The sequence below is a fragment of the Anolis carolinensis genome, chromosome 3 (genome assembly GCF_035594765.1).
Source record: "Anolis carolinensis isolate JA03-04 chromosome 3, rAnoCar3.1.pri, whole genome shotgun sequence".
Taxonomy (NCBI): Eukaryota; Metazoa; Chordata; class Lepidosauria; order Squamata; family Dactyloidae; genus Anolis; species Anolis carolinensis.
Window position 1 is genome coordinate 183,764,259 of NC_085843.1, and position 72,089 is coordinate 183,836,347.

General features: G+C 42.2%; 2 protein-coding genes and 1 long non-coding RNA gene across 5 annotated transcripts in view; 1 reads left to right on the forward strand and 2 right to left on the reverse strand.

The window, feature by feature from the left end:
• Positions 1-15,201: 15,201 nt before the first annotated feature.
• Positions 15,202-24,155, reverse strand: LOC134297689 (uncharacterized). The gene is made up of 2 exons (XR_010004524.1): positions 23,783-24,155; positions 15,202-16,785 (listed from the first exon to the last, which is right to left on the reverse strand). It is a non-coding gene; the product is annotated as an uncharacterized LOC134297689 (long non-coding RNA).
• Positions 24,156-24,220: 65 nt separating this feature from the next.
• comtd1 (catechol-O-methyltransferase domain containing 1) lies at positions 24,221-57,675 on the forward strand. Its single transcript, XM_003223125.4, has 7 exons — positions 24,221-24,425; positions 33,037-33,155; positions 37,246-37,351; positions 39,929-40,047; positions 45,746-45,800; positions 53,632-53,765; positions 57,259-57,675. Exons 1-7 carry the CDS (start codon positions 24,236-24,238, stop codon positions 57,409-57,411), a joined length of 876 nt encoding a protein of 291 aa, XP_003223173.3. The 5' UTR covers positions 24,221-24,235; the 3' UTR covers positions 57,412-57,675.
• Positions 57,676-71,103: 13,428 nt separating this feature from the next.
• vdac2 (voltage dependent anion channel 2) overlaps positions 71,104-72,089 on the reverse strand; it is a 23,759-nt gene continuing 22,773 nt past the window's right edge. For all 3 annotated transcript variants that reach the window (XM_008114289.3, XM_003223124.4, XM_008114290.3), the window contains one exon: positions 71,104-71,667. In XM_008114289.3, coding sequence (XP_008112496.1) covers positions 71,576-71,667 — 92 coding nt within the window. In that variant the 3' untranslated portion in view covers positions 71,104-71,575. The remainder of the gene's footprint in view (positions 71,668-72,089) is intronic.

A 72,089-nucleotide genomic window follows, 5' to 3' on the forward strand; every position in this document is an offset into this window, starting at 1 on the left:
TCATGTGATAAGGTTGAAAGATACAACAGAGATCAAAGGAAAAGAGGAATGATAGTATTAAATGACCCTAATGCTAAGCTAGGATAATATTGGTAAATCACTTTCACACTACTGAAAGGGGGGGGGAAGCCCAATGAAAACTGCTGAAAATCAATTTTGGAAATGTTGCATGAGTCTGATTGTGATATGTGAGTAGTAGAAAGTGACAGACACAAGGGAGGGGGGAGACCCAAAATTTTATAGGCAGACGAGATGCAAATCTGTGAACGTACAGCTAAGATTAAAATAAAAAGAATCAGAAACTCTTGTTTCTTTGAAACAGGCTGGTTAAGCTGGCAAGCTCTACCACATCATAAACAACTCTACAAGCTTCAAGCAGCCAAAGGCTTTGGCTTTAGATCCTGTGGTCTTGAAATCCTTGCCCAACAGAGGACAGGAATCATAGACCTTGACAAATAAACAATCATACATGTAGGCAAGCAGCCAAACATATACTCCTTCCCCTGCACTATGATATTGATGCTGGTACGGGCATGTTAGCAGTTAGCTGTGGCATGGCAGCCAAAAAGGATTCTGCAAAACAATAAACAAAGAGTCATGGTCCAAGGAATGAGGGTAGTGGGAACCTCTAACTCTTTCTTTGTCCAAATAACTAGAGAGTCCTCAGTTAAAACACACAAAGGTATTGGGGCACAACTTGACAGCAGACTCGAAGTAGTGTAACAACCACTCTCTGTCCACAGGGACCCTTTGAAATTGTAGTTCTGTATAGAAATGGAAAGGCTCTCTAATTTAAAACAAACGAATGGATAAACTTGTCAATGCCTTTGTTACATAATAGTGGCCAGGATTATTTGGGGGAAACTATGAGGCCCGGTTTTGTTTAACATCTTTATTAATGACTTAGATGAAGAGTTAGAAGGCATGATAAGCAAGTTTGCAAACGGCACCAAACTGGATAGCTAATACTCCAGAAGACAGGAGCAGAATCCAAAACAATCTTAATAGATTAGAGAGATGGGCCAAAACTAACAAAATGAAGTTCAACAGGGACAAATGCAAGATACTCCACTTAGACAGAAAAAAATGAAATGCAAAGATACAGAATGGGGGACAACTGGCTTAGCAGCAGTACGTGTGAAAAAGATCCTTGTGGACAATAAGCTAGACTAAGCTCTATGCAGATGTTGAAGAATTGCATTCATGAAGGTAAAACATGATACACCCTTTCCACCTTCATTCACCTTATACTGGCTTCCAATTGGTCATACGTTAATCTTAAAATGGGCATTTTGCTCCTTTAGACAGCACATGTCTTAAGATGGCACTATATGGCACAGAGGTGGATACATTGAGCCCCCTTTGTTCTTTGCCTCATCTTCAGTTTATGGCAAAGCTGCAGATAATTGTTTTTCCTCTGTCTTTCCCTTCCTTTCTCTTTTTTTTGTCAGTTCCTAGTATCTGGCAACTTCCCAGTTCCCCTTCCCAGAAAAGAACCACCACCCTGTTGTATTCTTGATTTGGGAGAACCACAGACATTTAACTCTAATGGATCTGTCAGCTTCCATGCCTGTTCCAACTCTTTCAATGAAAAGACCCCCCCCCCCCCCCCGATGGCGCAGTGGGTTAAAGCCTTGTGACTTGAAGGTTGGGTTGCTGACCTGAAGGCTGCCAGGTTCGAATCAAACCTAGGGAGAGCGCGGATGAGCTCCCTCTATCAGCTCCAGCTCCATGCGGGGACATGAGAGAAGCCTCCCACAAAGATGGTAAAAAACATCAAAACATCCGGGCGTCCCCTGGGCAACATCCTTGCAGATGGCAAATTCTCTCATACCAGAAGCAACTTGCAGTTTCTCAAGTTGCTCCTGATATGAAAAAAAATTAAAAAAGTATGCTCTCTGATAAAAGATTCAAGATTATTGGAATAATAATACTTACTTTTCATAAATGCATCAGAAGAGGCAGAAAATGTAAAATTACAAGAAATGGATTGTGTTTCTTTGTTAATATATTCAGGGATATTATTATCAGAAAATCTCAGGCATCTGATTACAATAAATGTATATATGGGGGTTGTTGTTTTGTTTGTTTGTTTTTGATTAACTGAAATCCTTGGTCACTTTTCAAAGGAAGCCCCACTTGGAGCACGTGATCCAAATAGGATGTAACCAGGGCAAATGTTACTGTGGCCAGATCCAACTTCTCTAGGAACAGTCACAATTGGTGAACTAGTTTTAACTGTGTAAATACACTCCTGGGACTTTAGCACATTAATTCACTATTCTACTACATTTGCATTATCACTGATAGTGGATACAAACCATGTTGAACACCCTCAATAGCGCACTTCTCTTCATTAGCACAATTGCACTCATTTGCCTATTTGTGCAATCATACTTCTCTGCAAACCTTCATAACCCTGTCTTCCCACACTATTGTTTCTAAATGTATTACAGTAGAGTTTCACTTATCCAAGCCTCGCTTATCCAAGCCTCTGGATTATCCAAGCCATTTTTGTAGTCAATGTTTTCAATATATCATGATATTTTGGTGCTAAATTCGTAAATACAGTAATTACAACATAACATTACTGCGTATTGAACTACTTTTTCTGTCAAATTTGTTGTATAACATGATGTTTTGGTGCTTAATTTGTAAAATCATAACCTAATGTGCTGTTTAATAGGCTTTTCCTTAATCCCTCCTTATTATCCAAGATATTCGCTTATCCAAGCTTCTGCCGGCCCGTTTAGCTTGGATAAGTGAGACTCTACTGTATTTATATTTTTAGCACAATGGCACAATACCAGCATTTAAAATCAAAAAAGCAAATATAAATAGAAAATAAAAAGAAAATAGTCATCTTGGGAATAGCAAAGGAGAGATGTGGAGAATTCTGACCCACTGGAGTCACTTTACTGTCAAAATTCTGGAAGTGTTGGGAACATTGTTGGGATTGTTAGCTATCAATATGTTTTACCCATTGATAGTTTAAGGACAGGAAGATCACAAGTGGGAGGAATGCCAATTTTCCGACCCCGTGCAATAAAGTCTCTGGTCAACATTGAAACCTAGGCCTCTAGGCTCAGGCTGAATCTAGGACTATCCCCCAACCCAGCATTTTCATGGTGAATGTAGCACCATCTAACAACAAGCTGGATCCCTATTCCCATCTGTTAGGAGCTCCAAATTTATTTTGCAGCCATGCTTGTAATGCCTCTAACGGCATGCTCTTTAAAGATAACGAGCTCACACAAACAAATTACAGCTTGTTAAATAGTTTCCAGCTATGCCAAAAGAAAGACCGAACAGCAGATCAGGCAGGTGATCCAAGAAGGTTATGTTAGAGAACCAAGCAGGGAACTGAAATGATACCCTTCCGTTAATAGGCTTGTAGAGAGCCAGGAATTTGACCCATCCACCAGCAAAGCGAAAAGCATCCTTCTGCTGTCCTTCCCCCCTGAGTTCAGAGGGGTGGGAGCAGAAAGGTCACAGATGCCAAAACAGCCTTCTGCTGTCCAAAATGGCCCATTTGGTTGCTAGTCAACAGAGCAGATGTGAAATCCAGCATCTTACTTTCAGCAGCGACCTCTTCCAAGGGCATGAGGGGCTTGAGTAGCACAGCTTGATTTGCTTGTTTTAAACTGGAATAAAGATAAAAAATGTATTACTTCCCTTTCATGAGAAACAAATGCAGTCATTACTAATAGTCAACACGGATTTACCAAAAACAAGTCATGCCAGACTAATCTGATCTCTTTTTTCGATAGAGTTACGAGTTGGGTCGATACAGGGAATGCCGTGGATGTAGCCTACCTGGATTTCAGTAAGGCCTTCGACAAAGTCCCCCACGACCTTCTGGCAAACAAACTAGTAAAAATGTGTTGTCGAAGGCTTTCATGACCGGGATCACAGGGTTGTTGTATGTCTTTCGGGCTGTGTGGCCATGTGGTCACACAGCCCGAAAGACATACAACAAACTAGTAAAATGTGGGCTAGACAAAACTACAGTTAGGTGGATCTGTAACTGGCTAAGCAAACAAACCCAAAGGGTGCTCACCAATGCGTCGTCTTCATCTTGGAAAGAAGTCACGAGTGGAGTGCTGCAGGGTTCCGTCCTGGGCCCGGTTCTGTTCAACATTATTAACGACTTAGACGAAGGGTTAGAAGGCACAATCATCAAGTTTGCAGATGACACCAAACTGGGAGGGATAGCCAACACTCCAGAAGAAAGGAGCAGAATTCAAAACGATCTTAACAGACGAGAGAGATGGGCCAAAACTAACAAAATGAAGTTCAACAGGGACAAATGCAAGATACTCCACTTAGACAGAAAAACAATGTAATGCAAAGATACAGAATGGGGGACGCCTGGCTAGACAGCAGTACATGTGAAAAAGATCTTGGAGTCCTTGTGGACAACAAGTTAAACATGAGCCAGCAATGTGATGCGGCTGCTAAGAAAGCCAACGAGATTCTGGCCTGCATCAATAGGGGTATAGCGTCTAGATCCAGGGAAGTCCTGCTCCCCCTCTATTCTGCCTTGGTCAGGCCACACCTGGAATACTGTGTCCAATTCTGGGCACTGCAGTTGAAGGGAGATGTTGACAAGCTGGAATGTGTCCAGAGGAGGGCAACTAAAATGATTAAGGGTCTGGAGAACAAGCCCTATGAGGAGAGGATTAAAGAACTGGCCATGTTTAGCCTGCAGAAGAGAAGGCTAAGAGGAGACATGATAGCCATGTACAAATATGTGAGGGGAAGTCATAGGGAGGAGGGAGCAAGCTTGTTTTCTGCTGCCCTGCAGACTAGGACACGGAACAAAGGCTTCAAACTACAGGAAAGGAGATTCCACCTGAACATCAGGAAGAACTTCCTCACTGTGAGGGCTGTTCGACAGTGGAACTCTCTCCCCGGGGCCGTGGTGGAGGCTCCTTCTTTGGAGGCTTTTAAACAGAGGCTGGATGGCCATCTGTCGGGGGTGCTTTGAATGCAATTTCCTGCTTCTTGGCAGGGGGTTGGACTGGATGGCCCATGAAGTCTCTTCCAACTCTACTATTCTATGATTCTATTCTATGAGTTGCGTTTTATATTGGAAATTGGAAAAAATTTATATTGGAAGTTGGAAAAATTTTGCTAAATTCCCAGATGTACAATTTAGTCTTGGAGGACTTGGGATGAGTGCAAATTCTCAGAGCACAGAAGTATGGCTGTATGGTTAGACTTTGCAACTCTCAGCTGTTTTCAAAGAAGAAGCCACATTAGTGTCTTACAGCATAAAAAGAGGAAATAAGGTGCAAAAAGGGGAAGGGGGAATACAGCAATATCTTTAAGAGAGTTTTGAAGCCAGGAAAATGGACTTTTGTTAAGCAGATGACCACAGTAAAAATCTGAAAGACCTGTATACCTCACCCAGCACATTGAACATTTAAGGCAAGAGATAAGGTTTGGACCTTGTTACATTCTATCCGACTCTCACAACGATATTCTTTGTAATCTGAGGCTTTAACATAACCCTGTACTGCATCTGAAGAAGTGGGCTTATATACACAAAAGCTCATGCTAAAATAGAAATCAGTTAGTCTTGAATGTGATGCCACATTTTGTTTTCCTCCCACCCCCCTTCCTCTTTTTAATGCTACCTCTTTGAAACCTTAAGGCATTTTTACTACGAGGAAATAACAATTCAAAAGCAGTGTCACAAAGTGCAATTCGGGGGGGGGGGGGGGGAGTATAAAATGTAATAAACCTTTAAAAATTACTTTCATTGATATTTCAAAAAAGTTTTGGACATTTGGGTCAAAATTCTCTCTGTAACAAGCCCTATTATTACAGAACACATGAGCTGCATATATCTTCTTAAAGGGGAGTAGGGGCAGAGTAAAGAGATAGAGCATGTAAAATTTTAATTGAAGAGATAGTTATGTTATCGAAACCCTGGAACCCCAAAAAGGACTCCAATATCTACAGCCCATGGAAATACCAAGAAGAGTCCCAGTGATTAAGCTTGTGGGTGACCTTTCCCCCAGAAACCCAATCCAGCTAACCTTCACAAACAACCTCTTATTGTTGTTGTTATTATGATTATTTATTAATGTATTGCCCGCTTCTCCTTGCAACTTAAATATAATAATAATAATAATAATAATAATAATAATAATAATAATAATAATAATAATAACTTTATTTTTATACCCCGCCTCTATCTCCCCGGAGGAGACTCAGGGCGGCTTACATGGGGCCAAGCCCGAATAAAAACAGTAGCAGTATAAAACACAGCAATAGACAACAACTTGCACAATAAAAAATAAATAAAAAAAATATATAGGTATGCTACAATCTACAAGTTGCACAAGCATGCACATACACACCAGGGAACAACATAGGGCAAATCCCATCATCCCTTCAGGCATAATCTCTTAACAATACCTCCATGTACCCAACAATAAACTAATCCTGGGGCAGAACTGAAAGATCACAGAGGTGGCATCCACTTTGGCCAAGTGAAAAAACCTCTGTTCTTAGCTTTCAACCTGTTTGTGTCTCATTCAATCATTTGGAGTCTAGGCATGCTGAGGCCCTGAACCCATGAAATTGTGGAAGCTGAAATCACGTAACAGTTAGTTTGCTTTAGGATTTATTTCTACAGCCTGGCACTTTCCAAATATGCCAAATCCCACCTTGCCCAACTCCATAATCAGGCTGTGGAATACGTGAGCATTTGGAAACTACCAGGATGTAGAAGAAAGATTAAATTTTTAAAGAGCACTTTTGAAGGAACTGAAAACAAAATGTGCTCCTTTAGACAACACTGGAAACCATATTCTTATATGCCATTTTTTCTGGTTGTCCTTTGCACTCATGTTAATGATTAATGTAATAGCAAATGAACACATCAAAAATTTTCCCCATTAAAGATTCATGTAAATAGATTAAAATTTCTAGTTCATAAATAGCTAACAAAACATTTAAACCTTTGTACATAAATGTTCCAGTCTCTAATAAGGTCTTCACTCCATTAATGGCACTCATCTTGTATAATTCCAATGATTAAGATCCCTGATCACTCTGATCTTTCCACTTCAGATCAAATTATTTTTCTTGACAGTTGTCCAAATACCTGGAAAATGTTGCTCTAGGCCAGGGGTGTCAAACTCATTTTCATCAAGAACCATATCAGCTTTATGGTTGCCTTTAAAGGGCCGATGAATTCATGGATGAAGAATTTGTGGATACTGAGGGCCAAGTATTTTTATTATTTTTTTACGAATGATAATCTCTACGCAAAGAGTGAGGCTTGGAAAATTGGAAAGTCAATCAAGTACTTGATGGGTCCTGGGTCCTGGGGGTTGCTGGCAATCAGTCTCTCAGCAGGGAGTCCACTGGAAAAAATCTATGTTGTTTCTCAAGGCAGCCACATAATCCAAAGTCACAAGATATTTGATAACCTTGGGTCTAATGGCTCTTGTGCTGGGCCACTGTACATCAGGGGCTCAGTTATACAAACAGAATGGTAACAAATTTGAGCTGGCAGTTCAATTATATATAATTTTGCAACAGTGAAGATGTTAGGGAAAAAGTAAAGAGACACTCAGTGGACAGAGAGAAAGACCCGGGTCTGTCTTGGGTGACAGGTGAGGGAATAGTCAATAGTCACAGCCTAATCTTGGCTCCAGGAGTTTCATCAGAATCACAAAAGGAGAGTTGACCAGGTTAACGAGTTAGAGCTCATGTACTCATCGCTGACGATGGAGGCCCAGATCACTGCCATAAGTAAGCAGGCCTTTTTTCATCTTCGCCAGGCAAAGAAATTGGCATCCTACCTCTCGACAGAAGCATTGGCAATGGTAATCCATGCAACAGCCACCACTAAGTTGGATTATTGTAACGCCTTATATGCCGGCCTTCCGAAGACAAAAACCCAGAAGATCCAAATGGTCCAAAATGCGGTGGCCAGGCTGTTAGCGGGATCATCTATAAGATCCCATATTACACCGATTCTGAAACAACTGCACTGGCTACCAATAGAAGATCGGATCGCTTACAAGATACTGATCCTGACATTTAAAGCTCTAAATGGCCAAGGACCATTATATCTTAGGGACCGCCTCATTCCTTTTTTCCATCAGTGGTCACCTCGATCCTTCCCGGAAAATCTCCTATACGTACCGGGCCCTAGGGAGGTACACCTGGAAGCTACAAGGCAAAGAGACTTTTCGATCTATGCTCCAATTCTGTGGAACTCATTGCCTCCATATCTTAGAGCAATGTCGGAGTTGCGACTTTTTGGAAAAGCGCTCAAGACTTGGCTGTTTGGTTGTGCATTTAAGTAAATCAGATCTAATTTGCCAAATAGTCACTGTTGAATGTTTTCAGGTTGAATGTTTTTATGTTGAATGTTTTTATGATGAATGTTTTTTATATTGTGGAATGATATTTTAAATTGTTAGTCGCTCGGAGCACTCTGGTGGAGAGCGACTAATTAAGAAATGAAGTGAAGTGAAGTGAAGTGAAGATCTTCCTGGATGTTCAGTTTCACAACCGTTTCCCAAGCACATTTTATATTATGTTTCTTTGGATGACTGGGAATATGTCTATAGATGTACCCTTGTTTTCTGTGTATATATGTGAATCTTCTCCCCTCTCTGTTTATTAATAAATCATAAACCTGAATCAAGACATGACCGGGGGGGGGGGGCAGGCATTAATCCAGGAATGTTTGGAGTTGTGCTGGGGCTGAACCTCAGCTAAGATCTGTAAAAATATGTTATATATTTATTAGTATTATTAGGGGGTCAATTTTTCAATTACATGCTGATCCCTTTACAAGTCTCCATATACTTCACTTTGCTTAGCTTGTATGGAAATAAATAAAGGTGGACTTGCAGAGCTGGCCAACAACCAACATAGTTATATTTTATAAATACAACAGTGTGAACCTACTGGACTTTGATAGCAAGGAGAGAAGGGACATCTCACAAAAAATGTAGAAAAGGAGGCAGCAACAGCCAAGGGAAAGAAAGCTGGTTCAAAGCTCAGTGGGTAAAGATATTACAGCTACATAAATCTCATTTCATGCACAGCCACATTTGTATACACATTCTTACCAGTTGGTGGGCATCTCACCCATAACCATTAAGAAACCAAATGTCCGTTTGTACATTTGGTGGCAGCTTGGCTCCAAAGAAGAAGTTACTGACCCCAATTTAGTTATGGAGAAAATGACTTCTGCTTGATCCAAACAAACAGTGCTGATTGTCAAAAAGACATTTCAACTGAAAGGTATATGGATACACTGTGAAATCTCTCATCCTGGAAGACAGAGGACCAGCTGCATTCTCCTCCACCTCCTGGCACATCTTCTCCAATTCTTTGGCTCTCATCACAAATGAAATAAGAGCAAAGACAAAAGGTCTAGTAGCATCAACTCTCCTGGTGCCAACTGGGCCTTGTTTTCCAGAATATAAGAATCCTAACTTGTTTACAGTATTACTTTACAATGTACTTCAAAGAGCTTACTTATTGGTGCAGTGCTTTAAACAGGCTACTCAGTGCCAATGAAATGAAGATGAGCCAGGGAAATATATTGAAATATAGGCTGCTATTTTTTAATACAGTCAAATCTAGTTAATGCTACAATGCTTTGGCTGGCAGATGCTCCCCAAGGTTGTCTGTGAGAATCTTTCCTAGCTGTCTTATTCAGATCTTTTCAGCTGAAGATCCCAGGATGTGAACTAACTGGGATTGTAAAGCAAAGTGCAGCCCTCCAGACGTTATTGGACTTTGCTTCACAGCAGCCTTAGTCAGAAATAAAAAATGCTGGGAGTTGCAGCCCAATTTCAGAAGGACCGCAGAATTCCCATCCTATTGAAAATATACACTCATGAATGAAAGCAGTGTCTAGGTTAATATTCTGAGGAAAATCTAGTGGGGCTTAGAAAACTTATTTTATGAACTCTGACTCCAAGAATTCCTCTTAGCATGTTGTACATGAAATTCTGGAACTTTAAAGAGTGAGCACATTACACCCATATTCAAGTCATTCCACTGGTTGCCAAGTAGGTCCTGGGCAAAGTACAAAGTGTTGGTTTTGACCTTTAAAGCCCTAAATTATCTACAGGATCACCTTCTTATAATCCACCCTGTACTCTTAGGTTCTCTGGATGATACTTACGCCAACCAGACAAATCCCAACTGGAAACCATCACCCAGAGGGCCTTTTCATCAGCTGCCCCAAGACTGTGGAATGACCTGCCAACAGAGCTTCAACACCTAAATGAACTGTAGGAATTCAAGACACAACTGAAGACCTACTTCTTTTGGCAGGCCTAACCAGTTAGTTTTAAATTTTAAATGTACATTCTATTTGTATTGTATTTTAATCCTTGCACTATGTATTTTAATATATGTGTCTTGTGGTGGTGTGTTTTAATGTCTAATTTAATGTTATGTGTTTTATGTGGATGTGTTTTACTGTGTTGTGCTCCACCTTGAGCCATGAGGAGTGGAAGATAATTTTGTATTATTATTAACCAAAAGTACATATTGTAGATTTTGACTTCTGGTTTCCTTAAAACCAGAACAGCTACAGAAAGGACTTTAGCTTAGTCCTCATAATCCCACAAGAATAGCTTGAATAGGTAAAATGTATACAATTAAAAACCAGGAAGAAAATTAAAGTCCATATGATAAAATTCTAACAACCAAACCAAATTATTTCCATTAAATTAAGGAAGAAAACAAAATAAGAATTTAGGTATGATGCTAGGTATATAGGTATTTTCTTAATGAATTTGAAAGTTAATTCTCATAGAGAGAGTATTCGTGAGATCTGAAAGTCTGAAAGCACAGACAGGATCATGTTTAAGGAAAACATTGGATGGTCATAAGTTTGCTCAGTTCATTAAACAAGAGGAACACAGGAAGGTTTGTGATGGAATGTTAAAACATTAGAATATCCAACTTCAGAAAGGTCAGTTCTGCTTGATGCACTTAGCATGAAGTGGCAGAATGGGCATTAATTCAGAAGATGCAACTGTGTTGCTTAAAAACTAAAAAGAAAGTGTAGGTTTCCCTCTTACTTTAAGAAAATGAAGAAAAACATTGCTGATTCTGTACCTTGATGTCTTCCCTGCATAACTCTCTTTTTAAAGATGGAAAGTGGAATGCCCACTGTCCATGACATCTGAATTATTTCCACTTCAGCATCTGATGAAATTGAAGGAGCCGTTGCATATGAAAATCCATTTCTGTTGGGTGTAAAGATGCCACTTAACTCTTGCTCACAACTATTTGCCAGAATGTCCACCTTACAGAACAATAGCCCTGTGGTTGAATCCTGTCATGGCTTCATCCTGTGAACTCTTGAAGGCTATACTTTGGTGAGAACCATAAATACCCCTCCGCAAACCACAAATCCCGATTTCACAGGATGCGCCATGGTTGTTAACAAAATGTCTTGGAGGCCTCTCATTCAAAGTGCTGCCATATGGCAAAGCTGATTTAGTGGTCATTACTAGTAAGTTAAAATAGAATCCTATCACTGTGTAGTATTATGGGGATCTAAGGGGCTCAGGAACAGGTGAGGGTGAAGAGGCAGAAGGTCAAGCAAATAGAAAGGTCATAGATTTTGGAAAATGGAAATCTCCATAACCGTTTGGAGATTTTATAATCTTTGGAAAGGTATGATCTTGTTACAAGTCATAGCCTTTTGGGAGAATGATGCCATAACCTCTTTGTAAAAAGCATGACCTGTTAGCAGTCATAACCTTTTGGGAAAATGGCATTCATGCAAATGAAATTCAGCATACACACCAGAGTTACCCAAAAAAATCTACTCTCCCTTAAAATATATTTGCATTTAAATCATGCTCTCAAGAGACAAAATAAGCAGACTTCTTTAAAAGTAACGTAGTTGGTGGGGGAGGAGGAAGTGCTCTCAATGAACTCCCAGGGAGAAGTGCAACAGGGTTCTTGCGACCCTGGAGAAGGATAGGTGTGGTAGCCTCCATGGCAGCCCCTCTGGGCTGAAGGTCCTGCTGTTTAATTCCAGATCCGTCAAGGGAAAATCATCTATTATCCAGGATTTAATCCTGGATGAACAGGCGGATCTGGCCTGCATCACCGAGACTTGGCTGGACGACCTGGGTGGGGTTAGTCTCACCCAGCTCTGTCCTCCGGGTTTCGGGGTGCATCAGCAGGCCAGGCCAGGAGGGCGGGGAGGTGGGGTTGCGGTGGTCTTCCGGCAGTCTATCGCCCTGGTCAGATGCGTAGCCTTGCAATCTGCTGGGTCTGAGTGTCTCCACTTGAAGGTGGGTACCTGGGACAGTTTGGGGGTTCTGCTGGTGTACCGTCCACCCCGTGACACAGCAGTCTCCCTGCCTGAGCTAGCAGAGGTGGTCTCTGGCGTGGTGCTGGGTTCCCAGCGCCTGGTGGTGCTGGGGGACTTCAACATTCATGCTGAGGCCACCTTGACAGGTGCAGCTCAGGAATTCATGGCTGCCATGATGACCATGGGTCTGTCCCAAATAATATCAGGTCCCACTCATCAAGCGGGACATACACTCGACCTAGTCTTTCTGGCGGGCAACGGTTTGGTCGGAGTGGAAGAGCAAATTATTCTTCCATTGTCATGGTCCGACCACTATCTGATCAGTTTAAGACTTACCACATCCTCAAACCTCCGCAGGGGTGGTGGACCTATTAAGATGGTCCGCCCCAGGAGACTTATGGATCCTGAGGGATTCCTGAGGTCTCCTGGGGATCTGTCTGCCATGGAAGCTGACGATCCTGTTGAGTTGTCCAGGGCAATAGACACGATCGCTCCCGAACGTCCCCTCTCGCTACGTGGAATTGCCCCAGCTCCCTGGTTCACCGGGGAGCTGGCGGAGATGAAACGTGTGAGAAGGAGACTAGAGTGCCGCTGGCGGACAACTCGTGATGTATCGGACCGAGCACGGTCTAGAGCCGCTATTAGGGCCTATTCCGCGGCGTTGCGGGCAGCCAGGAAGGCTTTCTCGACTGCCCGCATCGCGTCTGCAACAAATAGATCCTCAGAGTTGTTTCGGGTTGTTGGGGAGCTCCTCCACCCTCCTCAGGCTGGAGGGGCACCTGACATCCCGGCAACTCGGTGTAGCGAGTTTGCTCACCATTTTGCAGACAAAGTCGCTCAGATTCGTTCCGACTTAGATGCTGGCCTTGTTGCAATGCCAGGTGAGGTAACCGAGGCTTCTGTCTGTTTGAACTTGTGGGATTCGTTTCAGCTTGTGCAGCCTGATGATGTGGACAAGATTCTTGGAGCGGTGAGGGCGACCACCTGTGCCCTTGACCCTTGCCCATCTTGGCTTTTAAAACAGGCCAGTGGTGGGTTGGTTGATTGGTTTTTGAGAATAATTAATGCCTCTTTGGGGCAGGGTAGATTTCCATCTTGCCTAAAACAAGCGGTGGTGAGACCTGTCTTGAAGAAGGCCTCCCTAGATTCGACCAACCTGTGTAACTACAGACCAATCTCCAACCTTCCATTTTTGGGCAAGTTCTTGGAGCGGGTGGTTGCCTCTCAGCTCCAGGAATTCTTGGATGATACGGATTTTCTAGACCAATCACAGTCTGGCTTCAGGCCTGGTTTCAGTACCGAGACGGCTTTGGTCGCCTTGGTGGATGACCTCCGCAGGGAACTGGACAGGGGGAGTGTGTCCCTTCTGGTTCTCTTCGACATCTCAGCGGCCTTCGACCATGGTATCCTTCTGGGACGTCTCTCTGGGATGGGCCTTGGAGGTGCTGTTTTGCAGTGGCTTCAGTCCTTCCTGGAGGGGCGTTCCCAGATGGTGAAGCTGGGGGACACCTGCTCGGACCCCTGGCCATTGTCCTGTGGGGTCCCGCAAGGTTCTATTCTGTCCCCCATGCTTTTCAATATCTACATGAAACCGCTGGGCGAGGTCATCCGGGGTTTTGGAGTTCGGTGCCATCTCTATGCGGATGACACCCAACTCTATTACTCTTTTCCACCAAAATCCAAGGAAGCCCCTCGGATACTGGATCAGTGTCTAGCCACTGTGTTGGCCTGGATGAGGGCAAACAAGCTGAGACTTAATCCTGATAAGACAGAGGTCCTCCAGGTCAGTCGCAAGTCTGATCGGGGTATTGGGTGGCAACCTGTACTTGACAGGGTCGCACTCCCCCTGAAGGCGCAGGTCCGTAGCTTGGGGGTCCTCCTGGATTCGGGGCTGACTCTTAAGGCTCAGGTGTCAGCCGTGGCCGGGAGGACCTTTGCACAATTAAAACTTGTGCACCAGCTGCGACCATACCTCGAGAAGTCTGATCTGACCATGGTGGTCCATGCCTTAGTTACCTCTAGACTGGACTATTGCAATGCGCTCTACGTGGGGCTGCCTTTGAAGACGGCTCGGAAATTGCAACTAGTACAACGTTCGGCTTCCAGGTATCTAACTGGAGCAAATTACAGGGCACGTTCAACGCCTCTGTTTAAGGATCTCCACTGGCTGCCATTTACCTTCCGAGCCCAATTCAAGGTGCAGGTTCTTACCTACAAAGCCCTAAACGGTTTGGGACCCGCCTACCTTAGAGACCGCATTTCCCCCTACGAACCCGCACGATCTCTTCGCTCGTCGGGGGAGGCCCTTCTCTCACTTCCACCACCCTCGCAGGCGCGGTTGGTGGGGACGAGAGAGAGGGCCTTCTCTGTCGTGGCCCCCCAGCTTTGGAACTTGCTCCCTAGGGAGATTAGGCTGGCCCCCACCCTCCTCTCCTTCCGGAAGAACCTGAAAACCTGGCTTTTCCGGAAAGCCTTTGATGAGTGAATTCTGCTGGTTCAAGTTGTCTGCCTACATAATAATAGACCCACTGATTCGCCTTCTTATTGTCATTATTGTCATTTCTAGTACTTTAATGACTATGTCAATTACGTAACTACCTCCCCCCAATTTGACACATTCGCCCTTTGGCCTAGACTTGTGTTTTATATCTGTTTTTAACGCTTTTTCCTGCAATATTGTTTTTATGATGGTTTTACTGATATTGTTGATTTATTGTTGTAAATTTATGTGTTTTGATTTGTTTTTATATTGTGATGTTGGGCAAGGCCCCATGTGAGCCGCCCCGAGTCCCTACGGGGAGATGGGGCGGGATACAAGAATAAAATTATTATTATTATATTATTATTGGTTTACTCACAAACTTCATGTATTCAGCATACAGATCTTTATCAATTCAGTTACAAATAGTTTTGAAATAGTTTCTGCATGTAGGTAACACAGGGCAACATTCTTAGAATCAACAGTCCATAGTCCAATGGCATCTAATAGTTTCTGTACAGAATACTGTTCCTGCATTGAAGTCTGAAGCATAACTTCTTACTGAAGTCTAAACTGAACCGTTTCTAAAATGGAGTCTGAGTTCTGAACAAGCCCAGTTCTGATCACATGGTCTGTAGCCCCTCCCACAACAAAGAGTTAAGGTAAAATTGCATGCCAATACAGACATATAAAATACAGTAAGCAATCTGAATTATATACACAACATATAACTAGTGGAAGCTTGAGAAGGTTGCTATTTCCAACAATAGCATCATAGAGTTATTTTATCATTGTGTATTGAATGTGTTTTTATAACTTGTTTTATTGTGTCTGATTTGTTTTACTGCTTGTTTTTATATTGTTGACGACCGGGCTTGGCCCCATGTAAGCCACCCCGAGTCCCTTCAGGGAGATGGGGCGGGGTATAATAATAAAATAATAATAATAATAATAATAATAATAATTATTATTATTATTATTATTATTATTATTATTATTATTATTATTATTATTATTATAGAGTTGGAAGAGATCACACGGGCCATTTAGTCCAACTCACTGTCATGCAGGAAAAGTACAATCAAAATGCCCCTGACAGATGGCCATCTAGTCTCTACTTAAAAGCCTCCAAGGAAGGAGCTTCCAGCACACTCTGAGGCAGAGGGTTCCACTGTTGAACAGTTCTTATGGTCAGGAAGTTCTTCCTACTATTCAGGTGGAATCTTATTTCCTGTCATTTGAACACTCTGCTCTGAATCCTTGTTTCCAAGGCAGCAGAAAACAAGCCTACTCCTTCTTCCTTATGACAGCATATTTAAATATGGTGATCATGTCTCCTCTCAACCTTCTCTTCTACAGGCTAAACAACCAGCTCTTTAAGACACTCTTCATAGGGAACCCTCATCTGGACACATTTCAGCTTGGTAATATCCCTCTTGCATTGTGGCACCCAGAATTGGACACAGTATTCCAGGTGAGGTCTGACCATTACTTCTCTTGATCTAAGCACTACACTCCTTTTGATGTAGCCCAAAATCCCATTGACTTTTTAAGCTGCTGCATCACATTGTTGTCCTGGGGACCATATGATAAGGATCATTTCATTTTCCATGGTCCCATGGTGTTTTCCATGGTTTGGGTGGTATAATCTTGTAAGAAACATGACAAGGGAGAAATGTGCCAGGAGGAAGGCGTGTCAAGCCAACCCTGACCACGACCATTTTCCATCTGGAAACTGATGTCTTCACTGCAGAAGAACATGCGGGTCAAGAATAGGCCTCCACAGCCACCTACGCATCCACCGCCGACACAACACTTGGAGGACCATCATCCTTGAGCTACGAGGGATCGCCTAAGTAAGTAATCTTGTGAGTTAGTGTCAACCTCATGGAAATGAATGGAGCCAGACATCATGCAACAATTCCGATTTAATTCCCAAAGACAGGAAGACTTGCTGGATTGTTGTTCACAAGAGCTGCAGAGAGAGTGAGAGAGAGAGTATAAAAGTGACGTATGCAGAGTTGATCGAAGGCAAACTGGCTCGTTTTACAGCCTGCAGGGAAAACAACCCATCATATATTCTCCCAATGACAAACAACTGAGAAAGTAATTGAGAGCCTCGCAGAAACCAATGTTGTTACCTCAGCATTATTGATTTTTGTCAGACATCTTAATCTAACACATGACAAAACATTGGCTATCACAGTAAGATATAGCTTTCAAAGAAAAATGATATTTATAAAGGGGGTTTATGATCCAAGTTAGAAATTCATTTGAAGCCAGGCCCAGGCTATAAATGAAGAGAGGAAACAGAACTTTTCCATCAAATGCCTTTTCTATTCCATTTCTTGAAGAAAAACAACAGAGAACAGCTTGGATGATGCATGTCTCTGAAGAAACAAAGATTTTTTAAAAACCAGGGGATTTAAAATCCTCTGCCTCATTCAATTCATGTCAACTTTTGGAAACTCAGGTCTTCCCTAGCACACAGTGGAGGGCTGCTTGAAAGTATGCTTCATTATAGACACTGCCCTGGATCTCCTCCTTCTCTCTCTGCAACTTACTGCTCACATGTCTGGAAGCAAATCCTAACGCTTACACACTCAAACTACTCTTGTTGGAAACTAGACTGGAGAGAATTCCAAGAGAGCAATAAAACAAGCCTTTTATTATTATCACAGCTGATAATAAGGCAAAACAGCCGCAGGTACCCACATTTGTGGGTACGTACTACTCAAATGGCCATCACCACATGTGCTTAGTAAACAAAGACTTTTATACCTTTTGGCTTATCTAGAATTGACCAATGGCTTAGGATCTTCCCCACCTTCCACACCTACTTTGGCACAAGTGATACCAATGACCTAACTTGTTTACTCTGAGCTTTCTTCTCCCTTTGGAACTTCCTGGAGAAAGGCATCAGCCCCCAAGAAGGGAGGGGCACAGGCCCTGTGTTGCACATACTACTTTGGTTCATACAAAGTGCTTATATTGTCTATATAAAGGCTATATGATATATGCAGAGGCAAAGCTATGTTAGGCAAAATTTTACTATTTTCTGGCTTATGGTCCCTACAGTCTCATTCCAAGAAATTCATTATTTCTCAAAAATCAAGTCAACAATTGGTAGAAGATTGGAGACAGACAGAAGTACATCACAGTGGACAGCTTAATGGTGAAATTTAGTGCTGCAAGATGTGGTGTAGTGATGGTTTTAAAGGGGTATCCAATAGTCACGAAGAGTGGGTCCATCAGCTCCAGATCTTCACAGGTGTCAAATTAATACAGAGTAAACTGGGAAATCCGGATTAATCTGGATTAATCTGAGGCATTGTTTGGATGCCTCAGGTTAACTGGAGCCCCGTACAGGGAGAGATCCACTCCCATGTTGTGGCAGCTCCACTGGCTGCCAGTCCACTTCCAGGCTAAATACAAAGTTCTGGTCATTACCTTTAAAGCCCTTAATGGCTCGGGTCCAGGCTATTTGACTGAACGCATTTCCTCTTACAAACCAGCCCCGGGCACTGCGGTCAGTGGAGGTTCTGCTCTCGGTTCCACCCCAATCTCAAGTACGGCTGGTGGGAACGAGAGAGAGGGTCTTCTCCGTGGTTGTCCCCCACCTCTGGAACTCTCTCCCTAAAGAAATAAAACTGGCCCCCTCCCTTCTCTCCTTCAAAAAACAACTGAAGACCTATTTATGCTCACTAGCATATGGAGAGGAGGAGGATTAGAAAAAGAAAGATCACTACCGGGCCCTGGATGAGAACTGTATTGTATTTGGACCTTCCTAGTCCACGCCAGTCCAATGGTCAGCGTTTGACCCACACTGTGAACTCTAGTTGGCTGTTGTAAACTAATGTGGATGATTGTTTGGATTTTTTAAATATAATTTTGTTTGACTACACGTAGTTTAATTTATTGATGTTAGGTTTAATTTATTGATGTTAGACTTTAAATTGATGTGGGGTTTTAATGTTATTTTTATATGTAGGGTTTCTCTGGGATTTTTATGTCAGTATTTGTTTGTTTACGGAGGCATTGAATGTTTGCCATTTTATGTTGGAATCCGCCCTGAGTCCCCTCGGGGAGATAGGGCCGAATACAAATAAAGTTGTTGTTATTATTATTATTATTATTATTATTATTATTATTATTATTATTATTATTATGGGTTGCGGGTTTGGAGCCTGTGTAGAAGGGCCCTCATATAATCCAGTTCAATGCAGATAATCTGGGATTTCTTCTTCATTCACTCAGTCGTTTCCGACTCTTCGTGACCTCATGGACCAGTCCATGCCAGAGTTCCCTGTCGGCCATCGCCACCCCCAGCTCCTTCAAGGATTAGACCCTGGAATATAGGGCATTGTAGATTGAGACTTCAGCTCCCAAGAGCCCCAGACAGAACAGTGGGAAATGCTCAGAGTTGCAGCTTCACAACATCTGGAGGATTGTAGCATCCCCATCCCTGGGTACAGCACTCTGAAATGTTTGAAATACTTTACATGCATTTTTCTAGTTGTGATCCTTTTAACAGCTGCACACTTCTTTTTTCAAAACCCGGTTCCTTTACAACTTTCACAGTAAAATAATTAGGAAACACACTTTTCCTAATCTGAAATTTAAGGACCATGCAGAAATAGTAGTTTGCCATCACTATCCTATGAAATTCTGAGATCTGTAGCTTGTTGTCATCAGAGCTCTTTGAAGGAGAACAATAAATAAATCTCACAAAATTACAAATGCTAGAATTCCATAACATTGAGTGATGACAGTTAATATGGTATCAAACTGCTCTATTTTTGCAGCGTGGATACAGCCTTCATCAATGTTAGTCTCATCCATTTATCCAATGCTTTTGGGTGCAATGCGGTTGCTGTTGCCCGTTTTTGGTCTAAAACTATTTAGTTGCTTGTGATTTCCTTTTTTTCCCATCATTTTAAAATGTATTTGTTATGCAATGCTTTTGACACGAAATAAATAAATAAATGTTAGTCTGTCTTTCTAGTAGTTACTCAAACACAGCACTAGATGGAGCCAGGTTGTTGTAAATCTGATTTATGAAGGTCCTATGAGAAAACCATATAAAATTCCTGAGGTCACCATAAGTCTGTGACTTGAAGGCATATGAATACATACATGCACACTTGCACAAAGATATGCACGCACACTAACATAAACCTTCCTATTAACCTAGCACTCTTTTTGACTAAGAATCTTCTCTGCACTCAAGGGAAATTCAGATTACCTTTGCAGTTCATTTGATTGATGCAAATTAAATGTAAGGCAGCTATTAAATACATATGGCACATGTCAATCATAAACTCTCAAAGCAAGCTTAGTAATATGTATATTTTATGCTGTGACAGCAGCAGGTTGTATGCATTTCCTGCTGCTTTCATAACAGAAAGTAAAGATAAAATATTTATATGGCATATCAATACAGTATATTGTAGTACTTGTCTACTGCTCAATATTACAGCTTGTGGAAGCTGCAAATTGTATTGTAACTTTCAGGTGTTATAAACTTTATCCAGAGCTTGAAGGCAAGGAGATTTAGGTCCCTTCCACACAACCATATAACCCAGAATGTGATGGCACACCCAAGCCTGTGGGAAAACTATGGTGTCTGGCTTTACTCGGGGGCTATCTGTATACCTTCTATTAAAATCAAGACCCTTAACACACAAAGGCACTTTAGGCAAGATGAAAGTTTACTGAAAACAAGATGAATAAAGGGTTAACTCCACCCAGGGCTATTGAAAGATAGCTTAAAACAATACATTACAAAAGGAGATTTTGCTGGTCACAGTCATCTCTCTGGAATCCTTGAAAGTCTTTTATCTCTGATGTAAAGCGATGGACTTGGTCTTCTACTTTGTGAAACTTGGGCTGACCATAAGCTTCTGTTGTCACTGGAACTGATGGTATATGAAGAGTCTGTGCTAAGGATGCCTGTTTGGATTGCTAGGGCCTAGGATTTCCAGATAATTTCCAGGCCTCTTAAACTCTGTAGCTCTATTGCAGAAAGAAAAGAGGACCTGGCAAGAAAGTTCTGTGCAGGCAAATGGACTAAACCAACTAAGGCTGGCCTCTAGTGGGTTTTTTAAGCTCCACCCAAAAACTAATACAAATTGAGACACTGCCATATAATCCAGTTCAGTGTGGATTTTATACAGCTGTATACGGTAAAAGGGACCCAAGAGTAGAAACGGTGGCTCCTTCTACACTGCCATATAAAATCCAGGCTATCTGCTTTGAACTGAATTATATAGCAGTGTAGACTCATATAATCCAGTTCAAAGCAGATATTGTGGATGATCTGATTTGATCATCCGGATCAGGGGTCCCCAAACTTTTTAAACGGAGGGCCAGTTCATGGTCTCTCAGACCGTTGGAGAGACGGACTATAGTTTTTTTAAAAAACTATGAACAAATTCCCATGCACACTGCACATATCTTATTTTGAAGTAAAAAAAACCAAAACGGGAACAAATACAGTCTCAATGTTAATAATAATCATAATCATAATAAAAATAATAAAGAGAATTGGAAGAGACCCCTTGGGCCATTTAGTCCAACCCCAAAAGCACAAGCAAAGAACCCCTGACAGATGGCCACCCAGCCTCAATGTTGTTAATAATAATAATAATAATAATAATAATAATAACTTCCCAAGTGTTTACCATCCGAAAATACATCACACAATCCTAAACGCTTGAGAAGTGTTCGACTTGTGATTTTGTGGTACGAAATCCAGCATATCTAACTTGTTTGCTGTGTCAGACTATGTTGTTGTGCCAATAATAATAATAATAATAATAATAATAATAAATCACATAGGCCTAAATGCTTGGGAAGTGTTCGACTTGTGATTTTGTGATATGCATCTCATTTGCTGTGTTATACTGTGCCCTTCTGTCAATAATAATAATAATAATAATAATAATAAAGAGGGTTGGAAGAGACTCCTTGGGCCATTTAGTCCAACCCCCTTCTGCCTTTGTGCACCAAAAGCACTAGTAAAGCACCCCTTAATAATTATTAATTAAATAATAATTAAAATACTATTATAAACAAGCAAAATTTTGGAAGGCATGCACCAGGCGAGGGAGGAGGTGGGAAAGGCATGTGGAGGAGGAAGGAGCCACCACCGTAGGGGCCGGATAGATGGCTTCGATGGGCTGCATGTGGCCCCCGGGCCTTAGTTTGGGGACCCCTGATCTGGATTATAGGGCAGAGTAGAAGGGGCCTGTGAGACCCCAAAAGCTGCTGGGTGGCAACTTCCAGTAGCCCATGTCAACACAGCTAATGATGCAGAATGGTGGGAGTTGTAGTCCAACAGTGAGTTAGCAAGATCTGAACAAGGCTGCGGCTGAGTACAGCCTTTGGAAGTCTTTCATTAAGATAATCACCATAATTTGAAGCAGACAAACAAAGAAATGCTGGAAAGGCCTGGTGTCAATTCCTAGGGAGAAAAACCAGGAACTTCTGTTATTCTTCAACCTATGTTGGCTCTGGCAATTCCTTCCATCTCGGATAAATTGTAGAGTGAGGAAAAGTTACTTCTGTGGCTACAGTTTTCAGAATCACCCCCAAACAATGGTGTTTTTAGGAACTGTAGAGCAATAAAGTAACATCCGCAGCTCAGGTGTGGAAGAGCCTGGTGTTGTTGTCAATGCCTTGACCTTGGAGCACTTTCCTCCCAGAGTTTCAAGGCCTAGCCGATTTCCTATCTGGGGGGTTTCTGCAGCAGTTCCTCTGCCATCACAACCCAGTGTGGAAACTCACCAGAGCATACCACATGATAGTAACTGAAATACCAGAAAATCTGCAAAATCAGCACCTATTATAAAAAAACCAGACCCAAGGAAAACAACAGCTTGTGCTTGCAGTGCATGCAGACAAAATATGTGATTGGAAACATCCCTGTGATTGGGTAATAAAAACAGCTCTGACCAGAGCACATGCAAATTAGAAAGTTCAAAAAGGAAATTAGCATAAGGGGTTTAGTCGTGTAGGCATATTGACACTGCCTATATAAACTGGACTTAAAATAAGCAGAAGGAAACTATTTGTGAACATAAGGTGGAAGAAAAAAATGCTAAATTATAGAGAAACCAAACCAAAAAAAGGAAAGGAAGTAATTCACTTTTAAAATCAATTTATGTATATATGTTTGTACTTTAGATTTATATGTAATTAGAATTGAGATATGTGCTGCTTAGTATGTAACATGATTTCTGTTTCTGAGTTATAAATATCATGTCTCAAGTGGTTCTATCATAAAGACTTAGAAAAAGTGTATTACACTGCAAAAGCTTTGTTTTTGTGGGACATTCTGCAGCACATTTTATTATAGTTTTTCTATTAATATCTCAGAGTCTCAACCAAATCGACACAGTTTGTGGCAGCCACAAAAATGAAATTTCTGGAGTATAACAACTACTTTCAAAGTATGGACTACACAATTAAACAGGAAATAACACATCAGACGACGAACAGATTTTTTTTTCAAATTTTGTTACATAGTGTTAGGGCCCTTCTACATAGCCATATAATCCAGAATATCAAGGCAGATAATCCACATTATCTGCTTTGAACTGGATTATCTGAGTCTACACTGCCATATAATCCATTTTATTTTATACAGCTGTGTGGAAAAGGCCAAATGTATGCCTGTGTTTGTGTATGCATGTATATTACTGTTGATTTAAACTGTTTATTTTATCATGTTTGATACTTATTATTGATGCATTTAGACTGTTGTTTACATGATTTAAATATGTTGAAAACCGCTTAAAGCCAATCAAAGTGATTAATTATATTTCACTATACCTGATGCACTTTATGTGATGTATTATTATTATTATTATTATTACATTCACACTGGCCTCCAACAGACAAGAGTTCTTTCTCCCACTCTGTACCTTCCACAGATATATAAACCTGCCTTATGTAGTTTTCCAATATACCTCACAACCTCTGAGGATCCTTGCCGTAGATGTGGGCGAAACGTCAGGAGAGAATGCTTCTGGAACATGGCCATACAGCCCAGAAAATGGAGCCCCCAGATGGCGTAGTGGACTAAGTGACTTGAAGGTTGGGTTGCTGACCTGAAAGCTGCCAGGTTCGAATCCCACCTGGGGAGAGTGTGGATGAGCTCCCTCTATCAGCTCCAGCTCCATGTGGGGACATGAGAGAAGCCTCCCACAAGGATGGTAAAAACATCAAAACATCCGGGCGTCCCCTGGGTAACGTCCTTGCAGACGGCCAATTCTCTCACTCCAGAAGCAACTCCGGTTGCTCCTGACACGGAAAAAAAAAAAAGCCCGGAAAATGCACAACAACCTGGTTTTACGTTTCTTCTGAGAACTGCAGTGCCCCCGCTGGCCAGCAGGGGCCGCTCTCCCGCCAGGCCCGGTTTAATGAATGAAGGCGCATGTGACCCAGGCGCTCTGCCTCCGCCCTGCTTCTTCCTTCGGGAAGCGAGATCCAACGCCAGCTGCCTCGCCTTCTCCCGCCTGAGCCGCAACATGCCTCTCTTCGGGATCTCCAAGGAAGCCGCGGTGGGGACGGCTGTGCTGGGGGTCGTCGCTGCCGCTGGCTTCTTCGCAGGTAAGAAAGACTTCCGCTATGCCTTCGAGGTGTCTGCCCTCCGTCTCTAAAGCCACAAGGCTGGCCAAACTACAACTCAAGCTTTAGCCTTGCTCAGTGCAGCAGCCCCTTTGGCTCAAGGTCCCTTGCCCTGCTCTGCATGGGAGAATGAATATAGTTTGGCATCTCTTTACCTTCCATGTGGTCCTGGGAATTGTGGACTGCTGAGCGAAAGAGGCTCAAGACCTTGTAAAAACTAGATCTCCCAAGATCCCAGCGCAGGTAAAGTGGTGCCAGACTGCATTCATTCCTCATTGTAAAGGCACCCTGAGAGAATGAAAACTTCTGCCTGACACTTGTTTGCGCTCTTGGTCCATTTGCATGCTTTCTCAGCCCCTGTTTAAAAAAAGGTAAAGGTTTCTCCTGAGGTTAAGTCCAGTCGTGTCCGACTCTGGGGGTTTGTGCTCATCTCCATTTCTAAGCCGAAGAGCCGGCGTTGCCCGTAGACACCTCCAAGGTCATGTGGCCAGCATGACTGCATGGAGTGCCCTTAACTTCCCACCGGAGCGGAACCTATTGATCTACTCACATTGGCATGAGCCCCTGTTTAAAGGTAAAGGTTTTCCCCTGACATTAAGTCCAGTCATGTCTGACTCTGGGGATTGGTGCTCATCTCCATTTCTAAGTCGAAGAGCCGGCGTTGCCCGTAGACACCTCCAAGGTCATGTGGCCGGCATGACTGCATGGAGTGACCTTAACTTCCCGCCGGAGCGGAACCTATTGATCTACTCACATTGGCATGAGCCCCTGTTTAAAGGTAAAGGTTTTCCCCTGACGTTAAGTCCGGTCATGTCTGACTCTGGGGATTGGTGCTCATCTCCATTTCTAAGCCAAAGAGCCGGCATTGTCCATAGACACCTCCAAGGTCATGTGGCTGGCATGACTGCATGGAGCACCGTTACCTTCCCGCTGGAGCGGAACCTATTGATCTACTCACATTGGCATGTTTTCGAACTGCTAGGTTGGTAGGAGCTGGGGCTAACAGCGGGTGCTCATTCCGCTCCCGGGATTTGAACCTGGGACCTTTCGGTCCACAAGTTCAGCAGCTCAGCGCTTTAACACACTGTGCCACCAGAGGCCCCAGCCCCTGTTTACACTGCCCTATAATTCAGTTTGAAATGGCATTAAATGGCAGTGTAGATGGGGCCTTGGCTGTGCCACATATGCTGCATTACATGAGTTTATACCAGTGGTTCCCAGACTTTTTTTTGACCGGGGACCAGTCTCCAACATTAGTACCAAAAGGGTTATCATAGAATCATAGAGTTGAAGAGAGACCACATGGGCCACCCAGTCCAACCCCCTGCCAAGAAGAAGGAAAATTGCATTCAAAGCACCCACGACAGATGGCCATCCATCCTCTGCTTAAATGCATCCAAAGAAGGAGCCTCCGCCACACTCCAGGGCAGAGAGTTCCACTGCTGAACAGCTCTCACAGTGAGGAAGTTCTTCCTAATGTTCAGGTGGAATTTCCTTTGCTGTAGTTTGAAGTCATTGTTCCACATCCTAGTCTCCAGGGCAGCAGAAAACAAGCTTGCTACCTCTTCCTTATGACACCCATTCACATATTGTACATGGCAATCATGTCTCCATTCAGCCTTCTCTTCTGCAGACTAAACATGCCCAGCTCTTTCAGCCGCTCCTGATAGGGCTTGTTCTCCAGATCCTTGATCATTTTAGTCGCCCTCCTCTGGATACCTTCCAACTTGTCAACATCTCCTTTCAATTGTGGTGCCCAGAATTGGACACAGTATTCCAGGTGTGGTCTGACCAAGGCAGAATAAAGTGGTAGCTTGACTTCCCTGGATCTAGACCCTAGACTCCTATTTATGCTGGCGGTCAACTTTAGATTCGATTTGGTTATTTGGGGTGCTGATTCAGAAAATTGCATTGGATAGACCACATCAGCTCTAGTTTCTGATGGAGTTGCTACCTGCTTGCCCACAGAAAACCACATTTAATAATCTAGAGTTGATGTGGTCTATCCAATGCAATGATCAGATCTGCAGAAAGGAGCAGAAATAAAATTAATAAAATACATAAATAAAGAGAAAAGAGGTCAACAGACCAGATTTTTGTCCTCGCAGCCCACAGGTTGAGAACCACTGGTCTATACTGACTATATAACATAGTTTCACATGATATTATATGGGTCATTCCATGCCAAGTGGTCTAAAACTTTTAAAAGTTCCCACCATCATGTTCTCCAGTTTTGTTCAAATTTTGGCTGTAGCACCAGTCAGGTATCAAACTAAATTTCCCAGAATGTGAGATCTCTAACTACAAAAGTTGTTGATCTAGACCCCCTTATTTGAAGGGTAGTCAGTCAGCATGTGCACGACATCTAACAAAATGCCATTTTTGAGGTCTAAGAAAATTGAAACTCAATGTATAAGAGTGGCTAGTAAATTGAAATCCTGTACAGTTTTTTTCTGCCGATTCCGATGCATTTTACCATTATGGATGCAAAATCCTGTCAAACAATTTGACTCAAAGTGTGCATCACAATGTGTTGCGACAAATGTTGACCAATATTCAGACTGGAACAAGTTCCGTGCAAACAAAGATATGGACTTGATATTTTGACCAAGCTTTATGCTAGTGTGGGACATAATATTGCCAAATTTGCAACTACCCAGCATCTATAACCGCCCTGCAGGATCTCTTCAAAATTGGCACTTTCTGCGCAAATGGTAAAATAAACCGAAGTTCAAAGCCAATTATTAAAAGAGTCTACCTAAATATGCTTGTGAATAGTATCATCTGAAAGAGAATATTTTGCTCTGCAAGACTGATATGTTTTTGTTTTGCAATGTGACCATTAAGTATCCATTTACTCAGGTCAAAAGTATGTTATATGTCACATTGAAACCATCATCCCCACTGCCATAGGGGGTCACACCTGATAGCTATGCAGTAACCATGAAGATGCATAAAGCATAAATGCACAAAATATAATATACTTTGACCTGAGTAAATGGATACTTAATGACTACCTTTCAGATAAGGAGGGTCTAGATCAGCAACTATTGCAGTTAGAGACCTCAAATTTTGGGAAAGTTTGACACCTGACTAGCGCTACAGCTAAAATTTGAACAAAATTGAGAGACATGATGGTGGGAAGGTTTAGACCAGTTGGCATGGAATGACCCAAATGGCAGTGTAGATGGGGCCATCGTTGCTCCATGCCTGCCGCATGCATGACATAATTTGATACTGATCATATAAGACAGTTTCAGGCCCCTTCTATACAGCTGAATAAAATCCCACATTATCTGCTTTGAACTGGAATATATGGCAGTGTGGACTCACATAACCCAGTTCAAAGCAGATATTGTGAGATTTCCTGCCTTGATATTCTGGATTATAAAGGCCCTCAGATTATGACCCCTTCTACGCTGCCATATAATCCACATTATCTGTTCTGAACTGGATTATATGAGTCTACACTGCTATATAATCAAGTTCAAAGCAGATAATCTGGATTTTATACAGCAGTGTAGATGGGGCCTTACTTTAACTGGATTGCCTTGGGCCTCATGTCGGGAGAAAGGTGGAGTTTAAAATCAAATAAGTATCATGTACAGTGGAAGTGGGGGAAAGGATGTAGTTCCAAGAGGCACAGTTCTGTCCCTCCTTGACTTGTGTGATGCTATTCCTGGGCTACCCGTTACTTTGATAATTCCCATGCAGTGGTCCCCTTAAAAAGAAATGTTACACCAATTCTTGGGTTTCAGCTCCCCAAATTCTTCTCTATGTGGGCTTAGGTTTCTTAAAACTGAAATCCACGCTGCAATCGCTGTAGCAGTTCTAAGGTTCAGAGTCCATTGTTCGCTGTAGTTGCAATGGGATGGACCTGTGCCAGATCTCTTTGCCTATACAAGCAAGGGCAGGTGAAGCTGTGGCACAGAACTCCCTGGTGTGCCAGGAATTACAGCATTTCTCATCAGTGCTGTCCTCGCACAACCCCACAAGGGAGGAAGCACAAGGTCTGGACACCAGTGGAAGCCTTCATTGGGCTGAGTGTCAGAAGAAGTGGCCCTTGGCTTTCAGGAGGCAGGGAATTGTTGTTGTTGTTCTTCTCTTTATTTCTGTCACACTGTTGGGGTTCGCTGTCATTCCCTCTTATTAATTAACCTTTAGAGCTTTTTATCCAGCTGAATGCTGAAAGCAGGAGGCAAGTTTAATTGATGGGTGAATAACTTTTAAAAACTGCCACCTCGAATTGATGTGCAGCTTGGTTTTATACTCAGAGCTTTTTGAGCATGTGCAAAGTTCTGTGAACCTTTTCTTCCTTTTGTTCTCAATAGCTTACATTCCCCCTGCTTCTCCCCACTTCCTGCTGAGCTCTCTGTTTTCCCTTCAAGGCCCTCTCTTTCTCTAGTCAAGTCATAAAGTCCTCCTCTGAACCTTTTTCCCACTTTCATTTAACTCAGGCCGCCTTTACACTGCCATATAAAATCCAAATTATCTGGGGTTGTTGTGTGTTTTCTGGGCTGTATGGCCTTGTTCCAGAAACATTCTCTCCTGACGTTTCACCCATATCTATGGCAGGCATCCTCAGAGGTTGTGAGGTGTACCTCACAACTTCTGAGGATGCCTGCCATAGATGTGGGCAAAACATCAGGAGAGAATGCTTCTGGAACATGGTCATACAGCCCGGAAAACACACAACAACCCTGTGATTCTGGTCATGAAAGCCTTTGACAACACATTGAACATCTCTACAGGGAGAAATTGTTCCAAGACACTTATACCTCACAACCTCTGAGGATGCCTGCCATAGATGTGGGCGAAACATCAGGAGAGAATGCTTCTGGAACATGGCCATACAGCCCAGAAAACACGCAACAACCCTGTGATTCCGGCCATGAAAACTTTTGACAACACCAAATTATCTGTGTTGAACTGGATTATATGGCAGTGTAGACTCAAGTTCAAAGCAGATAAGGTGGATTATCTGCTTTAGTAATCTGGATTATATGGCAGTGTAGAAGGGGCCTCAGGCATGGGCAAACTTCAACCCTCCGGGTGTTTTTGACTTTAGCTCCTAGAAATCCCAGCCAGTTTACCATCTGTTAAGAATTGTGGGAGCTGAAGTCCAAAACACCTGGAGGACCGAAGTTTGCCCATGCCTGACCTAACTCAATTAAAATACAAGAAATGCCATTAGCATTATAATCAAAGCCCAGCATTCCCCTCAAAATCCCACACAAATACTCTCACCCATCCTGATACAACACAGAGCTCTTAATCTGTTGTGTGTTCTGCTCACTTTTGACATTCAAGGATGCCTTTTAGAGGTTATGACCAGGATTGGAAGCATTATGTTTAATCTACGTTAATGATCTTAAAAGGGCTAGGTAAATTGCAGAGAGGGCAAAGACTCTTCAGTCATTTACGGGCTGAGAGTATAACATTCTTAAACATTCACCCTGCCAGACAATTGCTTACTTATCAAACACAGAAGTCCCCTATGTAACTGCACACTTCTGAATCCTTAATGGCAATGTAATATTGGGAAAGGGCATTTTCAGGGCTAGTCCTACTGTTAGGAAGACTGAGGCCTCTTCTACACTGCCATATAATCTAGATTATCAAAGCAGTTAATTTGGATTTTTATAGCAGTGAAGAAGGGGCCTGAGGTGCCTGGCTCAAGTAACTGGTACGTAGCAGCAAATTGGTGTTTATTTATTTTGTCTTTTTTATTATTGTTATTCTTTCAATATGGAATATGAGTGCACTTTGGACAGTAATCTTTCCTTGATTGGAAAGGTGGGATGGGATATTTGTTGCTATGCTTCCAGGTAGCCCAAGCTCTTGTGCTGGGCCTGGATGTAACTCAACCAACTCCAGATGTCACCCTAAACCTGTTGCACCCCAAGGCCGCGTGAACACTGGAAACTAGACAGAGACCAATAATCATATAATATCTTTATTAAAGCAAATATAAATTCAGGAATGCATAAGCAGAAAGGATGAGTGGGAAATAGTCCTTTGTGAAAAGGTATGAATAAGTCCAAAAAGATGAAGGAAAACGTCCAATATTATTGTCCAAAGTCCAAAAACCGAAACACGCTCAAACTGTTGGGAAGTTTGAGCGGGGAACAACAAGGAAGCAAGGCTGAATAACAAGGTCCCCAGTCTCTAGGAGATCGTGTATATCAAAGCAAGAACAAGACGAAGTGAAGATCTGTGATGACTCATGGGCCATGTAGTCCCGTTCCTAACGCTGTTGTGACAGATGAAGAGGAAAACTTGGGTTTTCCACCATTTCAGCCAGAATTGGAACTTTCCCAGCCTGAATTGGAGCCCTTGCACCTGCAAGAGGTTTGCCTTCCAGAAATCTGCCAAACAAGCCCTGAGTCAGAATCTCCCCCATTTTCTCGCCGTAGTTATTATCAACAACAAAAAGGAGTTCAGCAGGCTAATCGCAGAAGCCTGAGAATCGCAGCCAGGCATTCAGCTGATTAAGACTGCTTCCATGAGAAATTCTAGGGAGTCATGCATCTGGACACAGAGATTGACTTTCGGTTCTGATTCCCCAGAGAAGTGTTCTTTGGTGGGAAAACGAGACCCTATTTAGGTTCCTTGCCCCGAAGGAATCTTGCGGAGTCAATTCGTCAGCTACTGGAGTAGGCTGTGTGTGGACAGCGCTACTCCCGTTTCCAAGCCTCGTTCCTGTTCCAAGCCTTCGTTCACGTTTCCAGCCTTGTTTTTGCTTCACGGACCTTGCCTTGTTTCCTAGGACTCAGCCTTGCCTTCCAGGACCTTGCCTTGCTTCCCGGACCTTGCCAAGTAATTACCACGGATCTTGTCCCTGTTCCTCGTTCCTTGTTGCCTTGAATCAAGCTATTTCCTTGCCTTGCCTAAGGTTCATGGACTAAAGGACCTTGTCATCTCCCCTCACTTTGCTTGGCAAAGTGAGTGTTTCGGTTACTGGATTACAACTTTGGACCTTACTATTTCATATTGGACATTGTTTTCCTGGACTATATTTGACCTTTCCTGAAAGGACATCTTCTGAACTATATTCTACACTTATTTTTATTGCCTTTACTTATTTCCTTAATAAAGATATTAGATAGATTCTGGCCTCTGTGTATGGTTATTGGTGCTCTGCAGCCTGGGTCGTGACAAGATCAAACTTGATTCATGAACAAGACAAGGAAGTGAATTTACTCCGGTTTAAATCGGGAGTCGGGGCTCGGCTTGGCCACAAGAAACAGGAGGCTTGGCTTGATGAAATCAGGGAACTGGAGTCGGTGAAGTGTTCTCAGGAAAACGCTACGTTGACACTGCAAATTTTCTGCAGTGCAAGGCACTTTTATGGAACAAAGATCAGATCCCAATGAAGGGAAAACAAACTCCCCAAAGGTTCCCAAAGGAATCTTCTTATCCACAATCCCCTCGAGATGCCAAACGGTTACTCCTTCTAAGACCTTGTTTTTCTGATCTCTGGCGATGCAAAAACTCTTTTCTGTTGAAGGGCACAATCTCTGGGGAACTCTGGACATCTGGTTTAGCCATGGGAGTAATATCTCCAGTATCTCTCCCAATTAAGGAAACATCTGAACTATCAACAGCCGGCAGCTGTAAGTGAAAGGAGCTCGGAGAACTGGGCAAAAGGTCAGAATAAGCCTCATCCTGGTCAAAGTTCATTTCTGGCTCAGGTTCAGAAGCCAAAGGTGGCTGGGGTATGACAAAAGCAGTGGTTCCCTACCTTTTTTTGACCAGGGACCACTTTGACCAGGGACTTCAGTTTTCGGGCAACTTTAGATTGGGTTTAGTAATTTGGGGTGTTGATTCAGAAAATTGTATTGGATAGACCACATCAGCTCTAGTTTCTGATACAGAACATATGCCATCCAGTAATTGCCATCTGCTCACCCAGAGAACACCATATTTAGTACTCTACAGCTGATGTGGTCTATCCAATGCAATTTTCTGAATCAGCACCCCAAATAACCCCAGGAACAGGCTTAAAAGCAAAGACACTGAGGTACCCCCACTTCCAGGCACCACATGGAATGGCTCCGCTCAGAGGGAAGGAGGAGGAGGAGAAGCAATAGTCAGGAGTCTTGTTGTCATGCCTTTCGTGAATGTCAGCCCCCCCCCCCCCGACATCCCCGTTGCCTCAGCACTATAAGAGGATTTCACAAGACCAATGCTCTTGTTGCAACGGTGTAAAGTAACGTTGAGGCCGCGGACCATATTTTAGTTCTTAGAGATCACAAGTGGTCTACGGATCACAGCTTGAGAAACAATCCTAAACAAATGGATCCCACTGTAGGAGGTGCAGGTTGCCTCTTGCTCAAAGTTTTACTCATGTTTTGCCAAACCAGTCAGTGGCCCTGCTGCTTTTTAATATTGTTGTGCCTTTCAAAGTGCAAACGGTTTCTGCTGGAACATGATGACGAAGTGGAAGGTTCTGGCATGGTCCCATTTATGTTTGGTTATTATGAAACACTTCAAAACTATTTGTTGCAAAGGTGTGTAGGTGGGACTGACTGAGATAGAAAGTCATTTTGTTTGATAGATTTGTTGCTCAGTTTGTTTCTTCTTTTTAAAGGCAGAAGATCCCGTTCAAAGTTTGTTTTTGGCACACCCAAAGGTTCACCCAATCTGTTACAGCAGTATGTACTGGATCATTCCTTACGAGAGCATCCTTCTCTGACCAAGCTGAAAATGGTTAGTATGTCTGACATGAGCTGTTTTAAAAGGCTTACCACTTTGTGGTTGCCCAATTTTTTATTTCCTTTCCCTTCGTTATGGATATGGTTTCTTGTATTCATTACAGTTCAAGAACAAACATCCCAAAGTATCAGAAAGAGCTTTCTTGTGAATGTAATTTTATTGATTGGTTAGAGGAGAGGTTGGGACATCCTTAAACCCCCAGCCAAATTCCCAGACCTTTCCATATACTGTAGAGTCTCACTTATCCAACACTCGCTTATCCAACATTCTGGATTATCCGACGCATTTTTGTGGTCAATGTTTTCAATACATCGTGATATTTTGGTGCTAAATTCGTAAATACAGTAATTACTACATAGCATTGCTTCATATTGAACTACTTTTTCTGCCAAATTTATTTATTTATTATTTATTTATTTACAGTATTTATATTCCGCCCTTCTCACCCCGAAGGGGACTCAGGGCGGATCACATTACACATATAGGCAAATATTCAATGCCTTTTAACATAGAACAAAGACAAGACAAACACAGGCTCCGAGCGGGCCTCGAACTCATGACCTCCTGGTCAGAGTGATTCATTGCAGCTGGTTGCAGCTGGCTTGCTCTCCAGCCTGCGCCACAGCCTGCGCCCTTTGTTGTATAACCTGATGTTTTGGTGCTTAATTTTTAAAATCATAACCTAATTTGATGTTTAATAGGCTTTTCCTTAATGCTTCCTTATTATCCAACATATTCGCTTATCCAACATTCTGCCAGTCCGTTTATGTTGGATAAGTGAGACTCTACTGTATTTCTAGTGGTGAACTGAGGGGAGGGAGCAAAAATGACCTAAAACCCAGCAAAATACCGCACCTCAAGATCCCCATACTAAATTAATAATAGCCAAATCCCTCCTCCCAAAAAATCCCTATCAAACACTACACCTGAAAGTAATATGAAATCACTTTGGGTCATGTTGTCTCCTCCAGCAGATAAACAGCCTCACCCCACTCCCCAGTTGCTTGGCATTGTCTGGTGTTAAGATCGTAATCTTTTGTGACATGTCTGTATTTAATTATATGTAATCACTTTATCCCCATAAAGCCTTGAAGCAGCTTCCAAAATAAAGCCATAAATCAGAAGAAATATCAAGCAATAAAAACAAATTGCCGGCATAAGAGATGCAATTCCAGCTTAAATCAAGCAAAATAGGCATGCTAAGATTTGTACTAAAAAGTAAACAAAAAATGGAATTGGGAAAGTTTCCCTTGGAAAGGAATTTCAACACCCTGGTGTCACAGTTGGGATCACCTTGTTTCTAGTAATCACCTGCCTTTCTTTGAGTGGACAGAACACAGCCTTTGAGTCCTGTGGATAAACAGACAACCTTCCAAGCATCCTGGTCTCAAGCTGTGTTGGATTTGATAGGCTGATATAAACTGCTTGGATTCTGCTAGCAAGATATATTCCAAAATGTGCTCAGAATTAGTAAACGTGTTGCATTTTGTGCTGGCTGCAATTTTTGAATCTTGTAAGGCAACACACTGCAGTAACATGTTAAGATGGATGAGGAGGTGCTGCATTAAGCATGATCGGCCTTGTGCCACTCAACCTACTCAGGTCTTTTGAGGAGGAGGCAACAATTATCTGCAACATCCCAAACTGTGAGCCTGCTTTTTCAAGGGGAGTGAACATTGTATCTAGTTGAGACAAACTGTCCAGCTGCAACATGTTATCTAGATGTTTCCGGAGCTTTTGGAAGACAAGTGGAGACCTATCTCTTCTGGCAGGCCTACCCAGAGAGTTTTAATTACAAACTTTAAACTTGCATCTTATATTTAATCTCAGTTTTATGTATTTTAATATGTATTTTGTGGAAATACGTTTTAATATGTGTATTTTAAAGAATATTTTTAGTTGAATGTGTATTTTACAATGTAACCCGCCTTGAGCGGTGAGGAAAGGCGGGCAAGAAATAAATATTATTATTATTATTTTATTATGACACAGCAAACAAGATAGATATGCTGGATTTCATATCACAAAATCACAAGTCGAACACTTCCCAAGTATCTAGGACTGTGTGATCTATTTTTGGATGATGCTCGCAGATCCCAGCAGGGTGGCCTTTTGCAGTTGGCAGATCGTAATTTTGTCAATGTCTATTGTTTCCGAATGCCGGCTGAGATCTTTTGGCACGGCACCCAGTGTGCCCATCACCACCGGGACCACCTGCACTGGTTTCTGCCAGAGTCTTTGAAGTTCAATCTTGAGGTCCTGATAGCAGCTGAGTTTTTCCTGTTGTTTTTCGTCAATGCGACTGTCACCTGGGATGGCGACATCAATGATCCAAACCTTTTTCCTTTCCACAACTGTGATGTCTGGTGTGTTGTGTTCCAGAACTTTGTCAGTCTGGATTCGGAAGTCCCACAGTATCTTTGCGTGCTCATTCTCTAATACTTTTGCAGGTTTGTGATCCCACCAGTTCTTTACTGCTGGCAGGTGAATCATTTGGGCCACATAGTTGTGCCTCTGTTTGTAGTCTGTCTGCGATTTTCTTACAGCAGCTGAGGATATGATCAATGGTTTCGCCAGCTTCCTTGCAGAGTCTGCATTTTGGGTCATCAGCTGATTTTTCGATCTTGGCCTTAATTGCATTTGTTCTGATGGCTTGCTCCTGGGCTGCAAGGATCAGGCCTTCTGTCTCCTTCTTCAGGGTCCCATTCGTGAGCCATAGCCAGGTCTTCTCCTTATCAGCTTTTCCTTCAATTTTGTCAAGGAACTTTCCATGCAATGTTTTGTTGTGCCAGCTGTCAGCTCTAGTTTGTAGTGCAAATTTCTTGTACTGATTCTTTGTCTGCTGTGCTTTGAGGAGTTTCTGATTTTTTGACTTCAATTAAAGCAGGTTCTTCACTTTGCTTTACATATTCTGCCAGGGCATGTTCTTCTTCTTTGACTGCTTGTTTGACTTGTAAGAGTCCTCTGCCACCTGATCTTCTAATTATTATTATTATTATTATTTTATTATGACACAGCAAACAAGATAGATATGCTGGATTTCATATCACAAAATCACAAGTCGAACACTTCCCAAGTGTCTAGGACTGTGTGATGTATTTTCGGATGATGCGCACAGATCCCAGCAGGGTGGCCTTTTGCAGCTGGGTTATTATTATTATTATTATTATTATTATTATTATTATTATTATTATGTTGCAAATTTCTGATAGGCGGATGGTGAGAAGCAGTGTGTAAGACTAATTCTTTTCAACCCCAGATACCATGATACCAAAACCAAAGTTACTCCTAAGTATTTACATTATGGAAGATGAGGTGGAATTACAGGCTTCGAAAGAACTCCACAGGCTCCCAGATTTTGGGAGGTCATTTTATCCCTATTCCCTCATCCTCAGTCTTTTAACAGTAACTAGATAGATTGGAACTTCTCTGTTTCCTTTCCCTTCCAATCTTAACACTGTTTAGCTCTCATTAGGTTTGTTCTTGCACTGGTTTAGACTATACAATAGAGTCTCACTTATCCAAGCTAAACCGTCCGGCAGAACGTTGGATAATCTTGGATAATAAGGAGGGATTAAGGAAAAGCCTATTAAACATCAAATTAGGTTATGATTTTACAAATTAAGCACCAAAACAACATGTTATACAACAAATTTGACAGAAAAAGTAGTTCAATACACAGTAATGTTATGTTGTAATTACTGTATTTACGAATTTAGCACCAAAATATCACGTTATATTGAAAACATTGACTTCAAAAATGCCTTGGATAATCCAGAACCTTGGATAAGCGAGTTTCAGATAAGTGAGACTCTACTGTATATGGATGCTCACATGATCAAATGCTCCTCAGAACATAAAGTTGTCTGTCCATAGAAAATGAAGTGATGGAAAGATGTTTTAAGTTATTGTTTCCTGAAAAATAATTTATTTTGGCTCTGGAGCATGGAATGTAACAATGATTCTAGGACGATCTGAACTACGTAGCAGAATTTCTGAGTAGGTACAGAATTCTTCACCACTCAAAAACAACACAGTAACTTCAGGAGATACCTACTCAGACTTTGAGAGCTTTGTTTCCTAGGTGACTGCAGACCGTCGAGACAAAAGGATGATGGTGAGCCGCGATCAGGCTCAGCTTATGGCCAACCTGGCAAGGCTGATTAGAGCAAAGAAGGTAATTGAAGTTGGTAAGCACATTTCTTTCTATTGTACTGAGGCCTAGGAATGTCCATTGCTTAGTCCCATAATAAATTGCAGAATTGATGAGAAAAGGAAATAGAACTTCCCTCTAGTGCTGAAACCATGCCCAGTCCCAGGAAGATCCGCCCTTTGTTCTTCCAGAAATGACTCCATTGATGATCTAAAACATTGCACTGACTGTGCCCTTGGTATTGCCGGAACAGTGATGAACTTGATGGTTGCCTTGGCTTTGCCTGAATAATCCTTAGTTCATTCATACCTCACAAACATACAAGATTCAGTTGTCTAGAGCAACGATAGCATCTGGCATTGAGCAGGCCAGACTTTAGACCAAGCGCTTGGAAAAGGGGCTTTAGGGCACAGGTAATTAGACATTTCCTACCCTGTTTTCCCTAAAATAAGACATCCCCAGAAAATAAGACCTAGTAGAGGTTTTGCTGAATTGCTAAATATAAGGCCTCCCCCAAAAGTAAGACCTAGCAAAGTTTTTGTTTGGAAGCATGCCCGCCAAACAGAACACTACATCATGTAGGATTGGTAAATGTACGTACCATAGTGTTGTACATGGAAATAATGGTAGTAACAAGAAATTCTTGATAGGATTCACAGTTTATCTGGTTATGCTGGTTTGTGATGACAACTACTGTACAGTATATAATAAATGTTCATTTTTTGTTCAACAATAAATGTGAATTCTTCTTCATGGAAAAATAAGACATCCCCTGAAAATAAGACCTAGAGCATCTTTGGGAGCAAAAAGTAATATAAGACACTGTCTTATTTTCGGGGAAACATGGTAGCTGTTTATGGGAATGGCATGATGGGACTAGATGAGGCAAAGATGAAGACAAAGGTCTCTGCCTGTTTGAAAATTCCACTTGCATACTTTATTTATTGTATTAGAAGCAAATTGAGAATACAGTTATAATGTATAGAAAACCACAAACAAAAACTTGGCATTATACTAGATTTCCTTTGACCAGAAGATGGCCACTTGGAGTTCCCTTGGTGTCACTGTAAGAAGGTCCTCCATAGTGCATGTGGCAGGGCTCAGACTGCATTGTAGTGAGTGGTCTGTGGCTTGCTCTTCTCCACACTCTCATGTCATGCACTCCACTTTGTGGCCCCATTTCTTAAGGTTAGCTCTGTATCTCATGGTCCCAGAGTGCAGTCTGTTCAGCGCCTTCCAAGTCGCCCAGTCTTCTGTGTGTCCAGGGGAGAGTTTCTCTTCCAGCCACTGATTGAGATTCCAGGTTTTAACCTGCCACTTTTGGACTCTCGCTTGCTGAAGAGTATCTCTGTAAATCTTAGAAAGCTATTTCTTGATTTAAGGCATTGGCTTACTGGCTGATATCCAAACAGAGGATGGGCTGGAGATGTCACTACTTTGGTCCTTTCATTACAGGCTGCTACTTCTGATAGATGTCAGGTGATGCAATACTGGCTAAACAGTATAATTTCTCCAGTGGTGTAGGGCGTAGACATCCTGTGATAATGCGGCATGTCTCATTAAGAGCCACATCCACTGTTTTAATGTGGTGAGATGTTTTGTACACTGGGCATGCATATTGAGCTGCAGAGTAGCAAAGCGCAAGGGCAGATGTCTTCACTGTGTCTGGTTGTGATCCCCAGGTTGTGCCAGTCAGCTTTCATAAGATACCATTTCTAGCACCCACTTTTTGTTTGCTAGTCAAGCAGTGCTTCTTATGTGTCTAGAGGAGGGCAACTAAAATGATCAAAGGTCTGGAGAACAAGCCCTATGAGGAGCGGCTTAAAGAGCTGGGCATGTTTAGCCTGCAGAAGAGAAGGCTAAGAAGAGACATGATAGCCATGTACAAATATGTGAGGGGAAGTCATAGGGAGGAGGGAGCAAGCTTGTTTTCTGCTGCCCTGGATGCGGAACAATGGCTTCAAACTACAGGAAAGGAGATTCCACCTGAACATCAGGAAGAACTTCCTCACTGTGAGGGCTGTTCGGCAGTGGAACTCTCTGCCCCGGACTGAGGTAGAGGCTCTTTCTTTGGAGGCTTTTAAGCAGAGGCTGGATGGCCATCTGTCGGGGGTGCTTTGAATGCGATTTCCTGCTACTTGGCAGGGTGTTCGACTGGATGGCCCATGAGGTCTCTTCCAACTCTACTATTCTATGATTCTATAAGTCAGAGCACGGTCCAGAGTAACTCACTTGCATACTTACTTCAGCCTTCATGATACAGGTCACTGGTGTTGATGGTATTGGGCCACAAAGCAGTGGGGATAAGCAGTTTGGCCAAATGTGTTTCTTTGCGGCATTATGCCAGACAGCTGCAACCCCTGCTTCTTTGTTATCCTCAGTGTTTCTTGGGCTCAAACACTTAAGTATAAAAAGGTGGCTTCTACAAAGAGAAGCAGTAGCCTCTTAAGAAGAAAAAGAGAGGTTCCAAAACACAAGTAAGGTTGGTTCAAGATTGTTTTTTCAAGCGGCTACACTCTTATGTCAAAAGCAACATTTCTATACCATTGAGGATGGGGCCTAAAATTCTAGGGTGCTCTTTATCCCCAAAAGTAATAATTTTCTTTTGCAATAGGTGTTTTCACAGGATACAATACTTTAAACATGGCTTTGGTCATACCAGATGATGGCAAAGTTGTTGCCTGTGATGTGAATGAAGAGTCTGCCAACCTTGGAAAGCCAGTGTGGAAAGAGGTAATTAAGTAATTTACCAATAATGTTAAGTGCACCAGGGAACTGCGGGCACTGAAACTATGTATGCTAGTGGAGGCCTGCAGTATGCACCATCTGGCCTTTTTATTTTGAAATGAGTGCACTTCTCCTTGAGGTGGAAACTTTATCTTCTAAGCTTTGAAATCCTCCTCCGTCCTCCTTTCTCTGTTTTTCTTGGATTGAACCCAAAGTTAGAATAGGTTTACTAAAGGCAGCAAGACCTACGTTACTCATGTTTAAAAAAAAACTCCATTCTTCATTTCTTTATCTTCAGTATGACTGACTGTGAATTTGATTCCTTAGCTCAGTCACTCCCTGTAACTGTTAGTGAAGGAAATACAGTATTAAAAGGTCATTTTAGCTCATGCTGTGAAATGTTTACCCACTAATTTTGCATGTTTTGGGATAGATAATTGTTTTTATACTTTATCAGGAGAATAAATCTTGGTCCAATAGTGAAGAGTGTGGTTCTACTAACAAGAGTGCTATGCAAGCAAACCTAGACTGAGTCAAGAGCAGGGCTTGAGATACTGTATGAGGTCTGAATTCAATAATAATGAAAGCTCGAAATTACAAAGTTAATTCACTACCATAAACACTAATACAGTAGAGCCTCACTTATCCAACATAAACAGGCCAGCAGAACGTTGGATAAGCGAATATGTTGGATAATAAGGAGGGATTAAGGAAAAGCCTATTAAACATCAAATTACATTATGATTTTACAAATTAAGCACCAAAACATCATGTTTTACAAAAAAAAATGACAGAAAAAGCAGTTCAATACACAACAATGTTATGTAGTAATTACTGTATTTACGAATTTAGCACCAATGTATTGAAAAGATTGACTACAAAAACATTGACTACTTAAAGGCCGACTGTGTTGGATAATCCAGAACGTTGGATAAGTGAGACTCTACTGTAATTGAATATTTATCATTAACTTATGTATGTTTCTAGTGCTGCCCTGGTGTGCATTTTCTAATGCTATTTGTTAGAAATACTCATTGTTAGCTTTACCACAGTAAAGTTAGGCAACAAAAAAATGTATTTTTAAAACTCCATCCATTTTTAAGTTGGATGGAGGTTCGTACTCTTTACCATAGAGGAGCAGATTTTGGACTACAAAGCCTATAATAAGGTTGTTGTCTTATTTTTGGAATATTAAGAGTCTCAATATATCAGGAAGCTGTCCAGTTAGGAAAGGTTTTCCCAAAGCATCTTATAAACTCAGTGCAGTTGTCAGAGTCACGGTGGTGCAATGAGTTAAACCCTTGTGCTGGCTGAACTGCTGACCTGAAGGTTGGCGATTCAAATCTGCGAGATGGGGTGAACTCCTGTCTGTCAGCTCTAGCTTGTGGGAACATGAGAGAAGCCTCCCAACAGGATGGTAACACATCTGGGCGTCCCCTGGGCAACGTCCCTGTAGACTGCCAATTCTCTCACACCAGAAGCGACTTGTAGTATGTTCTTAAGTCACTTCTGACATGATAAAAAAGTGCAGTTGTCACTCACCTGCATCTCTACCCTTGAAACATAGAAACTTCAGTCACTCTTCAAATACATACTGGTATATTTCCGGGAGAGAACAGAGATGTGCTTCAAACATAGCAATAAGTGGATACATACTTAAATGACTCATGGAATCAATGGTGGAATAGTTTTAGTCAGAAATAGTTCAAGAGTCTCTGAACATATGCAGGATAGTTGAGCATTTATGTAACTTTCTGTCTAACCACTTCCAGTCCGCAAAAATCAGTGAAAGCAATGGTGTTTTTCATTAAGGAGCCCAAGATCCAAACTACAATTCATGGAATTTCTGGTTTGAAAGATCATATATCAAACATTTTGATTTTTCTGCCTCCATTTTACCTTAATAGTTATGTTTTCAATTGCTTAGCTTTGTATTGGGAGGCTAATGAAATAAAGTGTAAATGAATAAATCATGATACTGAAACACTATTTCAAGTGTGCAGAGGAAGACATGTGCCAAAGGAATCTAAGAATTCCTCTCTCAGATCATGAGAGGAAAGGGTTTATTAGAAGTCACATGGAATGGCCCTATCCTACTTTTCTGGAAGTAATTTTCAAAGAAGTAACCATGTTGAGGGGACGGGAGAAAGGAATGTGGCAGCACCATTTGCTATTTTTTATTTTAGTACGAGCTATTGTAGATATGAATCCATTTCTTCAGATGCAGTACAGAGTATAACAAAGAACTGAGAAGTATCACTCTGTACTGCATAAATTGACTTATATACTTGAAAGTTTATGCTAAAATAAAAACCAGTTAGTCTTAAATATTTTAATATATTGGGTTTGTGGTTCCCGTCCCCTTGATCAGGTCATGTAAGTGTTATTTATTGCTATAATTGTATTATTTTACTTTGCTTAATAATGTGTTATTATGTTGCTATGTAATGTTTGTGTTGACTCGTATTTATGATTGGAAACCGCCCTGAGTCCCATCCGGGAGATATAAATAGAGTTTTATTATTATTATTATTAAAGGTGCTGCCACATTCCCCTTTTTATATTGGACAGGATCCACAGGAGGGAGGGCACGTGCCTTTTCCGCTAATACAGTCTGAAATTTGGTAAAGAAATATTAAAACAATATACTATGTATTGTTTGCCTATTTTATTTTAACTTACATTGTCAGTTGTTTTGGGTCCCATAGCAGGAGAAATGCAGAATATAAATAAAATAAAGGGGCTCTCCTGTTAACTAAGCCAAATTCCATGTCCTCACTTGCCCTTTCATTTTGAGATGAACTATTTCGCTTCTTTTCAATTTTTCTTGTTTCCTAAATATAGCTGTTCTGTTCCAGAAACCCAGCTATTCCGCTCTGATTTAGGTCCCAGACAGTTCTTTCTCTCTCCTGTATAACTCTCTGCCTCCCCAATTCCTTTCTCTCCACTGTTTTCCCAAAGAAATCCCACAAATTATCCTGTTTTACAAAAGAGTCATATGACAGGTTTCTTCCAATTCTGGTTTCCTTAACTTCAGCATTAACTGGGGAATCTGAAAAGTTAGATGAAATACTGGAAACATTTTTCAAAGCAACCAATAAATTAATCCCAAATTCTACTCTAAACTAGGCTTGTGTATTTTGGCTGAATCTCAATCTGTTTCTGCTGGCAGATACTATAGACCCCTGTATCCATGGGTGGGTGGGTAGTCAGCTATTTTTGGTCCGTAGCTTTTTTTTTTCCGTGTCAGGAGCAACTGGAGTTGCTTCTGGAGTGAGAGAATTGGCCGTCTGCAAGGACGTTGCCCAGGGGACTCCCGGATGTTTTGATGTTTTTACCATCCTTGTGGGAGGCTTCTCTCATGTCCCCGCATGGAGCTGGAGCTGATAGAGGGAGCTCATCCACACTCTCCCCAGGTGGGATTCGAACTGGCAGCTTTCAGGTCAGCAACCCAACCTTCAAGTCATGAGGCTTTTATCCCCTAGGCCACCAGAGGCTCCTGGTCCGTAGCTGAAAAATGCAGCTAGATCCAGCCCATTCACAGCAATGGGGAACTTACGAGGCTCCCCTTTCTATTCCTGGGAGCCTTTCCTTTTTTCTTCAAGGGAGCCTGGGTGTCAACAACAGAGTTAAGAAAGCACCCTATTTGGCCCATTATGGTTGGAACTTCCTACAGGCTCCACTTCCAAATCCTTCATTAAGACCTGGATTAAAAACATCAGTTAAGATACCACTCTTTCTTCTGTCTGTAGAGGAGTTGTTTCTTTCTACTCTAGAGGACGTAGGTGGTACAGTAGAGTCTCACTTATCCAACGTTCTGGATTATCCAACGCATTTTTGTAGTCAATGTTTTCAATATATCATGATATTTTGGTGCTAAATTCATAAATACAGTAATTACTACATAGCATTAATGTGTAATGAACTACTTTTTCTGTCAAATTTGTTGTATAACATGATGTTTTGGTGCTTAATTTGTAAAATCATAACCTATTTTGATGTTTAATAGGCTTTTTCTTAATCTCTCCTTATTATCCAACATATTCACTTATCCAACATTCTGCTGGCCCGTTTATGTTGGATAAGTGAGACTCTACTGTAGTAGTTTTCAGAGAATGAGTGTTTTATTTTTGTTTGCTGGGATATTGTCTTTCACAGTGGTTCTCAACCTGTAAGTCCCCAGGTGTTTTTGCCTACAATTCCCAGAAATCCCAGCCAGTTTACCAGCTGCTAGGATTTCTGGGAGTTGAAGGCCAAAACATCTGGGGACCCACAGGTTAAGATCCACTGTTTTAGAAGAATTTTAAAGAGAGGAAGAGAAGAAGAAAAGAAAGCTAAAAGGGTGGCTCTCCCAACACCCCACCTACATGTCCCCATGCGTCCCCAACTCCCAGTCAGTCTCACTAAATAAAAAGAATCAAGAAAATAAAGGAAAATCAAAAAGATTAAACTCTGATGCCAAATAGGGGAGAGGAGCCGAGATCGGCTGCCATGTGGTTCCGTTTCAAACGGGAACCTGTGATGTCTGGGCCCTTGCCGTTATGGGCACCCAAACAAACTGCTTCTTGCAGGGGGTTGGACTGGATGGCCCGTGAGGTCTCTTCCAACTCTGTTATTCTATGATTCTATGAAGAAGCTGGATTGGCCGAAGAAAATAACTAAAAACAGCTCCGCATTCAAGCATACTCTAAACTATCTGGCAGGAATCCAGCACAGCTTTTGTTTGCACAACCTAAAGGCTGTATGTTGGAACATGTATTGGAATTCCTTTGAAGGCTGGTAAAAATAAATGTTATATAAACACCCAGTTCAATGTATAAATGAATGCCCCTACTTCTAGCAATTGGAAATGCTACATAGCACTCCACTTGTGCAATCTTTTCTCTGCTAATGGTGCATTAGATTTAGTCACTGTTATCTTTACTCAAGCTAGTGCTTGTGTTGTAGGCATATGTACTGGGTACAATCCTTCAAAGGTTAGTTATGTGATGGGGTTTGAAACTTTTGGTATAATCATGTCAATTTCCTAGTCATTTATAGTACAGTGTTGTTGTTTTTTATCACAGATAGTAAAATCTCCCCCCTTTATCCAAAGTGTAGCTGCTCTAAGAGAATTTGTCTCTATGAAATCAGGCTGTATGTTGTGCATGCTCATCTGAAAACCGACTTCCCTTTGATGAATGCTGTCCTTTTGTTCTTGAAACAATGTGTTTTTTAAAAAAATGTGTGAAGCTCTTAGCTGTCTGAAAATTGGTGGGACAATGTGAATGGTGTATTGTGGTCTCTGGCTGACTCATGAGTATAACAAACCTTTTGGCTTTATTGACTTTTTACTCTTCATAATGTGAATCTCAAATATGGAGGCAGTCATTTTATCCTTTGTGTTTGGGAAAGTTTGTATATAATCATTTTCCTGATCATTTGTGGGAACTTTAAATGCCTATAAAAGTATACATTGCATTTTGTGAGTGATGATTTATTTTTCAGAAAGTGCTTGTTTTTCTTGTACTCAGGTTTCACAGGGCAGATTAAGATCTCTTAAATTTTATTTTAAATCAGGGCAAACAAAATCTTGCTATGTCCAGCAGTAATTGGGACATTTCATATGGAAATGAAAATTTTTGTCCAGCTTCTCATCTGAAAATAATAATCACTTTACCCTTTGAAGTGGTGAAATTATATGCTTTTTTTCTTCTTTTTTCAGGCAGGAGTGGAGCATAAAATTGACCTCAGAATAAAGCCAGCCAGCCAAACACTAGGTAAGTACATATGCATGGAAACGATAGGCTATAAAAGAGAATGTCAATTGTGCAACAGCTAATAGGAGTTGAGCATAAATTAAAATTGGTGTGACTTCACCACTAGAAGCTGTAATAGTGTTGGAAATTTAAATAATTATTGGGAAGGAAAAAAAATCCCACTTTTCTTAGGTTACATGAATAAATACTTGCTTTTTTAATGAACCCTGAACAACCTCATGAAAATTATTAGATAGTGTTTGCTGTTTTTATTAAATTAAGTTTACTTTCTGTTTACCTTCCTAGAGATGTAGGCAGCATAGGGTTAGCTGCCCTATTACACTATAACAAAATTTGAAAAAAAAATCTGATCCTGGTTTGACAGTGTTATTTCCTGTTTAATTGTGTGGTGCTTACTTTAAAAGTAGCCGTTCTACTCCAGAAACTTCATTTTTGTTTTTTATCCTTCTGTTACCTGAAACCCACAATTTTGAAAATTTCCTTAATGAAAATATGCCAAATAACCTTTCAAAACAGTGGTTTTGCAGTTTAATACACCTTTCCCATATTTTTATGATAGAACCAATTAGGAAATGACATTTATAATCCAGGAACAAAAATCAAGTTACATAGTGTAATATTTGAAATCTTTCTTGTTGTGAAACCACATAAAGCATTAACTACCTCAAGATTTTTCACCCTTAGATAAGAGCAGAAACACTAATTTTGCATTCCTGCAAAAACACATTTTTTAAAATTTGATGTCTCAACTAAGGGGAGAAAACCCTTAACATTTGTCCTTCCATGAGTAGCGCAATGGGTTAAATCTGTGCTGGCAGGACTGCTGACCGAAAGGTCGAAGATTCGAATCCGAGGAGCGGGAAGAGTTCCGTGTGTCAGGTCCAGCTTTCCATGCAGAGACATGAGAGAAGCCTCCCACAGGATGCTAAAACATCTGGGCATCCCTTGGACAACTTTCTTGCAGACACCCGATTCTCTCACACCAGAAGCAACTTGCAGTTTCTCAAGTCGCTCCTGACACAAAAAAAGCAAAATAACTTCAACAATAACTAGATTTCTGTTTCTAAATTAAAGAGGTGAAGAACTCTGCCAAACCCACTTGAGTCTACCCACATTTAGTTTATTAAGAAATGTTCTTAGCTGCTTCTATATCAAAGCATTTAGGGTCAGTTTGCAGAATAATAGTGCCTCTTCTGTTTCTGACATTGTTTGCATCTTCTGGATTTGCCTACTGGTGGGAAAGGAGCATTGTGCTAACCTCGGGGCCTTTATATGTTGTTTGGCACAATTAGAACCACATATTGTAGGGCATGTGCATTTCAGTTCTCCGATCCCCATAGTCTCTCTGTACCATATGTCAAGGACAGAACGCCACAAGATTCAAAGTAACAGAGTTTATTAGATTACAGAACTCAAAAATGCCCGTAAAACACAAGGGCCAGGCAGTTTTTGCCTTTAGGAGCAAAAAGGGGCAAAAGTAAATGTTCAAAAGATAAACCGGATTAAACCGGAGTTTAATCCGGGTAAAAACAAAACTGCTTTCTTCAGCCTGGGTATAAACAAAACGAAAGCCAAGGAACAAAAGATACAAGGAATGCAATTAATTGGCAGCAGATTCCTCTCTGCTGCCAACACTGTGTTTAGAGTAACTTGCGTCGCTCCCACACGCACACACAGCAGACAGGATCTCCAACACGAGCAGACGCAGCCAGGGATTTTAGCAGTAGAGTAGACCAGTTCCGTTCCGTAGATCAAAGCCAGAAGCAGACGTTTGTAGTTTTTCCAAGTCCAAGAAGGGGGGAAGACAAGCCGTGGTCAGTTCAGTCCGAGTTCTCAAAGCAGGAGATGGCGTCCGTCAAGAAGACGACGGAAGGTCAAGCTAATAAGAGTAAGCACAGGTTTGCACAAACAAATGCCCACACAATCCCTCCCGCCGTCTGACCCTGGATTCCAATCAACTTACGTCTCAGCACAGGAAAGTACACAAGTCTTCAGGGAAGCGTCCCACACACACACACGAATCCCAAGCGTTTGCCCAGATTACCTTGCCCGACGCAATTTGCAATTGCTCCCAAGCCCCATTTTATGCCAGTTACAAATCTTCATCACTGTCAGCTGCCCTCCTTAACCCGGGCGTTTCCTCATCACTTTCCTCGTCAGAGCTGGAACACCTCTGACTACGCCCAACAGCATCTCCAGCTGTGGATCCCGTCCCATCCCTCCAGCTACGCCATGGGTCTAATCCTGAAGGTCCCCATTCATCTTCTGCCCCATCATGGCCAGTGGCCCCCAATTCCTCCCTTACCCGAGTCCAATCCATCTCATCCTCCTCTGAGCTAACCAGCCCTTCCTCCATTCTCTCCGTGAACCCTTCGAAAGACTCTTCGTCAGAGGGTGCTGCAAATATGTCTCGCAGTCTTTTTCTCTCTCGCTCCTCGAGAGTATCCAACTCTCGAGGAGTCTTACGCCCACGCCTGTCAGAAACAGAGCCACGAGGCTCAATCATAACACTATCCCCTCTCACAAAGGCCTCCTCCCCCGATGGCGGAGAAGTGGCAGTGATACCCTCCGCTATAGCACCACGACGACTAGAGGTATCAAGTTTCAACAGCGAACGATGAAAGACTGGATGGACCTTTAAACTAGACGGTAAACGCAAACGAAACGCAACAGAAGAAATCTTTTTAACGATAGGAAAGGGACCCAAATACCGAGGCGCAAACTTTCCCCCAGCCTGTTTAATATGTTTGGAAGATAACCACACCAAATCCCCTTCTTCCAACTCCTCCCCTGCCTGCCTGTGGCGGTCAGCCTGAGTCTTCTGCGTTGCCTTAGCTTCCAACAGTAAGCGACGGGCAACATCATGCAATGCAGCCATTTCCGTAGAGCGGTACACAGGGTCCGAAGAGACCACATTGGTCGACGGCGCCACACCTCCCCGTGGGTGAAAGCCATAAGTAAGCTCAAACGGCGTATGCTGACTAGACGTGTGCACCGCATTGTTGTAAGCAAATTCCGCCACCGGTAACCACTTTACCCAAGCCGTGGGTTGATCTAAACAAAAACAACGCAAATACTGCTCTAAGAGCCCATTAACCCGTTCCGACTGTCCATCCGTTTGCGGATGGAAGGCGGACGACACGTTTAACTTAGTCCCCAAGCACTCATGGAAGTGTTTCCAAAAGCGTGACACAAATTGCGGAGCCCTATCGGAAATAATCACCTCGGGTGCTCCGTGCAAGCGATAGATGTGCTTTGTAAATAGTAAGGCCAACGTAGGGGCCGCCGGAATGGTTGAACAAGGAATAAAATGAGCCAGTTTACTAAATAAATCCACCACCACCCAAATACAAGTATAACCCCCAGACTTAGGCAAATCTGAAATGAAATCCATGGAAATGATTTGCCATGGCCTCTCCGGAACAGGTAAAGACGACAACAACCCTCTAGGGCGCCCAACAGGCGTCTTACTTTGCTGGCAAACGGCGCAGCTGTCACAAAAGCGCAGAATGTCTTGCCGCATCTTTGGCCACCAGTAGCTCCTGGTGATAAGCTGTACGGTCTTGAACCTGCCAAAGTGCCCAGCCATGGGTTCGTCATGGTGGGCTCTAATCACCTCCAACCTGAGGGCCCCCACTGGTACGTAAACCTGCCCCCTACGCACCAATACCCCGTCTTGATCTTGGAGATGCGGCAGTATGGTACGGTTACCTGCTGAGAGCAACATCAGTTGCTCCTGAGTCCACACATCATCTTTCTGAGCCTCAAGGATCTGGTCATGTAACCCGAGCTCATTATCTACAACACACAGCGAGGCAGTAGGCAAGATGGTCTGACATACTACCTGCTCATTGGTCTTAAATTCTGGCTTGCGGGATAAAGCATCGGCCCGCAAGTTTGCCTTCCCCTCCACGAACTGCACCTTGAAGTTAAACCTGGAGAAAAACAAAGCCCAGCGAATTTGACGCTGGTTTAACTTCTTTGCTGTTTGCAAGTGCTCTAAGTTCTTATGATCAGACCTGACCACGATCTGGTGCCGTGCCCCTTCAAGCCAGTGCCGCCACACCTCAAACGCCACCTTAATCGCCAACAACTCCTTCTCCCATATGGTATAGTTCTGCTCGAAGGGTGTTAGTTGCCGCGAGTAAAATCCACAGGGACGCAAGGTCCCTGAGGAATCCTTCTGAGACAATACAGCCCCCAACGCGTAGCTAGAAGCGTCCGCTTCTACCACGAACGGTTTGTCAACATCAGGATGGGTTAGTATGTTGTCCGATTGAAAACTAGACTTAAGTTGTAGAAATGCCTCGTGAGCTTCCCGCCCCCACACAAATGGCTGTTTCTTGCGCAGAAGCTGCGTCAAAGGTACCGTGAGCTTTGCAAAATTCGGAATAAACTCCCGGTAGTAATTAGCGAAACCTAAGAACCTTTGTACATCCTTCTTAGTCTTCAGCTCCTGCCATGAGTTGACGGCGTCAACCTTATGTGGGTCCATTTTAAGTTCCCTACCTGACACTACATGACCTAGGAACTCCACTTCAGGCACATGAAAGACGCACTTGGAAGCCTTGGCGAAAAGCCCATTAGCCCGCAGTCGGTGCAGAACCTGCTTAACATGTTGACGATGTTCTTTCTCGTCCTTAGAAAAAATCAAGATATCATCCAAATAAATCACTAAAAATTGGTCAATTAGGTCCCTGAACACATCGTTCATGAACCTCTGGAAAACCGCAGGAGCATTACAAAGCCCAAAAGGCATGACTCGGAACTCGTGGCATCCGAAACACGTGTTAAATGCCGTCTTCCATTCATCCCCTTCCCGTATACGGATTAAGTTATAGGCCCCCCGCAGGTCAAGCTTGGTAAAGACCTTAGCCCCTTGCACCCTTGATAACAGTTCCGAGATTAAAGGGAGCGGGTACCTATCCCGAATGGTGTATTTGTTTAGGATCCGATAGTCGCAGACCAGCCTAAGTTCCCCAGTCTTTTTGGCTACAAAGAATACTGGTGCCGCAGTTGGAGAACTAGATGGGCGAATAAACCCCTTGGCTAAATTTTCATCTAGAAACTCCCGCAAAGCTTGCCTTTCCGGTACAGTCAAGGCATACAGCCTCCCTGCTGGCAGTTTCGCACCTTCTGCCAACTTGATGGCGCAATCATATGGCCTGTGCGGTGGTAATTTGTCCGCTTCTTTTTTACAAAATACATCAGAGAACTCCCCATACTCAGCAGGCACTCCCTCCATATCAGAATGAGTAACATTTAGAGTGCAACAATCCTGCCTCTTTAAAATCACTTTACGTGTTGCCCAATCTACTTGTGGGTTTACTACAGCTAGCCAATCCATCCCCAGGATCACATCATATCTAGGCAAGCTCGTAATATCCCACACAAACGTTCCCGTTACTCCCTGCACCTCCCACGTTACTGCCGAGGTTTCCTGGTTAACCACCCCAGTCTCCAGCAGTCTCCCATCTGCTCCTTCCACCCACACGTCGCATGCCTTGCGCACCTTAGGAATGCCATGCTTCTTAGCAAACTCAATATCTACATAAGAGACCGTGGCTCCTGAGTCCAGCAGTGCCAAAGTAGAAACAAGTTCCCTTCCCCCAACAGATAATGTAATGGGTACGAAAACATGCTTCCTCCCCTCAGTTGACTGCTTGAGGAGCCCTAGTGCGTTGGACTCACGTCGCACTAGGGCTGGCCTTTTCCCGAAAGCTGGGAAGGTTTCACATTACAATTTTTGGCAAAATGCCCAGCATTCCCACAGTACAAACACAAGCCCAGCTGCCTCCTACGGCTCTTTTCCTCTGTAGACAGTTTTTTAAAGACCCCCAGCTCCATGGGCTCTTCCCCCATCACCACAGGTGCCCTGGTTACATGCATGGGTGGCGCACACATTGCTTTTGAGTGTTTACGAGCCTCGAACCTTGCGTCTAAACGCAGCACCTTAGCTACTAAGGCGTCCCAGCTTTCAGCCGGCTCCAAGCGTGCTAATTCATCCTGGAGCATCTCACTTAACCCGGCAGTAAATAAAAGCATGAATGCATTTTCCCCCCAATCCAGCTGGTGGCGATACAGGTTAAACTTATTTAAGTAATCCAAAACAGTCCCCTTTCCCTGTTTCAACCGATACAGAGCCCACCCAGCGTTCTCCGTGCGGAGAGGATCCCCAAAAGTATCAGTTAACAACTTTTTGAAATTATTCAAATTGTCCTTGACTGGGTCATTTCCCAAAATTAAATTAGTGGCCCATTGTCCTGCGGGACCGGTCAACAGACTCAAAATAAAGGCCACCTTGCTAGTGTCTGTAGGATAAGCATGAGCACTGAGCTGAGAAAAATAAAGCTCCACTTGTGCCAAAAAGATTGGCAACTTGCACCTGGTTCCGTCAAAGCGTTCAGGAGTCAAAACATGTCCTTTCACGGCATGAGCGGTTTGGCTAACGGTAAAAGCCGTTTGCAATTGGTCTAATTTGACCCTTAACTCATCCATCGTCTTCCTGACGGGTTTATTGCTGCAATAAACCTTTTATGGGCGTCGGGCAATCTGTCAAGGACAGAACGCCACAAGATTCAAAGTAACAGAGTTTATTAGATTACAGAACTCAAAAATGCCCGTAAAACACAAGGGCCAGGCAGTTTTTGCCTTTAGGAGCAAAAAGGGGCAAAAGTAAATGTTCAAAAGATAAACCGGATTAAACCGGAGTTTAATCCGGGTAAAAACAAAACTGCTTTCTTCAGCCTGGGTATAAACAAAACGAAAGCCAAGGAACAAAAGATACAAGGAATGCAATTAATTGGCAGCAGATTCCTCTCTGCTGCCAACACTGTGTTTAGAGTAACTTGCGTCGCTCCCACACGCACACACAGCAGACAGGATCTCCAACACGAGCAGACGCAGCCAGGGATTTTAGCAGTAGAGTAGACCAGTTCCGTTCCGTAGATCAAAGCCAGAAGCAGACGTTTGTAGTTTTTCCAAGTCCAAGAAGGGGGGAAGACAAGCCGTGGTCAGTTCAGTCCGAGTTCTCAAAGCAGGAGATGGCGTCCGTCAAGAAGACGACGGAAGGTCAAGCTAATAAGAGTAAGCACAGGTTTGCACAAACAAATGCCCACACAATCCCTCCCGCCGTCTGACCCTGGATTCCAATCAACTTACGTCTCAGCACAGGAAAGTACACAAGTCTTCAGGGAAGCGTCCCACACACACACACGAATCCCAAGCGTTTGCCCAGATTACCTTGCCCGACGCAATTTGCAATTGCTCCCAAGCCCCATTTTATGCCAGTTACAAATCTTCATCACTGTCAGCTGCCCTCCTTAACCCGGGCGTTTCCTCATCACTTTCCTCGTCAGAGCTGGAACACCTCTGACTACGCCCAACAGCATCTCCAGCTGTGGATCCCGTCCCATCCCTCCAGCTACGCCATGGGTCTAATCCTGAAGGTCCCCATTCATCTTCTGCCCCATCATGGCCAGTGGCCCCCAATTCCTCCCTTACCCGAGTCCAATCCATCTCATCCTCCTCTGAGCTAACCAGCCCTTCCTCCATTCTCTCCGTGAACCCTTCGAAAGACTCTTCGTCAGAGGGTGCTGCAAATATGTCTCGCAGTCTTTTTCTCTCTCGCTCCTCGAGAGTATCCAACTCTCGAGGAGTCTTACGCCCACGCCTGTCAGAAACAGAGCCACGAGGCTCAATCATAACACCATAGCTGTATATTTTCTCTGCTTGAATATTCCTCTCCTCATTAACTGGTGTAGAGAAACAAAGCAAAAGCAAATTTCGTAGTTTCCAAATTTCAACTATTGTTTACTCTTTCTATGTCTAGATGAGCTTCTGTCAAATGGTGAAGCTGGAACCTTCGATTTTGCTTTCATTGATGCTGACAAAGAAGGCTACAATGATTACTATGAGAAATGTCTACAGCTTATAAGAAAAGGGGGGATAATTGCTATTGACAATGTAAGTACTACATTAATAAATAGAAATAATAATAATACTTTATTTGTAGCCCGCCCTTATGCATAAGCTTTTGTGGGCTGCATCTCATTTTGTCTGATGCATAATGTTTCCTTTGTTTGAGAGGCAGATAATATGTAGAGAAAACAGTTCCAATGGATGTGCAAGAGGCAATGAAGGTAACCGTTCATTTCATGGGCTCTTGTCAAGGTTGCTTGCATAACTTTACTGAAGGCAACACTCATTTCTGAACAAATAACTCCTGAAAATAACAAACTGGTTTAATTTCATACAACAAACATAATTTTTCACAGAAGTCCCCAATAGAACATTGCAGAATAGCATAGGAATCTCCAACATTTTTGGGACCCATTGGAATGTTTGGTAGTAGTTGCACCTGTTGTACCATTACTCACAGGAGTTTGCCCAACAAACTACCGTGTTTCCCCGAAAATAAGACAGTGTCTTATATTAATTTTTGCTCTCAAAGATGCTCTAGGTCTTATTTTCAGGGGATGTCTTATTTTTCCATGAAGAAGAATTCACATTTATTGTTGAACCAAAAAATGAACATTTATTATATACTGTACAGTAGTTATCATCATAAACCAGCATAACCAGACAAACTGTGAATCCTATCAAGAATTTCTCGTTACTACCAATATTTCCATGTACGACACTCTATGGTATGTACATTTACCGATCCTGCATGCTTTGGTGTTCTGTTCGTTGGGCATGCTTCCAAACAAAAACTTTGCTAGGTCTTACTTTTGGGGGAGGCCTTATATTTAGCAATTCAGCAAAACCTCTACTAGGTCTTATTTTCTGGGGATGTCTTATTTTAGGGTAAACAGGGTAAGGCAGAGAATTTGAATCACAAAGTTATTTTGATCTTACGAGTCACAACAAAATAGCGATTTCACATGAGACAAATTAGTGAGGTTGTTAAAATAAACAACTGGAACAACTATGGACCAAGCCCGAAAATACATACACAATTCCTATTGATCAACAGCTTTCTTCTTCCGGCAGAACATGGGACAATTGCAATAACCTCCTCTAAATAAATTCTTCTCAAGTCATTTCCATAAATTAGTTCCCATTCTATCTCTCAGCTATTTTTCTCTCTGCTAGCCAAACCCAGGAGCCCCGTTTGCGAAGTGCATTAAAGCGCTCAGCTGCTGAACTTGCAGACCGAAAGGTCCCAGGTTCGAATCCCAGGAGCAGCTTGAGCGCCTGCTGTTAGCTCCAGCTCCTGCCAACCTAGCAGTTCGAAAACATGCAAATGTGAGTAGATCAATAGGTACCGCTCTGGCAGGAAGGTAGAATGTAGGCTACAGTCCAGTATGAAAGGAATGAAGGGAGAGAGAAAATGCATATGAATGTAAAAGTAAACCTCAGTTGAATCAGTGCAAGTTAGGTCTGTCTCATGTTTAGGGCTTTGCTGCAGATGACCAAATAACCAGTTTCAGATCCCAGCCACACATGCAGATTAACATAATAATCATAAAAAGTCTGTGTCTCTCTCCAACCATCTTTTTAACATCTACATGAAACCGCTGGGTGAGGTCATCCGGAGTTTTGGAGTTGAGTGCCATCTCTACACAGATGACACACAACTCTACTACTCTTTTCCACCACATTCCAAGGAAGCTGCCCGGATCCTGGACCAGTGCCTGGCAGCTGTGATGGACTGGATGAGGGCCAATAAGCTGAGGCTTAATCCATAAAAGACTTTTATGGATTAAGCCTCAGCTTATTGGCCCTCATCCAGTCCATCACAGCTGCCAGGCACCGATCCAGGATCCGGGCAGCTTCTTTGGAACGTGGTGGAAAAGAGTAGTAGAGTCCTCCTAGTCAGTCGTGGGACCGATCAGGGTATAGAGTGGCAACCCATGCTCACTGGGGTTACATTTCTCCTGAAGACACAGGTCCGCAGTCTGGGGGTCCTCCAGGATCCAGCGCTGATGCTTGAAGCTCCGGTGTCAGAGGTGGCTGGGAGGGCTTTCACACAATTAAAACTTTTGTGCCAACTGCAACCGTATCTCGAAAAGCCTGACTTGGGCATGATGTACTAAAATGTACTACTGCAATGCACTCTATGTGGGGCTGCCTTTGAAGACGGCCCCGGCTCGGAAACAGCAGTTAGTGCAAAGATCAGTGGTCATATTTCTAACTGAAGCTGGTTATTAGGAGCATACCATATCCTCCTATTAAAGCAGCTCCACTGGCTGCCACTGAGTTTCCGGACCCAATTCAAACTGCAGGTTATTACCTATAAAGCCCTATACATTTCAAGTCCAACCTATCTTCATGACCGCATCTCTTTCTATGAACTGGCACAGGCTTTAAGATCTACCGGGGAGGCCCTCCTCTCGGTCCCACCTCCGTCTCAAGCTCGGTTGGTGGGGACGAGAGAGAAGGCCTTCTCGGTGGTGGTCCCCCGACTTTGGAATGCCCTCCTGAAGGAGATTAGGCTTGCCCCCACTCTCCAAGCCTTCTGTACACAATTGAAAGCATGTTTTTTTTGGCAAGCCTTTGACCATATTTAGAATTTATTTATTTATTTATTTACAGCATTTATATTCTGCCCTTCACACCCCGAAGGGGACTCAGGGCGGATCACATTGCACACATAAAGGCAAACATTCAATGCCATAACATAGAACAGAGACAGAGACAAGACACAGGCACGGGCTGGCCTCGAACTCATGACCTCTTGGTCAGAGTGATTTGTTGCAGCTGGCTTGCTTTCCAGCTTGCGCCACAGCCCGGCCCATAATGCTCATTAAGAATCCCTTAATGAGTATATTTGAGGACCTCGAAATTATTGTCAGAGTATTGTAGCGCAGCAGTAGTGGTATGAAAAGCAATGGAGCGCAGAATGAAGCGACACTTCGAGACGTCAGCAAAAGCAATATACAAAGCTTTACTGAATGAAGCAGTAAACAGCACAAACAGACTCTTGCAGACGACAAACAAACACAGGACTGATCTGTTCTCCAACAGATCTCAAACTTGACTCAAACTCAAGGCAGACTGAACTGATGCAATAGATGTGCACATACTCTTGTGTCTGGATCCTCCCTAGTTCCAGCCACACAAAATGGTCATCATAGCTCATTAGTGATTCACTCTTTACACACTATTACACACTCTGGATGATGCAATCTGACTGCAATACAAGCATGGCAAAAATTACATTTAAATACTCTCATTACACAAATCTCACATTGACAATTATTTCACCATGCATTTTATAAGACAGATATTGATTACAGTTTTATACCTTCAGCTATCACTGTATTTTACTGATCTTACCGGGGGGGGATGATGTTGATATTTGTATGGTTTTATGTTATTGTTTCTGCATTTTTTGTATTTTGTGAATCTGCACCTTGAGTGCTTTGTGAGCTGCCCTGGGAGATGGTGGCAGGGTATAAATAAAGTTGTTGTTGTTGTTGTTATCATCTCTGTCTCTCTCACCCTCTCACAGGTTTTGTTATCAGGAAAGGTACTTAACCCAGAAAGATATGGTGGTGAAGTCCAGAGCATGCATGAGCTAAATAAAAAGATCTTCCGTGATCCACGAGTGACCATCAGCATGATCTTGATGGGGGATGGAGTGACATTAGCTTTTAAGCTGTAATGGAGAAAGCAATGAAGATGATGGCAGATGAAGATACCCCTGAAAATTCCACCCCAACTCAGCGAGGATAATGTCAAGGAATACAAGATGATGTCTGTTTTGATCTTGCATCCACCAAATACCTTAGGACAGAAATCATGCTATAAAGAGGGCCAAGTTGTCACTTGACCTAATGTTTAAGTGCCTACAATCATGACAAACTCTTAGGGCACAGAGAAATTGTGCATTCTCAATATAAAGTCAACTCAAAATTTCACAGATAAATGGTGCGTGTTTTTGTTCTCCTACTAGCATAGAATCATAGAATTGTAGGATTGGAAGAGACCTCACAGGCCATCCAGTCCAACCCCCTGCAAGAAGCAGGAAAATCTCATTCAAAGCACCCCCGACAGATAGCCATCCATCCTCTGCTTAAAAGCCTCCAAAGAAGGAGCCTCCACCACAGTCCGGGGAAGAGAGTTCCACTGCCAAACAGCCCTCACAGTGAGGAAGTTCTTCCTGATGTTCAGGTGGAATCTCCTTTCCTGTAGTGTAAAGCCATTGTTCCGCGTCCTAGACTGCAGGGCAGCAGAAAACAAGTTTGCTCCCTCCTCCATATGACTTCCTCTCACATATTTGTACATGGCTATCATGTCTCCTCTCAGCCTTCTCTTCTGCAGGCTAAACATACCTAGCTCTTTAAGCTGCTCCTCATAGGGCTTGTTCTCCAGACCCTTGATCATTTTAGACACCCTCCTCTGGACGCTTTCCAGCTTGTCGACATCTCCCTTCAACTGCGGTGCATAATTTAGAAAGGAATTGCTTATGAAGTGGCCTGACTGATGGTGAAAAATGAGACAGGGGCACACTCATTAAAACCTATCTTGGCATATTTATTCATTTATCACTTACACTCTCATCACAACCATGTGTAGGTGTAGGTCAGGCTGAGAATGATGAGCATGAGGCCTCCCTACAGATTCCATAGCTCAGTGAGAACTGGAATCGGGATTTCCTCAGTTCTAGAACAACACTTTAGTATGCCAATCAGAATCTAAAGTAACACCTCACTACAAGATTAATCTCAGTCACATTCATGCCATGGTGGCAATCCAACTCTTTAGATCAGTGCTAATCAAAGTGGTAATCCATTAAGTACAAAGTAGTGAGCCTTCAGCCATCAGCCAATGGCATGTCTCCAGGGAAAAAGAGACAGGTGGAGGCCAACAGTGGTACTTAGTTACTGGTACATCTGGGGGTTAGCCACTGTATTAATTGGCCTGCATAACCAACCAACAATTTCATTAGGACACCTATTGCCTGAGGGCAAACCCTTTATGCTTATCCCAGTCCTAATTATTATTGAAACAATTAGTTTATTACTAATTTATTATTACACAGTTTATTACTGTGGCTAATCATATTGGGTGGCCCCTGGTGGTGGCGCAGTGTGTTAAAGCGTTGAGCTGCTGAACTTGCAGACCGAAAGGTCCCAGGTTCAAATCCCAGGAACGGAATGAGCGCCTGCTGTTAGCCCCAGCTCCTGCCAACCTAGCAGTTCGAAAACATGCAAATGTGATTAGATAAATAGGTACCGCTCCGGCGGGAAGGTAACGGCGGTCCATGCAGTCATGCCGGCCACATGACCTTGGAGGTGTCTACGGACAACGCCGGCTCTTCAGCTTATAAATTGAGATGAGCACCAACCCTCAGAGTCGGTCACGACTAGACTTAACATCACGGGAAAACCTTTACCTTTTAATCATATTGGGACTGTAAGTGCCATATTAAATGAGAGTTGTGTTGTTGGTGTAAATGTATTAGGGTTAGAAGAGGAGCAGTTCATTTGTGGCCTGGCATAATAATAGGAAGCATTAGTTGTTTAGAAAATACTTTTATTGACCACTCAAGTAAAGCTGAGAGTCAGTTTAGTACTAGTCTGTTGTTTTTTATTACAATAAGTAAGGTGGGGAAGGTAGTGGCAATTAAAATTAATGGAATGCCTAAGATGCTTGGAATAGAAAATTGATCAAAAAAGCTTAGTACCATGGTAAGTTTCAGGATAAGGGTGTTGTTTTTTTATTTCTTTTGTTTCTGTTATGTTAGGGCATGAGGGTTTTAAAGTTTTGTTAAATAAAATAAGTATGAGGAATGTTCAAACTAGAAAAAAAACCTATAAGTCATGGGGAGGGGTTTAGTTGTGGCATTCGCTAAGTGGACGGGTTGGTCCCATCATTAGCTTAAAAGGCTAGTGCGATTAAAGCTTCTTCGTGATGCAACCTCAATTGATGGGCATGAAGCTAGTAATGGAGCGCACTGGTTGAGTAGGTGACATGTCTGCAAATGACATGCCACCAAAAGCAATTATGTGTCTTTCTAGTCCTTGTGTTAATTTTGCACCGGCTTAGTACACAACTCAGGTCATTTGAATTTTATGGTTACTGGATCTGAATGTAAATCAGTGGTTCTCACCCTGGGGCCCCCAGATGTTTTTGGCATTCAATTCCCAGAAATCCTAACAGCTGGTAAACTGGCTGGGATTTCTGGGAGTTGTAGGCCAAAACACCTGGGGATCCACAGGTTGAGAACCACTGATGTAAATGATAACATCCGATAAAATGCTTCTGTTTAGAAGGCTTAGTGGTACAAGCAGCATTTTAAAAAGAAGAAATAGTCATAAAGGGCACAAAAGAAAAGAATTAACGTACAATTTCTGAGAAAGGTATTTATCTTGCTCTACTGTATGGATGAGTGCATAACTAGCTGTTCCAATATTTATTCCTATTATTGCAAACATAAATATTGCCAATAACTCATGGGTTTTGTTCCCTGCATTACATTTTCGAGAATGATTTAAGTTCATGGAAAAGAAAACATTTATCTTTTCTTATTGTTCATATTACTCTCCTGAGTTACAAGCAAATTGTGCCTACTTATATTTTATGATTTTTAGATAATTAAAATATTTTATGAAGGCAACTAAAAATCCTCCCCAGAGTTAGCAGCAAGATTATTGATTGACTAGCACTGCTGCAAGAGGGAAAATCATTCTTTAAAGCTTCATAATTTTTCTCCCACTGATGTACTAAACACAGTAACCTCCTCCAGTGTTTAGGCTCCAGGGAGAGGTTGCATACTCACAACATTTATTGCGAATACCATTCCAGAGTTACTGAAAATAGTTCATGCTTATGTCTTACTGCCAGTTTAGAAGAAAATTGTCATGTCACATCACTACAAACATTTACAATATCACTGTATTTCATCATAATAGAACTGCTGCAAGGATAAAATATATGAAGGGGGATGAGAGATTCATGAGGACATAGATCCCTCCTGGGCTCTATTGAATTTTTCATCACTGCCTAAATAATTCCTGTTCTCCATAAAGTAAACCTCTTCTTTTTGGGTTCAATGAGTTGGATCCAGACTCGATCATAATTAGAAGAGGCCTGTTAAAATCAATGGATGTAAGAGTTACTGAATTTGGATCCATTCTGATGTTACCATATGAAAACCTTTAAAGCAGTGGTTCCCAGCCTTTGGTTCTCCAGGTGTTTTATGTGAGCTTGGAGGTCAGGGTGCGTGCTGGGTGGGTTTCTTCAAACACTCATCGATCATCTGCACACCAGCACCCTGATGAATTGGTTGCAATCGTCTGCCTCACCAATTCCTCTTCAATGTTAGACTCTAAGACATGTATAGTCTGAAGTCCAAACATTTATTTCAATATCTATAATACATATTTACAAAGCACAGCAAAAGCCACCGCTCTGAGCTGGCATTCTTCTATAGCCTCTTCGCTCGGCAAGCACAGCTCAACACACAGAGATAAGAAAACACATTCCTCAGTACGAAGGAAGTTCCCAACCTCCAAGGCCGGAAATCATGCCTGATAGGTCATAGCAGTCACAACAGGCTGTCAGTCAAAACTAGCCTGCTGTTAACTGTTTCATTGCTGAAACACACACTCTTGCACAACAGCAGAAAACACTTGATTTACATTTCATACACATACAACCATAATCCAACATTTTAGACTTCAACTCCTAGAAATCCCAGCCAGCTTACCAGCTGTTAGGAATGGTGGGAGCTGAAGTCCAAAACACCTGGAGGACCAAAAGTTGGGAACCACTGCTTTAAAAGGAACCTGTCTGACTGACTCAGACTCTAAAGAAGGATGAGAGTGCCAACATAAAATTTAAGACAACCATAAAAGTGCCATGAGAACAATTGTGCTTTTTGGCTTTACATTTTGTTTTAGTTGCTGCAATTCTCCAGTTGGTTAGTGTACAAGAGCAACATTTTGAAGTAATCTCTGAATAAAAAATAATTACTGTTTTAGCCTTTTTTTACCTCAAGTAGCTTACAACATCATGCAAGTCTTCACAATCAGTTCCTAGCTGGCCTTGATAATATTTTATCTCACATCCTAAATCCATTAGGTTTCTGAAGGCTTATTACATCAAAAAAATTCCTTGAGTAATTAAAAGAGATGCACATACACAAGACTGCCAAGACCTGTTCAGTCTCAGAACACGATCTGAACCCAAGCTAGTATGGATTTAGAAAACCTGATTTCTCTAAGAGGGCTTACAACAAAAATATGACTGGCCTCTTTAGCAACATTCCCAGAAAGAAAATATTTGCAGTTAGTCAGTAGTTGTCCCAGACCTCCCTGTCCAGAATGTGTTTCTCTTCTCTTTCACAAAGCAACATGATTACTTCGCCGTTATGCTCTTAAATAACCCACAATGAGCAAGGAGTAATAGTTCATGTAGTGCTGTGTCTTTTCTGTATCAAACCATAAGCTATCAATATCACAAAACTGGGAAACACAAAGTACATCAGATGCTTATTAGGAGTCTGCCATGGCAATAAAATTCAGATAGTCATGGAAGTAAGCAGCTTTGAGGACTTAAGTGCTCAACAAACTTGTCACAGCAGACCATCAGAAGTTCTAGTGCTCCATTTACTGGATTGTATGTGAACAGGAGATAAATTGTGTGAAAAGTCTGCTGGATAGTTCCTTGAACACGCAGTGGAAGCAGTGAAGCAAGCTTTCTTCACCAACCTCACTATCAAACAAACGTTGCACAGACTCAGTTGCCTTAGCAAAAAGCTTCATATAACTGTGGACCATTATGCATCATGCAACTCAGTCCTTCAGAAGACTGAGTTGTCACGCAGAACTATCCTAGAAAATGCATCTCATAGCTACTATGTTGGTAATGTAACAAATCCCACCATTCTGTGGCAAAACAATGGCTTTCATGGAGTTACCAGTGCTGACTGCTGGAAAGTCTTCAAGAATATCTAAGGATCCCTCAGATTCTATATACAGTGTTCCCTCACTACTTCGCTGTTCACTTTTCGCGGATTCGTTGTTTTGCAGTTTTTCAATAAACTCTAACAGACTTATAAATCATAAAAAATTACAATTTACAGCCTAAGGAAGGGAGGAAGGAGAAGCCAAAGGGAGAGAAAAAGAGCCCAAGCAGCAACGGGAAGAGAAGAATGTATCCACACACGATTGGTTGATAAAGACTTAAAATAGTGTATAACTATTTATTTATTTATTTATTTATTTATTTATTTATTTATTACATGCATTTATACCCCGCCCTTCTCCCCGAGGGGACTCATTTATAATGTATAAGTATTAAAATAAATATAGTGTCCCTACTTTGCAGATTTTCAATTATTGCAGGTGGCCCCGGTGGCGACGTGAGTTAAAGAACTGAGCTGGAGACCGAAAAGTCCCAGGTTCAAACCCCGGGAGCGGCGTGAGCAGCCGCTGTTAGCGCCAGCTTCTGCCAACCTAGCAGTTCGAAAACATGCAAATGTGAGTAGATCAATAGGTACCGCTCTGGTGGGAAGGTAACGGCGCTCCATGCAGTCATGCCAGCCACATGACCTTGGAGGTGTCTACGGACAACGCCGGCTCTTCAGCTTAGAAATGGAGATGAGCACCAACCCCCAGAGTCAGACATGACTGGACTTAACGTCAGGGGAAACCTTTACCTTTACCTTTACCTGGAACCTAACCCCAGTGATAAGTGGGGGAACACTGTATCTTGTGGAGAAAGCCATACACATGGTCCTCTCAAGCTGTACCTCCTCATTTATTAGCCTTTTCAAAAAGTCTAGATCTCATCTGTATGTTGGACAGCAATTCCAAGAAGCCCTAGTCAGTATAGCCAATGGACATGAATGCTGAGAGTTACAGTTCAATGATGGCCAGAAGCCCATGCAATACCAACCCCTGATCTGGACTGAGCACCTTTAACCTGTGATTTAGACATCAACACACATGATTCTGTTGCTGTAAGGACTTCTTAATTGCTTCTTACCATAATGCTTCAAGTCCATCTTTCCCCCACTTTGTGCCATTTGGAATCAGATAACACTCTGACTACTCAAAGGGCACTCCAGGCTCTATTTCTCTATGCCGCCGAAATGGGGCCCTGTGGAGTCCCGCTGGATTTTGCCTTGCGTCATGTGATGGACTCTGTTGGACTCCACTTTGGCAGCATAGAGAAATGGCAAGAAAGCAGAGAGAAGACTACATCTGATGATATCAATAATCTTTGGAATAGTTTGTGCAGGTAAGAGAATCCTCTGCCAAGACATTTCAAATCCTCTGTTACTTCAAGATGTTTAGGGTACTGTCCAAGTTTGACTCCTTCATGTAACTTAAAAACTAAATACTTTTACAAAAGAAACCTATTACAGGGAAACAAACAAGATGAACTTTCCTTCTGAAATGGTAGTCTATGTACAGACTGTGCATATATACCCTGTTTCCCCTAAAATAAGACATCCCCAGAAAATAAGACCTAGTAAAGGTTTTGCTGAATTGCTAAATGTAAGGCCTCCCCTGAAAGTAAGACCTGGCAAAGTTTTTGTTTGGAAGCATGCCCGCCAAACAGAACTCCCAAGCATGCAGAATTGGTAAATGTACATATCATAAATTGTTGTACATGGAAATAATAGTAGTAACAAGAAATTCTTGATAGGATTCACAGTTTGTCTGATTATGCTGGTTTGTGATGACAATTACTGTACAGTATATAGTAAATGTTCATTTTTTTTTGTTCAACAATAAATGTGAATTCTTCTTCATGGAAAAATAAGACATCCCCTGAAAATAAGACCTAGAGCATCTTTGGGAGCAAAAATTAATATAAGACACTGTCTTATTTTCGAGGAAATACGGTAGCACAAATAACCCATAGCCTCAGTCACTCGCAAGGTGGTGACCCCACAATATAAGACTTAATGAGATATTCTTCATTTGTGGGATCATTTTTAGATTTGTTTCTGGCTCAAAGTAATTAGTAAATCTTGATAACTCTTTGCAACCATTGCAACTTTTAGTGTAATTGTAGCATGCTGCCATTGTGAAATTCGATCCATCATTTTGAAACCTCCTGTATGCTGATAATAAGGATTCCTCCATGCAAGCCACTTCCATCCTCACTACATGATAAGCCCAACAGTTGAAGTCTTGCCCTCAGGTAAAAGCAAAATAGACACAATGAAAATACACATAGGATTTGATTAATTAGTAATAGGACATAAATATGAAGTTATGTTAACTGGGCTTCTGTAAGTTTTTCCTCCATGGTTTGTCTTTTGTTTTGCTTGTAACCCAAAGCAACTTGGTGCAACAGGAACATTGGGCGGAAACAGGACAGGCTTGTGGTGCTTCAGCTGGTTGTTTTTGGCTCAAAATGGACTTCACTAGCGCTGAGGAAAAAAGAGTGGAAAGCCACAGAGGAGTTTTAATGTTTATATATTCATCAGTAGTGTGCAACCTACATTTTAACAACTTAAACACTCGTACGCAAAGATTTATAAACAGTTGCTTAATCTGCTACCGAAAAAGAACGAAAAAGCAATTAAATAACACATTATTGTGTTATTTTGAAATGGCAATAACTTCATTTTCTTAGGAGTGGGATGACTTGCAACAAGTGCACAACAAAATATTTCAAACTTAATGTTTCAGACTGTTTGAAACCCTCAAACATGCTGTAGAAATTCTACATATGTAAGGACTTTTATACCTGCATTCAAGAAACTCTCCAAAAATTGAGAGTGGTCTTTAATTAAACCAGACAGAGCAACCAGTTGTTTGTTATCCATGAGGCTGAATCGTATTTATCTCAACATTCATTCCATTTCTCAATCCTTTTATGTCACAATGTTGGTACCCATACAGCCAGCCCAACATATCCATGTTCTGCATCCATGGCTCTAAATGTTAGATTTTTAAAAAATTCAAAAATCGAAATTTGATTTTGCGGTGTGTCAAGCACAAAGCTGAAGTATAGGCAAGCCCTGCCGTAGGCGCCTTCCATTTCTCAGACCTCGGGGATCTCTCTCACATTCATTTGAATTGTTTGCTATTTTATATAGGTAAAGGTTTCCCTTGACGCTAAGTCCAGTCATGTCTGACTCTGGGGGTTGGTGCTAATCTCCATTTCTAAGCCAAAGAGCCGGCGTTGTCCGTAGACACCTCCAAGGTCATGTGGCTGGCATGACTGCATGGAGCGCCCTTACCTTCCCGCCGGAGCGGCACCTATTGATCTACTCACATTGGCATGTTTTCGAACTGCTAGGTTGGCAGGAGCTGGAGCTAACAGCGGCCGCTCACACCACTCCCGGGGTTTGAACCTGGGACCTTTCGGTCTCCAGCTCAGTGCTTTAACGCTCTTCGCCACCAGGGCTCCTGCTATTTTATATAAGGTATGCCAATTTACTGTGCCATGATATTATGTAGAATGGGACTTGAGCATCCACTCATTTTGGTATTAGAATTTTCCTTGATCCAAACCCCAGCAGATAGGGAGGGCCCATTGTATTCCATTTATGAAGGGGGCATTCCCTCCTTCTGCTGTGATGCAGACCACATATATGCATATGACATTTATTCTTCAGAGTACAAAAAAAAATGAAATTACCCTGATCAAATAATGTAAACTATTTTCTACTAATGTCAGCTTAATGGGAAGCACATCAGCAGTCATGATACTGATATTGCTTCCCCATTTTCCAACAACCGAAGTAAATAAAGCTTGGTGCATAACTTTGTTGACCAGGAGCCATTGATAGCTTTGCTCTGTTCCATACACTGAGTGGCCACTGCTATAGGTAATGAAATAGGCCTATGCGCTGACTATGCATACCAAAGGCATACCGTACATATCTGTTTAAAAACATTTGGCATTTCCCAGATCCTATGACTCCAAACACTTCAAAAGTTGATAAATATTCAAATTCAAAACGATCTTGACAGACTAGAGAGATGGGCCGAAACTAACAAAATGAAGTTCAACAGGGACAAATGCAAGATACTTCACTTCGGCAGAAAAAATGGAAATCAAAGATACAGAATGGGGGACACCTGGCTCGACAGCAGTGTGTGCGAAAAAGACCTTGGAGTCGTCGTGGACAAGAAGTTAAACATGAGCCAACAATGTGATGCGGCAGCTAAAAAAGCCAACGGGATTCTGGCCTGCATCAATAGGGGAATAGCGTCTAGATCCAGGGAAGTCATGCTCCCCCTCTATTCTGCCTTGGTCAGACCACACCTGGAATACTGTGTCCAATTCTGGGCACCGCAGTTGAAGGGAGATGTTGACAAGCTGGAAAGAGTCCAGAGGAGGGCAACTAAAATGATTAAGGGTCTGGAGAACAAGCCCTATGAGGAGCGGCTTAAAGAGCTGGGCATGCTGCAGAAGAGAAGGCTGAGAGGAGACATGATAGCCATGTACAAATATGTAAGGGGAAGTCATAGGGAGGAGGGAGCAAGCTTGTTTTCTGCTGCCCTGCAGACTAGGACACGGAACAATGGCTTCAAACTACAGGAAAGGAGATTCCACCTGAACATCAGGAAGAACGTCCTCACTGTGAGGGCTGTTCGGCAGTGGAACTCTCTCCCCCGGACTGTGGTGGAGGCTCCTTCTTTGGAGGCTTTTAAGCAGAAGCTGGATGGCCATCTGTCGGGGGTGCTTTGAATGCGATTTCCTGCTTCTTGGCAGGGGGGTTGGACTAGATGGCCCATGAGGTCTCTTCCAACTCTACTATTCTATGATTCTAATATGAATCAGCGCTTGGTCTTCCTGTTTCATAACAATTAAGTGGAAATATCCCATGAAGCAAATGAATAGTGATACAGTTGTAGAAAGTGATGCCATATTTATCAAGATAAATATTCTTTAGGTGGGCTATTTGTTCACTTTGAAATTTCTACCTCAGTAGGAACAAAACATCAAACCTATATCCCTTACATTGAGATTCTAAAAACAGAGTCACCAGTAGATGGCATAATTGCTCCATACAGTTTATAACAATTGCAAAAAATGATGCTGTTTTCAGTGCTGTATTGGAATCATTGCACCATAGAGTTGTCAGAGATCAGAACAACCATCCAGTCCAACCCCATTCTGTCATGCAGGGACATAATCAAATCAATCCTGACAGATGATCATCCAGCCTCTGTTTAAAAACCTCAAGAGGAGTCTCCATCATGCTCTGAGGCATCATATTCCAGTGCTGAACATCTCTTTCCATCAGGAAGTTCTTCCTAATGTTTTGGTGAAATATATTTTCCTTTATTTTGAATCCATTCTCTCTGTGTGTATATGTGCCACTAAGTTGCCCACTGTTCTATGGTGACATGAATTTCATTACACTTTCTTAGGCTAAGAAGTCCTCCTCTGGGCTGTTTGATCAGCTAGGAAGGGCAAGGATCTAGAATACATGTGGTAGCTCTCACCTCTCCAAGGATCCTGTCCACATCCTCAGACTGCACAAATTGAAAGGTATCCATCAACACTGGACAAGGAGGAGCTAAAGTTACATCCAATAGAACTGTATTGATAACAGCATCCAAGTCGGATCTGACTTTATCTGCAAAGTGCCTTGCAGATTCTTCACAGTGGCTGCTGAATGGTCAGATTTCTCCTTGAGGACCACTATGTAGTAGCCCTCTGACCACTTGAAATAGCTCGGCTGGACAGCTCCTTGGAGAAGCAATGGTAGCAGCAAGGAACAATTTCTCTGCTGCTTCCATTGCCACAGAGTAGGCTTTCAAATACGCTTGGTCAGATTTGCCATGAGTCCTACGCCAACTCTAGTCTCCGTCCCACTTGCTTCATCGGCAACTCCTTTGAAAACCAGGGGGCTGGTTTGGCTCTGCTCTGTGAAAAGGGACGTTCAGGAATTATTGTATCCACAGCCCTAGACACCTCCAAGGTCATGTGGCCGGCATGACTGCATGGAGCTATATGGAACTGGGTTGTTGTATGTCTTTCGGGCTGTGTGGCCATGTTCCAGAAGCATTCTCTCCTGACGTTTCGCCCACATCTATGGCAGGCATCCTCAGAGGTCACAACCTCTGAGGATGCCTGCCATAGATGTGGGCGAAACGTCAGGAGAGAATGCTTCTGGAACATGGCCACACAGCCCGAAAGACATACAACAACCCTGTGATCCTGGCCATGAAAGCCTTCGACAACACTATATGGAACTGTTCTATATAACCATTTGCCAATTTACCAGATGCTAAGTACTTGTACATATATGTTACTTTTCTGAATGTCTGTGATATCTACACCGATGAATCTATTATCTAGTTTTACACTCTAATAACTTCAGGATCTCCTGGTCCAAGACTTCGAGGAACTCCTGTCCTTGTAGGTAGCAAACCTCAGATGTGGTGCTATGAGATAACTGCCTCAGAATACAGCAACTTCACTCTGTAAAATGCCATCGTTCTATTTTTGCTTAGTTGCTCAGCATGAAATCACAGGATGAGGCAATTCGGAAATGAAAATATGAAGACTCTGCTTTCTCGGTTGCTGAGATGCTCTAGAAGCATGTGGGATCAAGTGATAAATCAGTTGAGGATGAATTAAATTAAGCAATCCAGGCAAGAATTGTGACATCCTGCAGTGGATTGTAAAACCTAAGGATCTTTTTCAAATACTGCATAGTGGGATTTAGATCCAGGCTCCCCCAGATACCAAAATGTATCAATGCTCAAATATCATTACAAACAGCGGTGAAATAATATAGCATCCCATATATAATATGGCAAAATTTAGAATTGGTTGTTTTGATATTTTTCCCAAATATTTGTGAGCCATGGTTGGTTGAATCTGTAGATAAGGAGGTCTGGCTGTTTTTCACTTGAATATCCAAGATTATGCCATTGTCAATCATGCCTTGGTGAAATGTTCGACTACTTCAATCTGCTATCTGCAATGCCTCTTTCGACAAGGAGCATCAATAGAGCTTGCATTCCAACATCTGGAGGACCAAACTATTCCCCATACAGATCTAATCAATGCAACCTAATCAGAAATAAATATCTCCTTGATAGTTATGATAGTTAAATATCTCCTGAAAGTTATGTCATAGTTATAACCCTTGTTTTCTTACACAAATCTTTAGGCATTGTCAGCTGGGTCTTCCAGTTGGTTTGATAAAACGGAAAAGGCAGAAGCTGTATTTCGCTGAAGGTGAGCATGAGGATCTGCTATTCTTGAGAAAGCTCATCAGTTCGTTCTAGTGAAATCTACAGCCTGGTTGGCTCTCCCTTTTGACTAGCCACATGCAAGAACAACAATTGAACTAGATATATGTGGGTGATTACTAGGCATTATTTTTAGTAACATAGTGCCAAAGGCAAATTATAAAGTAACGTATAGTACAATTAAGATTGTGCAAAGCAGTGAGCAAGTTATATTAAAAATGAAAGAAACAAGAGGAATGAGAAACTGTGGCCAATTCCTAGCATATCTTCTAGTCTTTCAGCTCTATTCGAGCATTTAAGAAGCATGCTGACTCAACTTGTGAAAATGTAAGCACACAGGCCATGGTCATCTCTGTTCTCTTGCTCTCCTCAAGAGGATAGTCTGAACAGAAACATCCAAAGTAAATGGAAGTTTCTCCACACAATTGAGAACCCTGGAATTTTTAGGGTTGCCAAATGTACATGGGATTGCTATGTGAGCACAAGCCCTCCTGTTCAGATCTGACGCTCGCAACATGTGAAGACCAGAAGTGGAGCTTGGAAAGGATGAGATTAGCAGAGTCCGTAAAATGCCTGAAAACAGTCACAACTTGGCTGCTGTACTATGTTGTTTGGGTTACTTCCAAATGTATTTTTTAATTTAAAAATTCTCACTGCAACGGATAGAAATTATTTCCCAAAGAGGCACATACATCTGCATCCTCATTCACAGAATATGGGCACATTCTACAACAAGCAAGAATGAAAATATATTTTTATCTGGAACACCAGTGATGAAATATGTCTTCCAACAATAACAGGGGAAAAAGTAGTTAACATGTGAATTCCACTTTTACAAAGCCAGCAACATGTATTTGTCATCTTCGTATGGCATGACATTCTTATTTCATGCTAACATTCACCAAAATAAGAATGTCACACAACATGAATAGGAGTATGTGCAGACAAAGGAGGTTAAAGAGAAGCAACTCTCCTGTTAAACCCAAAGGAAAGTGCCCATGAAAGTGTCCCATCAAGTCATTACCTTAAGAAATACACAATGCAGATATCAACCTCAAACCACTATACAACTGCCACAATGCCAAAGAGCTAAAGTTTATCTGGAGCAGCAGGAAGATTTACCAATGAAAATTAAGGCTGATACTTAACATATCTGGAGGCACAAGTATGTGTGTGTATTTGTTTTATTCATAATTCTGAATTGCGCGTTGGGATACCAAAAGTACTTCTAATTATAGTGATTTTTGACAAAACTGTTGACCTCATTTTTCAGAATAGCCATTGATCCATTTTGTCATTTCAATGGCTATTATGTGTTAAAAGAAACATAACATGCACACATTTGTACAGGTTTTCATAAAGTCTAATTCATTATTTGTGGGCAGCGCATTCAACAGTTAAATACATTTACATAATGTATTATGTAGTGACTGCACTATTGCAGAGTTGAAAACTAGAGAGATAACCAATTTAAACTAAAAACCAGCTAACGAGTAACTGCCTAAATACTCTGAATACAGCTCTTGTTCTAGGCCATCCTTCCGAGAAGGAAGAAAGCCTCCGAGTCGCACTGGAATTACATTTTAAGGCCATATTCATCCAATATCCCATTTTCTGAAGCTGTTTTCTTCACACCTTTTAAGCCTCCAATTCTAGGCCAAGACCAAGTTTATGTCCACCAGCATTGATGTTCTTCCCATCGATTAGGGCAGACATAGTGAGCTTCACACCTGCAGATCAACAGAACCAAACGTTTTTAGAGAAAACAAGATGTATTCAGTATATCCACTTGTTTCTAGGCACTTGTTTTTCAATGCTAAAAGTACTACAATAACAAACATTTTAGCTGAACTTTTTCATTTGCTTTGCCAGCTGAAACAAATCTATTTGCTCTGATCCATCTTTTCTGCTTCCCCATCTTTGTTGCTTTCTTCCACTGTCAAATTTTAACTGGAAACTCCTCAGGGCAGGAAGATTAATCTTGGCCTGAATCAAAGGAGCAGATGCTGGAAATAGTTCTGCAGACACAGAGAACTGTGCTACATAACCCTAGGGGAATCGTAAATTAAATACACAATGAATTTTAAGTTGCAGATGGTTCAAAACTTGAGTGCAGTACTCGCGCTACCACAAATAGGCGGCTTTCCTGCAC

What these genes read in the sequence shown, in the direction of transcription:
- comtd1 (XM_003223125.4), top strand. Translation starts at nt 24,236, where the DNA reads ATGAATGAAGGCGCATGTGACCCAGGCGCTCTGCCTCCGCCCTGCTTC. An exon ending in TGCCGCTGGCTTCTTCGCAG is followed by an intron (nt 24,426 to 33,036) that starts GTAAGAAAGACT and finishes TTCTTTTTAAAG; the next exon opens with GCAGAAGATCCCGTTCAAAG. An exon ending in AAAGAAGGTAATTGAAGTTG is followed by an intron (nt 37,352 to 39,928) that starts GTAAGCACATTT and finishes CTTTTGCAATAG; the next exon opens with GTGTTTTCACAGGATACAAT.